The 72,089-nt window shown below is 39.9% G+C and overlaps 4 protein-coding genes and 1 pseudogene across 4 annotated transcripts; 3 read left to right on the plus strand and 2 right to left on the minus strand.

The window, feature by feature from the left end:
* The first annotated feature begins 7,921 nt into the window (after positions 1–7,921).
* On the plus strand, positions 7,922–8,866 carry LOC122914092 (olfactory receptor 52B4-like). The gene has a single exon (XM_044260727.1). The coding sequence runs from the start codon at positions 7,922–7,924 to the stop codon at positions 8,864–8,866; it is 945 nt and encodes a 314-aa protein (XP_044116662.1).
* A 20,201-nt stretch (positions 8,867–29,067) lies between these two features.
* On the plus strand, positions 29,068–30,023 carry LOC122914093 (olfactory receptor 52B4-like). Its single transcript, XM_044260728.1, has one exon. The coding sequence runs from the start codon at positions 29,079–29,081 to the stop codon at positions 30,021–30,023; it is 945 nt and encodes a 314-aa protein (XP_044116663.1). The 5' UTR covers positions 29,068–29,078.
* Positions 30,024–42,037: 12,014 nt separating this feature from the next.
* On the plus strand, positions 42,038–42,997 carry LOC122913502 (olfactory receptor 52B4-like). Its single transcript, XM_044260209.1, has one exon. The coding sequence runs from the start codon at positions 42,038–42,040 to the stop codon at positions 42,995–42,997; it is 960 nt and encodes a 319-aa protein (XP_044116144.1).
* An 11,768-nt stretch (positions 42,998–54,765) lies between these two features.
* Positions 54,766–55,882, minus strand: LOC122912646 (annotated as a pseudogene).
* Positions 55,883–56,677: 795 nt separating this feature from the next.
* On the minus strand, positions 56,678–67,590 carry TRIM21 (tripartite motif containing 21). The gene is made up of 7 exons (XM_044258672.1): positions 67,536–67,590; positions 65,343–65,798; positions 61,648–61,743; positions 60,361–60,591; positions 58,505–58,527; positions 57,742–57,842; positions 56,678–57,482 (listed from the first exon to the last, which is right to left on the minus strand). The coding sequence occupies exons 2-7, from the start codon at positions 65,748–65,750 to the stop codon at positions 56,935–56,937; spliced, it is 1,407 nt and encodes a 468-aa protein (XP_044114607.1). The 5' UTR covers positions 65,751–65,798; positions 67,536–67,590; the 3' UTR covers positions 56,678–56,934.
* Between the last annotated feature and the right edge of the window lie 4,499 nt (positions 67,591–72,089).

Genomic DNA, 72,089 nt, shown 5'->3' on the forward strand with positions numbered 1-72,089 from the left:
CATATGGAGAACAAACTGGTGGTTTACAGATTCCAGAGGGAAAGGAACTAGGGGGATGAGTGAATAGGTGATGGGGATTAAGAAGTACAAACTTCCAGTTATAAAACAAATAAATCACGGAAGATGAAAAGTATAGCATATACAGAGAATAATATTAGTCAATAATATTAGAATAATGTTATGTAATAATGTATGGTTATAGATGGTGACTACATTTATCATGGTAAGCATTGATAATGTATAAAATATATGTTGCACACCTGAAAAGAATATAACATTATATATAAACTATTCAATTAAAAAAGACCACAAAAACCAAAAAGCTGTTTTTCTTTGAAAGACACTGTTGAGAAACATGAAAATACATTCCACAAATTAGGAGAAAATATTTTTTTTCTCTCTCTTTTTTAAAATCTATTTTTTAAAGTAATCTCTACAGCCAACGTGGGGCTTGAACTCACAACCCCAATATCAAGTGTTGCATGTTGCAATGACTGAGCTAGCCAGGTGCCCCAGGAGAAAATACTTTCAAAAGGAATCTCTGAAAAAAAAGAAAGAAAAGAAAAAGACTGCATCTCTGCAGGTACTGGGGAGCTTGTCAGTTAAGCGTCTGCCTTTCGCTCAGATTGTGATCTCAGGGTCCTGGGATCAAGCCCCCACATCAGGCTCCCTGCTCAGTGGAGAGTCTGCTTTTCTCTCTCCCTCTGTCTCTGCCCCCTACTCGTGTTCACTCTCTCTTTTTCTGTCTCTCAAATAAATAAATAAAATCTTTAAAAAAATGTATCTCTGCTAAAGGACTAATATCCAACGTATACAAAGAACTCTTAAAACTCAACAATGAGAAACAGCCCAGTTATATAATGAACAAAATATCTGAATGGATACCTTAGCAAGAGTGATATATAGATGGTTAAAAAAGCATATGAAAAGATACTCAGCATCATTTGTCATTGGCAAATTGAAAATTAAATGAAAACAAAGAGATACCATCACACACCTTTTACAATGGCTTATATGTGCAAATCTGATGATCCAGGTTGTTGGTGAAGATGTGGCAAAGAACTTTCATTCACTGCTAGTGGGAGTGTGACAAACAGATAGTTACTTTGGAAGACAGTGGGGAGTTTCTTACAAGGCTAAGCATAGCCTTACTGTATGATTCAACAGCTGTTTTCCTGGGTGTTTACTCCACTGATTCTAAATTGATGCCCACTTAAAAACCTACATAATAATGTTTATAGCAGCATTATTCATAGTCACCAAAACTTGAAGCAAGCAATAATGGAGAAATAAATGATAAATTTATTTTATAAGATAAATGGAGAAACAAACTGTGGCATATTCGTACAATGGAATATTCAGTGACAAAACAAAATGAGCTATGAAGTTAGGAAAAAAAAGTATGAATTTTATATATGTATTGGTAAGTGAAAGAAGAGAGTTTGAAAAGATTATATGGGTATGATTCGATATGACAATATGGAAAAAGCCAAACTAGAGCAGTGGTTAAAGGACCAGTGGTTTCCAGGAGTCTGAAGAGAAGGGAGATGGTTGATGAGGTGAAACACAGGAGATTTTTCAGTGTCCAGATTTTGGTGTCTAAAACGATTCTCCTCTAAGAGGAACAGGGTCCTGTGGAGAAATTGCTGATCTTAGGCCTGGGGCAGGACATGCATAAGGTGTTTCTGGAGCATCTTGTGCCAGAGAGTAGAGGCATGCCAAACAAAACCAAGCAAAACAGTGATGGTAGATATTAAAGGGGCACAAGAATCAACTAAAAGCTCTTCCAGTAGCCAAATATGAAGAATTTGGGCAGCAAAATAAAGCAATAGTGGATTATAACCCAAAGAAATATCCAAGCTCCCATACTAAAATCAACAAATAATTGAATAAGTACATCAGTGTGGGGGAGGACAGAACTCCTGTGCAGAAGAATTCTTACAACTTATATACATACTCTGGCCACAAGGAAGTGGAGCAAAACTCCCCACCTACGTGTGGGCTGTTAGGAAAGTCAGTTAGTGACTTTCCTCTGGAGAGTTCATTCTGGAAAGGGAGACGAAGAGTAACGGCAGTGGAGGAGCGGGAAAGACTCAGCCATGTGAATGAAATCAACATCACCAGCATGAGGCATGTTATACTAAGTACCCTTGTTACAATGTGATAAAAACTGTAACTTTCCTCTGCCTTCTTCCTCCTCAAACCCTATAACCTCAGCATAATCACAAAAGGAACATCAGGCAAATCCCATTTGAGGGTCATCTTATAAAATACTCCACCTCTACTGGTTTAGCTTGTAAAAGTCATCAATGACAAGGAAAGTTAGCGCAGCCTAAAGAGAAGTTACTTCTAAATACCATGTGGTATTCTGAATGGGCTCTTGGAATAGAAAAAGGACAGCAGGTAAAAACTAAAGGAGTCTGCCTGGGTGGCTCAGTGGGTTAAGCCGCTGCCTTCGGCTCAGGTCATGATCTCAGGGTCCTGGGATCGAGTCCCGCATCGGGCTCTCTGCTCAGCAGGGAGCCTGCTTCCTCCTCCTCTCTCTCTCTCTGCCTGCCTCTCTGCCTACTTGTGATCTTTCTCTGTCAAATAAATAAATAAAATCTTAAAAAAAAAAAAAAAAACTAAAGGAGTCTGAATAAAGTACGGATATTACTTAATGAAAATTCATCCATATTGTTTCATTAATTGTAACAAACATGCCACACCAATGTAAAATGCTAGCAGGGGAAACTGGGTCTATGGCAACCGTGTACTGTACAGTTTTTCTTTAAATAGAAAGCTGTCCTAAGAAAGCAAATTTATAAAAAATAATTTGTATATTGATTTTCAGGTTATATATTTTGATTGGTAATGGGATTAATGTGTTTACTACTTTCCACTGAAACAGAAACAGGGCTATTTTACATAACAAGGCTAACATTGCATTTCTTGAAAGTAGTCCATGTGTACATGGAATCTGGTGTGGGCGTGACCAGGGAACCCTCAGGACCTGAGGCATGTGCATTCAGCTGCGGTCCCTTGGGTGTCAGCTTCCTCTGCGGTCTTTAGGCAAATGCATAAAGACTCTGCTGCCTGCTGCCTATTGCTCAGAATCCTTCGATTCATCCCAATCTAGCCATTGAGAACTCCCTCTGAAGCAGGTGACTGCTGTGAAGTGATATTTCAGGAGGAAAACCGGCCATTGTGGGGGTGTGGGGCCTAAGGAGAATGGTTGAAAGTATTAGGAGCTTTGTGGGGAGCTAAGTGGTAGAATAGGAGTGCTGACAGCTGTGGGGGGCTGAAGCTCATTCCTTGCCCTCTGATTTCACAAGGACCACCTACTGGGGTTAGTGGCATATTGTCAGTGTTTCCCAATTGGTTTTCTGAGATCTGCTTAAGATATGTATGCTACATTTCTTTCAAACTCTGTGTATAGGGACATCATGCTCATAAATTGAAACTGACTACACAGCAGTATTTTCACCTAAGGAATTGGCAGACACCATAATGTAAAACAGGGCTTTTTGAAGAATTTATTATTATTATTATTTTTAAAGATTTTTATTTATTTATTTGATAGAGAGAGATCACAAGTAGGCAGAGAGAGAGGGGGAAGCAGGCTCCCTGCTGAGCAGAGAGCCCGATGTGGGGCTCGATCCCAGGACCCTGAGATCATGACCGGAGCCGAAGGCAGAGGCTCAACCCACTGAGCCACCCAGGCGCCCCTGAAGAATTTATTATTAAAGGACTATTTTACCAGCACACCACTGGACCAGAGTCACAAATACGGACTTTCCCAGTAGAGTGGAAAGGGCTGTCTGGGAGGGGGAGAGGGGACACTTTGGGCTTGCATCCATGCCTTAGCTCTCAATGTGCCTGGCGCTTTGAGCCTCTCCGGAGAGGGTTCCACACTGACATCAGAGCCTGATTACTGTAAACATTTTAGGTTCTGGAAGGGCCTCATTCATGGCTCCTATCATCACCGTTTATGCCTCCCATTCAGTATTTATCATTACTGGGGAATCACACGGTGTATCAGTGTGCTGGATTATGCAAACCTTAACAGACCATTCTCAGACCTCAGAAAGTTTACAATTGATTGGGAAACATTGACAATATGTTACCATCCCTGAGGTAGGTGGTCTGATGATCAGACTCCTCATGAAGTCAGAGGGGAAAGAATAAGCTGTGGGCACACTGACACAGTGGGCAGATAGTGAGAGGGCCCTGGGTATGAGCAGCAACTCCACAACACAAATCAGGGATAGAACACTTGTCCAGGGGAGAGAAGATGCTTGGGTTAAGGCTGCAGAAGCCTCCATGAGGCACTTGAGGTTTTTTTGTTTGTTTGCTTGTTTTTTAAGGATTTTATTTATTTCCTTGACAGAGAGAGATCACAAGTAGGCAGAGAGGCAGGCAGAGAGAGAGAGGGAATCAGGCTCCCCGCTGAGCAGAGAGCCCAGCTCAGGGCTTGATCCCAGGACCCTGAGATCATGACCCAAGCCAATGTCAGAGGCTTAACCCACTGAGCCACCCGGGTGTCCTGCACTAGAGTTTTTTTAAGGTGCCCTTGAGTTCCTTGAGGAACCATTCCAGTTCATGCAACTTCACCCAGAGACCAGCCCCCACCTGGCAAGCTCTGTAGCAGGTATAGTTTTCCACTCCAAAGAACATTCCTGCATGCTGCTGCCAAGGTATCCAATGTCCATCAACATCTGTGAACTGGTCCTCTTCACTTCTCTTTTTTCAGTTACTTAAGACTTGCTCTCTCTCCATCACTTTAGCTTGCTATTCCTTTGTGCATCAGACCCAGTGGTGTTTTCATATTGATTTTGATTTCTTCCAGCTTCTCTGGCAGAATGGCTTTCCTCTGGTCCCTACATATTCTTGCAGTGGTTGTGTGGCCACAGATGGACCTGGTGGTGGCTGTTCTCCACAGCAGGCCCATCCTCACAAGCCTCTCCTGGGCTCTGTTCATGTGATTTTATTTTCAGGACAGTGTTGGCCATTTCTCAGGGGTACTATAGCAATGAACATAGGAGTGGATTTTCCTAGACTGGTAATTAAATTTAGAGGGTGAGGGGAATAAACCTGGAAGGCCAGGGATTGAACGATTTTGTGTGCTTTCTATGTGCTAGGTACTGAGCAGGCATGGAGTAAATACAACAATGCATTTGGAGACTTTTTGTGGTCTTCCTCACCAGTTCTCATAGTTGGGTGTGCTTGCCCTCTATGCAGGTTCTGGTTCTTTCTTCTGTAGTGCACTGGACAACAGAACTGTCTCTCAACTTCTCAGTCTTCCCCTGGCTTGGATACAGGATGCACAGAATTTTCCCTTTTTCTTTTTAGAGATATTACCAAGGAAACAAATAGCAAAACTGGTGGAGTTTCAATAAGTAATCATGAAGACTTTGCAGTATTTTACCTGGTCTCTACCCTGTGGTGAAGGGTTAGGACATGGCTGCCTGCTGGGGCTGCCTTTGTTCCACTGCTCTCACCCCTTCCTGCATCCTGCCCTCTACCATCCCCGCGCCCCCCAACCCCCACCCCCCAGGCCCAGGTCAGGAGGGCATCTCATTTCCAGTAGTCTAGAAAGGTCTCTTTTTCTTAACCCATTTCAAAGATGAGAAAATTATGTCTAGGAAATTTAGAAAAGTTTCCAGCTCTGTTCTTTAAGTTGTGACAATATTCTCTTCTTTCTTTCTTTCTTTTCAGCATAACAGAATTCATTGTTTATGCACCACACCCAGTGCTACATGCAATACGTGCCCTCCATAATACCCACCACCTGGCTCCCCCAGCCTCCCACCCCTCACCTCTTCAAAACCCTCAGATTGTTTTTCAGAGTCCATAGTCTCTCATGGTTCACCTCCCCTTCCAATTTCCCTCAACTCCATTCTCCTCTTCATCTCCCCATGTCCTCCATGCTATTTGTTATGCTCCACAAATAAGTGAAACCATATGATAATTGACTCTCTCTGCTTGACTTATTTCACTCAGCATAATCTCTTCCAGTCTCGTCCAGGTTGCTAGAAAAGTTGGGTATTCATCCTTTCTGATGGAGGCATAATCCTCCATAGTGTATATGGACCACATCTTCCTTATCCATTTGTCTGTTGAAGGACATCTTGGTTCTTTCCACAGTTTGGCGACCGTGGCCATTGCTGCTCTAAACATAGGGGTACAGATTGCCGTTCTTTTCACGACATCTGTATCTTTGGGGTAAATACCCAGTAGTGCAATTGCAGGGTCTTAGGGAAGCTCTATTTTTAATTTCTTGAGGAATCTCCACACTGTTCTCCAAAGAGGCTGCACCAACTTGCATTCCCACCAACAGTGTAAGAGGGTTCCCCTCTCTCCACATCCTCTCCAACACACTTTGTTTCCTGTCCTGCTAATTTTGGCCATTCTAACTGGTGTAAGGTGGTATCTCAATGTGGTTTTAATTTGAATCTCCTTGATGGCTAGTGATGATGGACATTTTTTCATGTGTCTGATAGCCATTTGTATGTCTTCATTGGAGAAGTGTCTGTTCATGTGACAATATTCTTGGAGCTGAAATTTCTGTTTTAAAAAGTGGGTCGTGACAGTCCCTACTGGCTGTGTTGGCAGAAGAAATGAATGGTGTGTGGGGTAAGTAACATTTTTAGATTAGTGCCTAAAACTGAGAGGCTACTTTAAAAAGGTTAATTTCTTGATCTTATTTCACTGCGATAGCAATGCATGAGTACATAAATTTCTCTCACTAGGGCAAACCTCATCAAATTTTAGTCTTTGCTCCCTTTTCCATCCTTTCCATTTTCTATATAGCTGTCAGATAAATATATCCAAAATGCTTTCCAACTTCAAAACAATTTATGGCTGACCATTTTTCATAACAGACGAAGTCTGTTCTCTTTAAATAATATTCAGAGCCAATCTACTTTTGTTGCCATTTTTTCCCCCCAATTGCTCCAAATTTGCAACATCTCAACCTCACAGAACTGAAAGGTGCTTTAGACATATTTTGTATTTGTAGGTCAAACATTTTTTTTTTTTAAAAGACTCCCAGACAACTTCTCTCCATTCATCACTTGACAATCTCTTAACTTGAAGACATCCTACTTTATTTTCAAGGTTAAGATCAGATAAGAAGTCATTCTTTTTTTTTTAAAGTTTTTATTTATTTATTTGAGAGACAGTGATAGACAGCATGAGTGAGTGAGTGGGAGGAGAGGGAGAAGCAGGCTCCTTTCTGAGCAGGGAGCCCAACATGGGGCTCTATCTGAGGAGCCCAAGATCGGGACCTGAGCCAAAGGTAGATGCCTAACTTACAGAGCCACGCAGGTGCCCCTGAAGTCATTCCTAAGGCCATTATAAATATGAATAACAAGAATTACTTCTATTGTGTTTCCATATTAAAAATTTCCTGTATAACTAATATTGACTTAATCATTTAATTTTCATTAGTTATATAAATATCTGTCTTATTTCTGAGCTTATGACCTTGTTCAGAAAACAAATCACACCTTTAAATTTTTTTTTTAATTTTAAAAATGTTTTCATTTAAATTCTAGTTAGTTAACATAGTGTACTATTAGTTGCGGGTGTGTAATATGGTGAGTCAACACTTCCATACATCAGTGGGTACTGATCACAACAAATGCCCTCCTTCAATCAGCATCACCTATTTCACACATCCCCCTACTCACCTCCCCTCTGGTGACCATCAGTTTGTTCTCTGTAGTTAAGTGTCTGTTTCTTGGGTTGTCTCTGTATCTCCCTCTTTTTTCCCTTATTCTTGAACAAACTGTCTTATTTTCTGTTGGTATCATAGTTCCTGGCACTCTCAAAATGGAATAGCATTAAGTAGATGTGAAAAGCCTTTGGTAACAGCAAAGAAAATCTTTGTGTATAAACGGAATTTTCCTCTTTGTGAATAGGAAGGTCTGTTCGAGGCATGACTGCCTTAAACCACACTGGTGTTAGCCACATGGTCTTCCGCTTACTGGGCGTCCCTGGGCTAGAGGACCAGCACGTGTGGATTTCCATCCCCTTCCTCATTTCCTATGTCGTCGCCCTGCTTGGGAACAGCCTGCTCATCTGCATTATCCTCACAAGTCACAACCTCCGGGAACCCATGTACCTCTTCCTCTGCATGCTGGCCGGAGCAGATCTCATCCTTTCCACATGCACCGTACCTCAGGCCTTGGCCATCTTCTGGTTCCGTGCTGGGGAGATCTCCCTGGATCGCTGCATCACTCAGCTCTTCTTCATATACTGCACCTTCATCTCTGAGTCAGGGATCTTGCTGGTGATGGCGTTTGACCGCTACATTGCCATATGCTACCCCCTGAGATACACCACTATTCTTACACCTGCTCTGATTGGGAAAATTGGAGTGACTGTCTGTCTAAGAAGCTACGGTACAATTTTCCCCGTAATATTTCTTCTGAAAAGATTGACCTTCTGCAAAAGTAACATCCTCCCAAACACAGCTTGTAAGCACATTGTCTTGGCCCATGTTTCCTGTAATGACATTCGAGTGAACATCTGGTATGGGATTTTTGTCCTAGTGTCAACAGTGGTCTTAGATATTGTGTTGATTTTTATTTCATATGCACTGATTCTCCGTGCTGTTTTCCGCATCCCATCCCGAGATGCTCGCCACAAAGCTCTCAATACCTGTGGCTCCCATGTCTGTGTCATCGTCCTTTTTTATGGGCCTGGGATCTTTACAACCCTTACTCAGAGGTTTGGACACCACATTGAACCCCACATTCACGTCCTACTGTCCAATGTCTGCATTCTGGCCCCTCCTATGCTAAATCCCATCATTTATGGGATTAAGACCAAACAGATCCGGGACCATGTGGTTCACGTGCTATTTACAAAGCAGAAATAACTTTGATGTTGGAAGCTGGTGTTCTTTTTTGTTAGCAATTCTCTCCATGCATAAAATGAGCTTCAACACCAGCATATGCCAGCGGGTCAGGTACTTGTCAAATGCCATCAGGTCATGTTGCTGTTTCTAGTGATTTCAGTGTGATTTTGTGCATGTTTCTTCCATAGTCTCTAAGGTGTCACTAAATAATTAAATAATTATTTAAATAATACCGATATTTAAACATCAGTATCTTTGTGGCCTTAATTAGCTTTCTCCCCCGTAGAGTTGACCACTAGCCCAGGCCACCTCCCATCCAAGTACTAACCAGGCCCGACCCTGCTTAGCTTCCGAGATCAGACGAGATCGGGCGCGTTCAGGGTGGTATGGCCGTAGACTAGCCCAGGCCACCTCTCTGAGTCTCACTCACTTTCCTCTCTAACTGTGGATGGGAGAATGACAGTGCATAAATCTTTGACAGTGATTTATTCCTGGCAGTTGCTGAACTTTCCTTTCACCTGTGATGTATTTATTTTATAACTGGAAGTTTGTACATCTTGATCCCCTCCACCTATTTCTCCCAGTCCCAGACCCCTCCTCCCTCTGTCAGTTTATTCTCTGTATTTATGAGGCAGTTAAGTTTGTGTGTGTGTGTGTGTGTGTGTGTGTGTGTGTGTGTTTGGTCCCTAAGCAGCTTACGTTTTGAGAAGCTATTATAAATGGTATTTAAAAATTTTTTTCTTTTCCAAATGAGTATTGTTTTCCAAAATTTCCCTACAATATCAAAATCTACATCACTGGTAATAGAGTTGATTCTTGTATGTTGACTTTCATCTTGCCGGGTTCCTAACTCCACTCAACGAACTCTTGCAGCTTTGTTGTTGTAGATTCTATCTGTAGTTTTTCCTACAAATGTATAGCCATGTTGTTTTTGGAAAAATAATATTTTCTTTCTTTTCATTAAATAAAAAAAGAAGTGTTCATGTTACAGTTTTGATTCAGAAGGCTGAAAGCTCTGGCAGAATGATGACGAGGTTGCAATCTGAAGGCAGAACTCCATCCTCCTCTGCCTCCGTCTTTGCCCTTTAGGCCTTCCATTCACTGAATGAAGCCCACACACATTATGGGGGATTGTCTGCTTCACTCAGAGTTTAACGATTTAAATATTAATGCATTTAAAAAATATCTTCATAGCAACATCGAGACTCATGCTTAACCAAACAATTGGGTACCAGGGTCTAGGCAAGTGGACACATAAAAATAAGCATCGTAACATCGCATATTAAGTTTGCAGTCGCTGTGATATCTCACCACTCTGTGGCTCTAAGCCCTTTTCAGATGTTATTTTTCTCTACAACATATGCTGCTGCTGCTGCCGGTGCTGGTGGTGATAGTCAACCATCGTATAGAGCTGGCCGCCTCCCAGCTTTGCTTACTTATTTTGTTTATCTCCACATTCTTCCAGGTATAAGTTTGAAGAGAAAAGCACTTTTGTGCTTTACCTACTTTATTTGTAGCACCACCTGTGGCAGTTGGTAGCACATTTTGGGACCTGTTAAGTATTTGTTGAATGAAGAAGTAATGAGAGGATGAATGAATGAACCATATTTATAGTAGTTGCTGGTAGAAACTTTTTAAAAAATATCTTACTTATTTATTTGAGAGTGAGAGTGAGAGAGAGCACAAATCAGAAGGACAGAGGGAGAGGGAGAAGCAGACTCCCCGCTGAGCAGGGAGCCTGATGTAGGACTCGATCCAAGGACCCCGGGATCATGACCTGAGCCAAAGACAGACACTTAACCCTCTGAGCCATCCAGGCATCCCCCTGGTAGAAACTCTTTAAGAACTGTGTACCCTGATGCCTACTGATTTCCACATAGTCAAATCATTCATTTTTTCCTTTGATTGTTCTTGTTTTTCATATCAGTTTTCATCACTTTAAGATAAGTCCTTTACTTACTATTTTTTATTACATTCGTTTTAGAGTTTCAGTTTTCTATTTAATATATCAATGACATCTGTTCATTTAAAAAATAGGCTATAGGAAACCTTGTAATGATCATAATAACCATACCCAGATAGTAATCATTAATTTCTGGAAAATATTTTGTTCTTTAAGCATATTTTCACACATTGTTCTAGAAATCATTATATGATTCTTATGTCTTACATTTTTATTTACTATTACATAACCAGAATTTTCTTTGGCATTCAAAGTATTTATTATATATTAAACTTAACTTAGTATTATAATGATATATTTTTTAGTGAACATTATTTCAAAATATCAATGTCTTTTTTAGTTGATGCATCATTAACATATAGTGTTATGTTAGTTTCAGGTGTATGATGTAATGATTCAACAGTCATGTACATTACTTAGTGCTCATCCAGAAAAGTGCGTTCCTGATTCCTTTTATCTATTTTACCCATCCTTCAACCCATTTCCCCTTTGATAACCATCAATTTGTTCTCTGTATTTAAAAATCTGAATTGTTTGTCTCTTTTTTCTTTCTTTGTTTCTTAAATTTCACATCTGAGTGAAATCATGTGGTATTTGTCTTTATCTGTCTGACTTGTTTCACTTAACATTATACCCTCTAGATACATCCATGTTGTTGTAAATGACAAGAGTTCATTCTTTTTTATGACTGAGTGATACTCCATTATAAACATCACCTTCTTGATCCATTCATCTATCAGTGGACACTTGGGTTGCTTCCATAACTTGGCTATTGTAAATCATGTTGTAATCATCACAGGGGTGCATGTATCTTCTTCAATTAGTGTTTTCAGTGTCTTCTTTTTTAAAACTACCAGTTATCTACCAGTTGGTTCTTTTTTTTTTTAATTTATTTGAGAGAAAGAGAGTGCACAAGTTGCGGGAGGAGCAGAGGCAGAGGGAGAAGCAGACTCCCCACTAAGCAGGGAGCCCAAGGCAGCAGGATCCCAGAACTCCTAGGACCCTGGGATCATAACCTGAGCTGAAGGCAGATGCTTAACTGACCGAGCCACCCAGGCATCCTGAGAGTAAAAAAAAATCTTAAAGTGTAGGAGTAAATAAGAGAGCTGCTGAACCAGAAATCTGTAGCAAAATACACTTCAAGAAGAAGCTAAGATAAAGCTGTATTTACACACAAAAAACAAAACACTGAGGAGGAGTCAATATGGCAGAGAAATAGCAGGCTGAGAAAACATCAGATAGCTCGAGATCAGCTAGATAGCTTATCAAACCATTCGGAACACCTACAAATCCAACAGGAGATCGAAGAGAAGAAGAGCAACAATTCTAGGAACAGAAATTGACCATTTTCTAAAAGGTAGGACTGATGGAGAAGTGAATCCAAAGCGACAGGAAGATAGACCTTGGTGGGAGGGGCCAGCTCCCAGTAAGCAGTGGAACAACAGAGCACACTATTAGGACTTTAAAAGTCTGCTCTACTGAGGGACATCGCTCCAGAGGCAACCCTGGGTGAAGCCCAGGTGGGGTTAGCATGGCCCCAGGTCCTGCAGGGTCACAGAAGGATCGGGGGTGTCTGAGTGTCACAGAGCTCGTGGGTATTAAAGCGGGCAAGCCAGCTACAGAGACAGAGCTGAGGAGTGGACTCTCAACTTGGGGTTACCTTGAACTATAATCTGTGGCACAGGCCACTGCTCTGTGAGTGGGGTCACCACAAGATCCAGGGAGACACCCCCTGGAAGAGCTCAGGGATCTGCAGGGTTCAGAGACTCCAGGTGGAGCTGTGTGCCAGAGACAGAGATGCTTGGTCACAGGCTGGGTGAGCTCCGAGTGCAGCAGGAGGCCAGGGAGATGGGAGTGATTGAGTGTTTTTCTCTGAAGGTGCACTGAGGAGTGGGGTCCGAACTCTTGGCTCCTCTGGGCCAGAGATTGTGAGGCCGCCATTTTTATTCCTGTCCTCTGGAACTTTAGAGAAAGTGTTCAGGGAACAAAAACTCCTGAAAGCTAATCTGAGTGAATTATTTAGCCTGGCCCTGGGTAAGGGTGGTGCAGTTCTGCCTCGGGCAAAGACACTTGAGAATCACTACAACAGGCCCTTCCCCCAGAAGATCAACAAGAAATCCAGCCAAGCCAAAGTTCACTTACCAAGGAGATTGCGGAATTCCAGAGGAGGAGAAAACAAAGCATGGAATTCATGGCTTTCACCCCATGATTGTTTAGTCTTGCAGTTAATTAATTTTTTTAATTTAATTTTTTTCTTCTGCTAAATTTTTTTTAACTTTTACCCTTTCCTCTTTTAATGTTTTTAACTAGTTTATCTTAACAATACCTTTCATAAAAAAATAATCTTTTTTGAACTTTCATTATTATAGTCATCCTTTATCCTTCATTGTATCTAAATTTATTTTTTGTATATGCATAGGGTTTTTTTTTCTTCTAAAAAATTTGGGGTAAAACTTATTCTAATAGATCAAAATGTACCCTAAATCTAGCTCCGGGCTTGTTCTAGTCTCCAGCCCAAGCAAATTCTCTCCACGTTCTTTTTCCTTATTCTCCCAACCAACTTATGTTATCAACTCCTTTTTTAGAAATTAAAAATTTTTTTCATCTTTATAGGCATATTCCATCCCTTCACTGTGTTTACCCTTATATATGTTTTTCATTCTTTAAAATTTTGGGAGGTAGTGTCTTCTAAGAGACCAAAATACTCCCAAAATTAATTGGGTGACCTGTTCTAGTCACCAGTCTAATATATATATATATATATTTTTTTTTTCTTTGTTTTCTTTTTAAAATTTTTTTCCTGAACTTCTTTTTATCCCTTTTCTTCCCGCCCCCCTCCCCGCCATGATTTGGGGTCTCTTCTGATTTGGTTAAAGAACATTTTCCTGGGGTCGTTTCCATGGTTTTAGTATTTTATTTGCTCCTTCATATTTCTTATCTGGACAAAATGACAAGGCAGAAAAACTCACCACAAAAAAAAGAACAAGAGGCAATACTGAAGGCTAAGGACCTAATCAATACAGACATTGGTAATATGTCAGATCTAGAGTTCAGAATGACGATTCTCAAGCTTCTAGCAGGGCTCGAAAAAGACATGGAAGATATTAGAGAAACCCTCTCCAGAGAGATAAAAGCCCTTTCTGGAGAAATAAAAGAACTAAAATCAAACGAAGTTGAAATAAAGAAAGCTATTAATGAGGTGCAATAAAAAATGGAGGCGTTCCCATCCAAGTACTTAATCTCACGAAACAAACTGTGGGTTGCTGGGGGGAGGGGGGTTGGGAGAAGGGGGTTAGGGTTATGGACATTGGGGAGGGTATGTGCTTTTGAGTAAATTGGAAGGGGAGGTGAACCATGAGAGACTATGGACTCTGAAAAACAATCTGAGGGGTTTGAAGTGGCGGGGGGGGGGGGTGGGAGGTTGGGGTACCAGGTGGTGGGTATTATAGAGGGCACGGCTTTCATGGAGCACTGGGTGTGGTGAAAAAATAATGAATACTGTTTTTCTGAAAATAAATAAATTGGAAAAAAAATGGAGGCTTTTACTACTAGGATAAATGAGGCAGAAGAAAGAATTAGTGACATAGAAGACCAAATGACAGAGAATAAAGAAGCTGAGCAAAAGAGAGACCAACAAATACTGGACCACGAGAAGAGAATTCGAGAGATAAGTGACACCATAAGACAAAACAACATTAGAATAATTGGGATTCTAGAAGAAGAAGAGAGAGAGAGGGGAGCAGAAGGTATATTGGAGAGAATTATTGGAGAGAATTTCCCTAATATGGCAAAGGGACCAAGCATCAAAATCCAGGAGGTGCAGAGAATCCCCCTCAAAATCAGTAAGAATAGGTCCACACCCCATCACCTAATAGTAAAATTTACAAGTCGTAGTGACAAAGAGAAAATCCTGAAAGCAGCCCGGGAAAAGAAGTCTGTAACATACAAGGGTAAAAATATTAGATTGGCAGCATAGAGACCTGGCATGCCAGAAAGAACTGGCATGATATATTCAGAGCGCTAAATGAGAAAAACATGCAGCCAAGAATACTATACCCAGCTAGGCTATCACTGAAAATAGAAGGAGAGATAAAAAGCTTCCAGGACAAACAAAAACTGAAAGAATTTGCAAACACCAAACCAGCTCTACAGGAAATATTGAAAGGGGTCCTCTAAGCAAAGAGAGAGCCTAAAAGTAGTAGATCAGAAAGGAACAGAGACAATATACAGGAAGAGTCACCTTACAGGCAATACAATGGCACTAAATTCATATCTCTCAATAGTTACCCTGAATGTTAATGGGCTAATTGCCCCAATCAAAAGACACTGGGTATCAGAATGGGTAAAAAAACAAAACCCATCAATATGTTGCCTACAAGAAACTCATTTTAGACCTGAAGACACCTCCAGATTTAAAGTGAGGGGCTGGAAAACAATTTACCATGCTAATGGACATCAGAAGAAAGCAGGAGTGGCAATCCTTATACCAGATCAATTAGACTTTAAGCCAAAGACTATAATAAGAGATGAGGAAGGACACTATATCATATTCAAAGGGTCTGTCCAACAAGAAGTTCTAACAATTTTAAATATCTATGCCCCTAACATGGGAGCAGCCAACTATATAAACCAATTGATAACAAAATCAAAGAAACACATTGACAATAATATAATAATAGTATGGGACTTTAACACTCCCCTCATGAAATGGACAGATCATCTAAGCAAAAGATCAACAAGGAAATAAAGGCCTTAAATGACACACTGGACCAGATGGACATCACAGATATATTCAGAACATTCCATCCCAAAGCAACAGAATACACATTCTTCTCTAGTGCACATGGAACATTCTCCAAAATAGATCACATCCTGGGTCCTAAATCAGGTCTCAACTGGAATCAAAAGATTGGGATCATTCCCTGCATATTTTCAGACCACAATGCTCTGAAGCTAGAACTCAATCACAAGAGGAAATTTGGAAAGAACCAAATACATGGAGACTAAACAGCATCCTTCTAAAGAATGAATGGGTCAACCAGGAATAAACCTAACCAAAGAGGCAAAGAATCTATACTCAGAAAATTATAAAGTACTCATGAAAGAAATTGAGGAATACACAAAGAAGTGGAGAAATGTTCCATGCTCCTGGATTTGGAAGAACAAATATTGTGAACATGTCTATGCTACCTAAAGCAATCTACACATTTAATGCAATTCCTATCAAAGTACCATCCATCTTTTTCAAAGAAATGGAACAAATAATTTTAAAATTTATATGGAACCAGAAAAGACCTCGAATAGCCAAAGGGATATTGAAAAAGAAAGCCAAAGTTGGTGGCATCACAATTCCGGACTTCAAGCTCTATTACAAAGCTGTCATCATCAAGACAGCATGGTACTGGCACAAAAACAGACACATAGATCAATGGAACAGAATAGAGAGCCCAGAAATAGACCCTCAACTCTATGGTCAACTAATCTTCGACAAAGCAGGAAAGAATGTCCAATGGAAAAAAGACAGCCTCTTTAATAAATGGTGTTGGGAAAATTGGACAGCCACGTGCAGAAAAATGAAATTGGACCATTTCCTTACACCACACACAAAAATAGACTCAAAATGGATGAAGGACCTCAATGTGAGAAAGGAATCCATCAAAATCCTTGAGGAGAACACAGGCAGCAACCTCTTTGACCTCAGCCGCAGCAACATCTTCCTAGGCACATCGCCAAAGAGAAGGGAAGCAAAGGCAAAAATGAACTTTTGGGATTTCATCAAGATCAAAAGCTTTTGCTCAGCAAAGGAAACAGTTAACAAAATCAAAAGACAACTGACAGAATGGGAGAAGATATTTGCAAACGACATATCAGATAAAGGACTAGTGTCCATAATCTATAAAGAACTTAACAAACTCAACACCCAAAGAACAAATAATCCAATCAAGAAATGGGCAGAGGGGGCACCTGGGTGGCTCAGCGGGTTAAAGCCTCTGCCTTTAGCTCAGGTCATGATCCCAGGGTCCTGGGATCTAGCCCCGCATCGGGCTCTCTGCTCCGTGGAAAGCCTGCTTCCTCCTCGCTCTCTCTCTGCCTGCCTCTCTGCCTACTTGTGATATCTCTCTCTGTCAAATAAATAAATAAAATCTTTAAAAAAAAAAAAAGAAATGGGCAGAGAACATGAACAGACATTTCTGCAAAGAAGACATCCAGATGGCCAACAGACACATGAAAAGTGCTCCATATCACTCGGCATCAGGGAAATAACAAATCAAAACCACAATGAGATATCACCTCACACCAGTCAGAATGGCTAAAATCAACAAGTCAGGAAATGACAGATGCTGGCGAGGATGCGGAGAAAGGGGAACCCTCCTACACTGTTGGTGGAATGCAAGCTGGTGCAACCACTCTGGAAAACAGCATGGAGGTTCCTCAAAATGTTGAAAATAGAACTGCCCTATGACCCAGCAATTGCACTACTGGGTATTTACCCTAAAGATACAAACGTAGTGATCCAAAGGGGCACGTGCACCCGAATGTTTATAGCAGCAATGTCCACAATAGCCAAACTATGGAAAGAACCTAGATGTCCATCAACAGATGAATGGATCAAGAAGAGGTGGTATATATACACAATGGAATACTATGCAGCCATCAAAAGAAACGAAATCTTGCCATTTGCGACAACATGGATGGAACTAGAGTGTATCATGCTTAGCGAAATAAGTCAAGCAGAGAAAGACAACCATCATATGATCTCCCTGATATGAGGAAGTGGTGATGCAACATGGGGGCTTAAGTGGGTAGGAGAAGAATCCATGAAACAAGATGGGATAGGGAGGGAGACAAACCATAAGTGACTCTTAATCTCACGAAACACACTGTGGGGGACGCCTGGGTGGCGCAGTTGGTTGGACGACTGCCTCCGGCTCAGGGCGTGATCCTGGAGTCCTGGGATCGAGTCCCACATCAGGCTCCCAGCTCCATGGGGAGTCTGCTTCGCTCTCTGACCTTCTCCTCGCTCATTCTCTCTCTCACTGTCTCTCTCTCTCAAATAAATAAAATAAAATCTTTAAAAAAAAAAAAAACGAAACACACTGTGGGTTGCTGGGGGGAGGGGGGTTGGGAGAAGGGGGCTAGGGTTATGGACATTGGGGAGGGTATGTGCTTTTGGGTAAATTGGAAGGGGAGGTGAACCATGAGAGACTATGGACTCTGAAAAACAATCTGAGGGGTTTGAAGTGGCAGGGGGTGGGAGGTTGGGGTACCAGGTGGTGGGTATTATAGAGGGCATGGCTTGCATGGAGCACTGGGTGTGGTGAAAAAATAATGAATACTGTTTTTCTGAAAATAAATAAATTGAAAAAAAAAGACTGTATATTTACAAATCAAGGCTCAATTCTCCTTGCTGTTTAAGTATGCGGCTCAGATGTGTTTACATAAATTGTTCATAATTACTGTCTTCAAAATTTCTGGCTTCACCACATTCAGTTTGCTCACTTGTCAAGACAATCAGAGAACTTTAAGAGGTAGCAGTTTCTCAGTCTTCTCACGTTGGGGAGCTAAGCTTCGAAATGACTAAGGGGCAAAGTTGGCTAAGAGTCTGACTCTTGGTTTCTGCTCATGTCATGGTCTTAGGGCTGTGAGATCAGCCTGAGTTGGGCTCCATGCTCTACAGGGGGTCTGCTTGATTCTCTCCCTCTGTTCCTCCCCCTCCATGTGGGTCTCTCTTTCTCTCATGCACACCCCCCCCCTCTAAGACAAATGAATAAATCTTAAAAAAAAAAAAAATGGAAGTGGAAAAAGAAAGGCATTATTCCTGAGGGAGGTTGTGGAATATTGATACTTGGAAGATTCTTCTGCTAGAAACTAACAAGTAATTTTACCATTTGCTTCCTAGAAGACTTTCCTTCATTCATTAGCTTAATCATTCAGGAAGCTTGTTTGGAGTGTGGACTGTATTTCAGGCAACCATCCTAACTGGGCTCATGGATTGAAAGAGTGTTGGGTATGTACACAGACAGGATCAGTAAAATGTTCCAGGTGTGGCTCAGAGGGCACCTCCTGAGAAGAGCACCATATCTCATCCTGTTTTCTCCAGAATGAAGAAGAAATGAAGCCAATAATAAAGTATCTTCTTCACGGGGTTTCTGAAGATATTAGATGAAGTGGTATCTTAAAATATTTAGCTCAGGGACCAAGATAAATCTTACGCTTGCTAATAATGTTAGCATTGGTTACATTCCAGCTCCCTCTCTTACTGCCTTGATTTTTTTTCTTTCTGGGAAGGAAAATTGGCTCCTAGTTCTCATACCTGCAGAGATGCTCTGGCTCTATTCCCAAAGTCACCTCCAACATTGGCTTGGGGCAGATGGCCAGCTTGCTGCCATTTTCAGGGCACCTTGCATGGTTTTCTAGGAGGAGTCTGTAGTCTAAGTAAATGCGTTTACTGTTTTATCATCTCTAATCTACAATTATTAGGGCACCTGCCACTGATAGGATAGCTTCTCCTGATTTGCTACTTGTCAGGAACTTCCATCCTGCCCAGATAATCCTCAGTTCCCTTCCCAGACCTTACTTTCCACATCTGCTAGAACCAATCATATTTGCCCCTCTGGTCTTTAGCACTTTGTCTACATGTACCAGTAGCCTCCAAGAGTCCCGTCACCTCTGGTATTTTGGGGACAGAACACCACCCTAGTCCTTACCTTGATCTGGAAACCTCCCCATCCCCAGATGTCTAATTCACTCACCAGCCTTGGGCTGGCTGTCCAGGAGCAGACCACATGAGCTGCATAATAAAATTCAGCTTGTGGGTCTGGAGTTGAGCTGTTTATCCTCTTTTGTGGAACCATGGAGGGAACACTTCCACTTGGGCTCCAGGGACAGAACCAGTCTCCACCAGCCTCACCTTCTTTCCAAATAGGCTGGCTCTGTCAAACCATTTCCTGTCTCCCTCTTTTCCTACTGAACATCTTCTCTCTTGCTTCTCTCAAGATGCTGTGGTAGGAAAGCCTTTTCCATCTAACCTAGCCTTGCTAGAGACCTATTTTAATGAATGTTAACTCATTCTAAATACAGAATTCATTCTACATTTCCAATATAACAGTGTAAATGCTTGTGATTAATATGTACCAATAACTTGTAAGTTTGTGCTCTTCTCAAAAACGATCATGTTGAAGTTTTCAAAAGTTTCTCTCTGTCTCGCACATACACAGACACACACACAAAATGGAATATTAGCAATAAAGAACGACATCTTGCTATTTGTGACAAATGCATGAACTTAGACAGTATTATACTAAGTGAGATAAGTCAGAGAAAGACAAATACCATACGCTTTTAGTTATATGTGAATTCTAAAAACAAAAACAGTCCCATAAATACAGAGAACTGGTGATTGCAAGTGTGGAAAGTGGAGCAGGATGGGCAAAATGAGTAAAAGGAAGTGGGAGGTATAGGCTCCCAGTTATGGAACAAATAAGTCACAGGTAATAAATGGTCTACATGGTCTCATATTCATTTATTGTTATATTTATTCCAGTTATAGAATGAATGTCGCATGTAATAAATACCTATAAAAGGTATTTATAATTATTATAACATAATTATAATATTACCTATAAAAGGTAATAAAATAGGTAATAAATAAAAATGAAATAAATAAAATAAAAGTAAAAAAAATAAAAGTAATAAAAAATAATAAATAAAAATAAAAAATAAATAAAAGGTTCAGCATGGGGAATAAAATCAATGGTATTATAATAGCACTGGATAGTGACAGACGATAGCTATACTTTCAGTGCATAGTATAACATATAAACTTGCTGAATCACTGTTGTACACCTGAGACTAACGTAATGTCATGTATTAATGATACTTCAATAAATTTTTAAAAATAACAAAGAGCTTAGGATAAATGAATATGAGACCATATAGAGCGAAAACATAGTAAGGTCATAAAAGCATAACAGCTGACAAGCATAAAGGCAAGGGTTTTGCTTTTTTTTTATTATTATGTTAGTCACTGTACAGTACCTCATTAGTTTTTTTTTTTTAAAGGCTTTATTTATTTGACAGACAGAAATCACAAGTAGGCAGAGAGGCAGGCAGAGAGAGGGGGGAAGCAGGCTCCCTGTGGAGCAGAGAGCCCAACATGGGGCTCGATCCCAGGTCCCTGGGATCATGACCTGAGCTGAAGGCAGAGGCTTTAACCCACTGAGCCACCCAGGCACCCCTTCCTCATTAGTTTTTGATGTAGTGTTCCAAGATTCATTGTTTACACCCAGTGCTCCAAGCAATATGTGCCCTCCTTAATAACCATCACCAGCCTGGGGAAGGGTTTTACTTTAATTGCTTTATAGCTTAAACCTGAGCTGTTCTCGGTATAGTGTAGGGACATAAGAAATATACGTAAATTACTGGTGGCAATGAAAATTGGTACAGCCACTCTGGGGGAAATGCAAATCTAACAAGTCTACAAATGCACTTAAGCCTTGACCATGATAGTTACACTTTTAGTAATTAACCTTAAGATTTATTGATAGAATTATCTAAATGAAGAGAGAATAAAAGAACAAGGAAAAAAAAAAAAAGAGATCCTTAGGTATTGCTGGAACAATGCCAAAAGTTCTAATGTGTAATTGGTGTCCTAAGATGAAATGAGAGAGAGATTAGACAGAAAAAAATTTTGAAAGAATTACCGAAGTTTCCCAAATTAGATTAAAAATCATAACTTTGCAGAGTCAGAAAGATTAGTGGATCTCAAAGAAGATAAAAACAAAGCTATGCCTTGATGCATCACAATTAAACTGAAAACTAAGAGACAGCCAACATTGTCTTTGAATACCCAGTAGCTCAATTACTAGATCGTATGGTCTTTCTATTTTTAATTTTTGGAGGAATGTCCATACCTTTTTCAACAGTTTCTGCACCAATTTATCCTAAGGTTTTTTTTTTTTTTCTTTTTTCTTGGCCACTCACTTGTTTTATTAGCTCACCAGTCCCGAAAGTTTGAACTGCTTCCATACCCAGTGGATTAGCAATGACAAAAATTCTGCCATAAGCTGACTAATAGTAGAAGCAGCCATATAATCACAGTAGTTAGAGACATAAAGTTTGCTTCAGTTACCTATTGCTGTGGTATAAAAGTTACTGGCTTAAAATAAGAACTACTTTATTATGTCTGACTATTCTGTGGGATGATAGGCTCAGCTGGGTGGTTTTTTATTTTATTTTTATTTTAAGGTAATTTTATTTTTTCAATGTTCCAAGATTCATTGTTTATGCACCACACTCAGTGCTCCAGGCAATATGTGCCCTCCTTAATACCCATCACTAGGTTCACCTGTCCCTCCACCCCTCCTCCTTCCAAAACTCTGTTTCTGAGTCCAGTCTCTCATGCTTCGTTTCCCCATCTGATTTCTCCCAATTAACTTTTCCTTTCCTTCTCCTAATGTCCTCCATGTTATTCCTTATGCTCCACAAGTGAAACCATATGATAATTGATTTTCTCTGCTTGACTTATTTCATTCAGCATAATCTCCTCCAGACCTGTCCATGTTGATACAAAAGTTGGGTATTCCTCCTTTCTGATGGAGGCATAATATTCCATTGTATATATGAGCCATATCTTTATCCATTCATCTGTTGAAGGGCATCTTGACTCTTTCCACAGTTTGGCAATTGTGTCCATTTCTGCTATGAACATTGGGGTACACCCTTCTTTTCACGGCATCTGTATCTTTGGGGTAAATACCCAGTAGTGCAATTGTAGGGTCAAAGGGTAGGTCTATTTTTAATTTCTTAAGGAATCTCCACACTGTTTTCCAAAGTGGCTGGACCAACTTGAATTCCCACCAGCAGTGTAAGAGGGTTCCCCTCTCTCTATTCTAAGCTTTTTAAATGGCTACTAGCCTCCAAGAAAGCCTAATGGAATTTGCAAGGGTCATATTTCCTGAAACTCACATAACATTATTCTATTAGTCAAAGCAAGTCAGAAGTCCCTTCCAGATTCAAAGGAATGGGTAATAGACTGCATCTCATGATGGGGGAATTTGGCTTGTGTGTGCAGTCAAGAAAAAATGACTGGCAGCCATTCTTGCAGAGTGTCAACCACATTTGACAAACTGTCAGACTGACAAATGTTCAAAAGCTTGATACCAGACTCTGCTGGCAAGATTATGAGGAAGAACAGCACTTGCATACACTGCTAGCATAAAGTTGGGAGCTAGAGGTGAATTGTCTAGGATTGTGGAAGCACCTAGATCAAGGCTACTGAAGGATTTATGAGGCATTCTCTTTTATTTATTTATTTTTTAAAAGATTTTATTTATTTATTTGACAGATAGAGATCACAAGTAGGCAGAGAGGCAGGCAGAGACAGAGGAGGAAGGAGGCTCCCTACTGAGCAGAGAGCCCGACGCGGGGCTCAATCCCAGGCCTCTGAGATCACGACCTGAGCCAAAGGCAGAGGCTTAACCCACTGAGCCACCCAGGCACCCCTCATGAGGCATTTTTAGAAATTATTGAGAGTAACCCGGGCTAGACAATCAACAGCTCTAGTATACAGAACTTCACCTCTACACCAGATCCCAATTCCTGAGCCTCTTACCTTCTGTTTTCCCACAGTGGAAAAACTCTTCCTTGCCCTCGAGAAGTATCCAGTGAGTTCCATGGTCTGTAAACTAGTCCTCTTCAGGATTCTATTTTGCTTCAGATTCATCACCTTTTATCTATTGTTGTTTAATGAGTGTTGATGAACAGCTAGCCACCAAACTTCAGTAGTATTATCATTGTCTAGTTTTGGTCCTTCCATCTCTTCCTGGAAGATAGCTTTCCTCAGAGGTGTGTGTTCTCAAAGTGGTTGTGTGGCCACAGAATGATCTGCTGGTAGCTGTCCTCAGCAGGCTGGTCCTCACAAGCCTCTATTGGCACTCCTTTTACAAGAATAATTTTCAGTTGTTTCACCATAACTTAGAGAGTTGTACAGGAACAAAAGGAGGAGGGCATTTTCCTACTACAGAAATAAAATGCAGAGATGAAGAGAGTAGAGGTGACTATATTTACACATACTCACTATGTGCTTAGTTTTGAGTCAGATATTGAGAGGATGCAGACATGCTGATGGTTGTCTTTCTCTGAGTTTCATATCTTGACTCCCTGAACTTCCCACGACATGAGTTCTACACCAAGCTCCTCTCCTGCAAGTAGAGATAGGAATATCAAATTCAACACCCAGAGAGGGCCAGTATATGAGAAGCCCAGTATATGAGAACAACTTAATTGCCTTAAAGTTAATTTTATGAACAAATAAAAATGTGTTGATAGCCTTCTAATGACCTCCACAATGATATGTATTGTCTGTATTAGGATGGATTTCACTAGTGAATTATATACATAATTGTTATTTACTATTGTATGCCGATTTGAATTACTCAATGCTTTTTCTTTTATACTGCTAATGCATTACTCTTATAATCAAACATTTATAATCAGGACAAAAACAAAGGAAGACAGGAATATGCAGAAAAGTGACTATAAATTATTGATCCTGGTGATGGCATATTTTACATTAAAAATCAAATGGCTTGTTCCAGTTCTAGTCAGCCAAAGGAAATCATGCTTTCATAACAATTATAATTCACATGTTGCTCCTGCATGTCATACACATTCCTTTAGTTAAAGACTCCAAAATACAAATTTTATCACAGCGCTAGATAAATTGAACTTTGGATTTTGTCTTGATTATGAAGAAATATTTTCTGGGAAAAGATGCCTATTAAATAGATATTGGTTTTAAATAATGGAGAGTGTTGATTACACAGAATGTAATGCTTCTGGAAAGAAGTACAGGGATTTCTTAGAAGGAAATACTAGGAGCGAGAGTGTCTGAGTATAGAAAGCCACAAAGATGCACACAGAAAATTTGAGGATAGAGATCAAATAACAGGGAAGGTGCCAGAGGACTAGGCATCAAGAGAAAACGGTGGTAGGAAGTAAGCATAATGACTCAGCCCCTCTGGGACTGTGGGTTTGTTGGTGGAGTCAGAACCCAAGGGCACTGGGGCCATGGAATAAAAGTGACCTCCTAAGTCTCACAAAGATAATCACTCTGTAGTCTAATCTGTAAGTCATTAAATTTCCTCCAGTTACTGATTCCATTTCTGCTTTGAAAGACTTAGTCTGAAGCTGATGACTGATTTTGTCATATGTGAGGTGAGATTCTAGGAGTAGGGGAGAGTTGAGCTAGATAATAGGCCTTATAGGCCCAAGGTAATGGAACTGATTTTGAATGTTGGAATGTGAGGATCTTTGTTTGGAGTCTTGTGAACAGACTGTAGAGGAGACCAACGGCCAACACTGCTTTGGTCACTTACCTTAAATCTCTCTTTCTTGGTCTTCTTTCCCTCCTACCTCCCCTCCTACTGCCCCGTTTGCCTTTCCTTCTATGCTATGCTTTAGGAACATTGATGAAAGGACGTGCCCCATCCATCAAGGAAATCAAAGGTTGTTAGAGATGCTGGATAGAGAAGAAAGTCATTCATGATTAATGAGACATGTTTTCTAATATTTAGAAAGCTGGATCATGTAGGCAAAGCCCTGCTATACTTGGCAGATACTAAGAAATTCCAGGTAAGAGGGGCAGGGAAAGGACTCAGCAGTACAAAGCAGGGTGATGTCTGGGGCAGGCTCAGGGAATCCTCTTTTGGAAGGAGACCTGAGGGACAGTCTTTTAAAATAATTTGGAATTGGGGATGCCTGGATGGCTCAGTTTGGTTAAGTGGGTGCCTTCAGCTCAGGTCACGATCCTAGAGTCCTGGAAAGGAGTCCCACATTGGGCTTCCAGCGCCATGGGGAGTCTGCTTCTCCCTCTGATCTTCTCCCTCTCATGCTCTCTTTTGTTCTCTCTCTCAAATAAATAAAGAAAATATCTAAAAAGAGTTTGGAGTTGGACTAGCAGCTGTCCTAGGCAGCTGTTCCAAAGGCCATGTTCTCCAACCCCTTGGCTTTCCTCTATGACTGTAAACAAAGCCAATCCTCTTGGTTGTTCCTTTTCTCAAAGATACCCATCGGTTTCTGAAGGACTTTCTCTTTCCCTGCTTCTGATTGTGTTTGATCTCCAGCTCTGTTCTTTTGTCATTAGGTCTATGGGGTTCTCAATGTTTTGGGTGCCACTTGCCACTTTTCTATTTCTTCTAGGATTGTGGCATTTCTTAGAAAAGTATTATTACAGTATCTGACCATGCAATGTACAGAAGGCAATTGTCCATTGGAGGAAAAATCTCTGTCAGACTGTCTATGCCTCCTCCAATGCCAGTATCCCTAGACTTTTCTCTCAGGAGAGTGGAGTTAGTTCATTTGAGCCAATCTGTGTTTTCTCAGAGGGTAATTTAGTGCCCAAAGAAGGGGAGTATTTTAATTCAGAAATTAAATGAGAGAGACAGAGAAAGAGGGAGGGAGGGAGAGAGAGAGAGAAGAAAAGATAACTTGTATGAGTTACAAATTTGTTAGGTGAAGAGCCTAGGTACTCTATTAAGATTTTAAAAAAATTTTTGTGAGTATTATACATACAGTTTAAAACCTCAAATATCCTCTGTCTTTACCATAAAAAATAGTTTCCCTACCCCATCTCACAACTGATTCTTGCTCCTCAGAAAAACCACTTTAACACTTCTATTTCTTTTATTACTTACTTCCATATATACAATACATTTATATTGTTATTTCTTGATTCTTATTTTAAGATTGCTTTCGTATGTCATACACTGACCTTTTTATAAGGAAGATGGGCATTTAGCTATCCCACATGTAAACCCCTCCCAACTAAATACATACATGCACATTGAGACACACACAAATCTCCCTTTTCCTGATTTTATTAAATGATATATCATGATTTTTAAGATGTGTATTTATGTTTCCACTATTGTGATTATAATAACTGAATTATACAGTGACATATGGTTATATTTCTATTCTTAAAAAAATTTTTTTTCTTTCCAGGAGTAAATAATTGTCTATTTTTTGTTTGCTTAACTTTGATGTGGCTTACTTTGCACTAGAAATATAAATTACATTTCAAAACAATCTTTTCCTTTTTTCTCTTTGAGACTTTCCTTTAGGATCTCTCCTCCCTTGATCCAGTCCAGACTCATGATACTCCAGGCCTCAAGACAGTGACTGACCTTCACCGCTCTTCGTGGAGGTCCCTCACTTTCTCACAGCCTATGCCCTCTCTGGCATTGTAGCACTTTGTTTTAGCAACTTTGTTGGAGCCCATGTTTCTTCATTTTTGGTTCATTTCCTCACTTTGATGGTATTTATCTCCCAGTAACTTCTTTGAAAGGCTTAATGGGAGGTCAGTCTTTTGAGATCTTTGAAGGTCTTAAAGAAATTTTTTACTCTTACAAATTTTTTATTTACTTGGGTGTAAAGTTCTGGATTTTGAGTCATTTGGCAGGAAGTCTCCCTGAATAAATCTCATACTACACATAGCACCTCGATTCACTTTTTGGAGCTTCATTCTTAAAAGGAATTGGAAGATCTGGGTATATGGTATGTAAGCTAACACTACCAGGTGTAAATGAACAGAAGTTAATGAGGTTTCATTTTGTTCAGTATGTAGCCTTTAATTTTACCCTGTCCTCTGGACATGGTTGGGGTGGGGGTAGTATGCTAAGAGTCTCCAGCCTTAACTCGATTAGAGAATAAACCTCCAGCATTCTAAGGAAATGTGGTACCTAGATGGACAGTTTGGGAAAGAGGATCCAGGAGTCTAGCTGATTTTTATACAGATTTTCAACCAATAATCTTCTTTTAAAAGCCCATCCTTATCTCTATTTAGAAAATTTCCTGATAGCTTTAATTTTTGAGATGATCTGGGTTCTGAAGTGAAAATTAACTTGATTTTTGTTTTCTACTCAATCCTATTAGTTTTTCTTAGTTTTTTTAAATTAACATATAGTGTATTATTTGCCCCAGGGGTACAGATCTGTGAATCATTAGGCTTACACATTTCACAGCACTCACCATAGCACATACCCTCCCCAGTGTCCATAACCCAGCCATCCTATCCCTTCTCCTCAACTCCCAGCAACCCTCAGTTTGTTTCATGTGATTAAGAGTCTCTTATGGTTTCTCTCCTTCCCGATCCCATCTTGTTTCATTTTTTCCCTCCCTACACCCAACGACCCCCTGCCCTACCTCTCAACTTCCTCATATCAGGGAGATCATATGATAATTGTCTTTCTCTGATTGACTTATTTCTCTCAGCATAATACCCTCTAGTTCTATCCATGTCATTGCAAATGGCAAGATTTCATTTCTTTTGATGGCTGCATAGTATTCCATTGTGTGTGTGTGTGTGTGTGTGTGTATAAAATTGTGTGTGTGTGTATGTATATATACACACACAAACCACATCTTCTTTATCCATTCATCTTTTGATGGACATCTAGGTTCTTTCCATAGTTTGGCTATTGTGGACATTCCTGCTATAAACATTTGGGTGCGCATGCCCCTTTGGATCACTACATTTGTATCTTTAGGGAAAATACCCAGTAGTGCGATTGCTGGGTTGTAGGGTAGCTCTATTTTCATCTTTCTGAGGAACCTCCATACTGTTTTCCAGAGTTCAAGCCTATTAGTTTTGTTTGTTTTTTTATTTTATTTTTTTCAATTTATTTATTTTCAGAAAAACAGTATTCATTATTTTTTCACCACACCCAGTGCTCCATGCAAGCCATGCCCTCTATAATACCCACCACCTGGTACCCCAACCTCCCACCCCCCCGCCACTTCAAACCCCTCAGATTGTTTTTCAGAGTCCATAGTCTCTTAGTCACCTCCCCTTCCAATTTACCCAAATTCCCTTCTCCTCTCTAACGCCCCTTGTCCTCCATGCTATTTGTTATGCTCCACAAATAAGTGAAACCATATGATAATTGACTCTCTCTGCTTGACTTATTTCACTTAGCATAATCTCGAGATTATGTCAAGCCTATTAGTTTTATCCCATGTGCTTGGTCAGTAGTCCTCTATCTGCTCTCAAACTGTCCCTTCTCTGTTATTATCTCTTCTTCTGTTTTTATATTTGTTTTTGTTATTTTAACTGATGTTTTAACAGGTAGTAGGAGGAAACAGTAGTAAACACAGGCATTTAATTAGATATATTTAATCAGAAACCTCAAGGAAAACATTTATATGTAATCTGTGTCTCTCTTTATCTCTGCTAGGTGAAATTAAAGTCCACATTCGCTTGACTCAGAAATGGCTAGCTTCAATCACACTGGTGTTAACCATGTAGTCTTCTACCTGTTGGGAATTCCAGGCCGAGAAGACCTACACATGTGGATTTCCATCCCCTTCCTCATCTCCTATGTCTTTGCTCTCCTTGGAAATGGTCTGCTCATCTTCATTATCCTCATCAAGAGCAGCCTCCATGAACCTATGTATCTTTTTCTCTGCATGCTGGCTGGAGTTGACATTGTCTTTGCCACAACCACAGAACCCAAGGCATTGGCCATTTTCTGGTGCAATAGTAGGGAGATCTCTCTTAATAGCTGCATTGCCCAGCTCTACTTCCAGCATTCCTCCTTTATTTCTGAGTCAGGCATCTTGCTGATGATGGCATTTGACCGCTACATTGCAATATGTTATCCACTGAGATACACCATGATACTCCCCCACTCTCTGATAGGGAAAATTGGTGTGGCTGTTTTCATGAGAGCACACTGTACAATTTTTCCCATGATATTTCTTCTGAAGAGGCTGACTTTTTGCAGAAATAACATCCTACCACATACATTCTGTGAACACATTGGCTTGGCCAAGTATGCCTGTGATGATATCCATGTAAATATCTGGTATGGATTTTTTGTTTTAATGTCAACAGTGATCCTAGACATTGTCCTCATTTTTGTTTCCTATACTCTGATTCTCCGTGCTGTCTTTCGTATCCCTTCCCGAGACGCTCGCCACAAAGCTCTCAACACATGTGGTTCCCATGTCTGTGTCATTGTCCTTTTTTATGGGCCTGGGATCTTCTCTGTTCTCACTCAGCGCTTTGGCCGTCACATCCCGCTACATGTCCATATCCTGTTGGCCAATGTCAGCATGCTTGCTCCACCTATGCTGAATCCCATCATTTATGGGGTCAGAACAAAACAGATAAGAGACCAAGTGTTTTATGTATTGTTTCCAAAGCAGAAATAACGGGATGGCAGAGACTGGTTTCTCAGAAACTCTGGTCATTTGTGAGATGGGCTTTCACAGCAGTGAACCAGAGAACTAGAAATGAATCCCCAGCAAAATAGGTCCTTGAATTATGGGCCTTTGGAGCAACTTACCTAAGACTGTCAGACTTGCCCCCTTAATCAATCTGTTCTTAGATTGATTCTCAACCCCTGTGGATTGACTGAGATAGTTACAGCTCATTATTTGGGGAAAGGACCGGTTTCTCTGTAGTAATCATGTATAACTCTGTAATATTCAACTCAATTTTGGGAATAGACAATATAATAAGTCTCATTTAGATAAATAGTTTTCTGTCTTGAACTGTGTCAAGCCCTGAGACCCCTCATCACATGCTTGGACACCTATTTAAACCCTTCATCCCTTCATATGCTTTCTCAAATTATCATGGGCATTAAGAGGACTTAAGTCAACTGTACTCCTAACTTTTGACATTTTGGGAGTTATTTCTCAAAAATCATCCCCCTCAGATGGTACAGAACAAATTCAGATTTCCTTTCCAGCAATACTTTCCCAATTACTTTTACACAGTCTGTGCTTCAGTCTCAAGGAACTGTCTGTCTCTAATTTCTCCACGTTCAGTCATGTTGTCTTGGTACATTTCCCTATGGGATTCATGTGCCTGGAATGACCTCTCCTGTCCTTGATCTTTTATTTTTAAAATATTAAAAAAAATTAAAAAATCTGAGAGTGCACATGAGTAGTAGGGAGGGGCAAAGGGAGAGAGAGAAGCAGACTCCCCACTGAACAAGGAACAAGCAGGGCTCAATCTCAGGACCCTGAGATTGTGACCTGAGTCTAAGGCAGATGCTTAACCAATTCAGTCACACAGGTGTCCCTGTCCTTGACTTTTTAATAAATTCCCTTTATTCATCTTTCAAGGTCTAGCTTGGTGTCATCTACTCAGTGAGGTAATTATAACCACCTCATCTCAAATAGAGATATGACTTCCTCTATGAGGTGATACTATATTGTTTGACTTCTTTTGAAAACATTTACTTTGTTTTTTATATAAAGATTCCATAAAGAAATAAGAAAATGAAAATTGTATATAATCCCACCACCCAAAGAAATTTACTGTTATCATTTTAGTATAGAATTTTCCAGATTTTAAACATAACTCTTACTCCAACAACTGTAACCATACACACATATTCAGAACTTAGACATGATTCTGTAATTCAATATTATCATACAGGCCCATAGTGTGGCTATTTTTAAATGACGGTACATTTGGAAATCTGTTAATGACTATTTTGTCTTTTAATCATTTACTTAAAAAGCATGCTTGCATTCTTTTTTTTTTTTAAACAATAGCTGGCGTAGTATTCATCATTTAATTAATTAATTAGTTAATTAATTTTTAAAGCTGTCATTCATTTGAGAGGGAGCAAGAGAGAGAAGGGGAGAGAGGGAATGAGTGATGGCGTGGGCAGAAAGGGGCAGAGGCAGAGGGAGAAGCAGACTCCCCACTGAGCAGGGAGCCTGATATTGGGCTTGATCTCAGGACTCTGAGATCTTGACCTGAGCAAAGGTAGATGCTTAATCAACTGAGCCTCCAAGATGCCCCTCATCCTTGTATTTTTTAAATACTTATGTTTTTGTTTTTGTTTTGTTTTGTCTTGTTTTTTGAATCAAATAACTTTATTTTTTTAAATTTATTTTTTATTTTCAGCATAACAGTATTCATTATTTTTGCACCACACCCAGTGCTCCATGCAATCCATGCCCTTTGTAATATCCACCACCTGGTACCCCGACCTCCCACCCCCAACCCCTTCAAAATCCTCAGGTTGTTTTTCAGAGTCCATAGTCTCTCATGGTTCACCTCCCCTTCCAATTTCCCCCAACTCCCTTCTCTTCTCTATCTCCCCATGTCCTCGATGTTATTTGTTATGCTCCACAAATAAGTGAAACCATATGATAATTGACTCTCTCTGCTTGACTTATTTCACTCAGCATAATCTCTTCCAGTCCCGTCCATGTTGCTACAAAAGTTGGGTATGGAGACATATCTTGAAAGAAGTTGCTGTGGCTGATATCGAAGAGATTACTGCCTATGTTCTCCTCTAGGATTCTGATGGATTCCTGTCTCACATTGAGGTCTTTTATCCATTTTGAGTTTATCTTTGTGTACGGTGTAAGAGAATGGTCGAGTTTCATTCTTCTACATATAGCTGCCCAGTTTTCCCAGCACATTTATTGAAGAGACTTTTTTTCTACTGTATATTTTTTCCTGTTATTGTCGAAGATTCGACAATACTTATGTTTTTGTAATCATTAACAACATAAGTGCTGTGTTAGGGACATTTTTGTATATAAGATTTATCTAATAATAAGCTTTGCATATTTTCAGCCTTCAAAATAATTACTAGGTTAGGGGTATGAAGATTTTAGTCTTCTCTGGCACATTGAAAAAAGGCATCTAGGGAAGTTATTAATTTTCATTCATCAGAAATACATGAAAGTGCCAAAATTTATTGTATCCCCTACTAATATTTAGTAAGTAGTTCTATTTTATAAAAATCTGCCACATGACAGAGTAAAACCATTTTTCAATATTCTTTCATTTGAATTTATTTAGTTAACAGATACTTTGGATAATTGTTATGGATATTCTATTTCTTTGTGGATTAATAGTAACAACCATTTATTGAACCTACACAAAACTTATTTCATACTTTATCTTATTGAATCTTCACATTAAACTTGTTATTGCTTTTATTTTACCCATTTTGCAGATGTAATTTGAAGCTTAGTGAGAATATATAACTTCCCCAATGTATTAATATTTATTGATAGTATTTTCTCAGGTGGTTTAAATTACAAATTCTGTAATTTTCTTTGAATGGTTTGGTTGGCTTTTGTTTTACTTGGAGAAATAGAGCATGAAATATTTTCAAATCTATCTTTCTTTTCCTTTTGTCGGTTTTATTGTTTTAATCTTAGAATATTTTCTTCAACCTATGATTTGATTATTTTTATTATCTTCTAGTTTATTATGGCATATTTTCTATAGTTAATCTTTCAAGAAATATATTAATAAATTAAACAAAAGAAAACAAACTTCAATGACCAATAATAAGAAAACTGGGGCATGACTGTTAAATTTTAGTATGTTTTTCAGTTTTTATATGACTATGTCTTTCTGACTATATGATATAGTTAACTTTTTTCTCTTTTTTTTTGATATAGTTAACTTTTTTCTGTAACATGTTTGTCACTCACTAAAATGTCCGAAAACAAATTTTCTAATGTTTTATGAGCTAAAGAACAGGTAAAACTTATTGTACTGTTCAAGCCTTCTATATACATACCAATAAAAAATGATTCAGTAATTATTGTGAAAAGAGTTAAATTCCTCACAGTGATTATTTGGAAGTTTTGTGTAATTCTTGTAATTTTTTTTCTCTGAAACAGCTGATCTTTGAAACACAACAGTTTTGAGATTGTTAGTATACTGTTCAGTAGGCTATGATTATAGCTACATAGGTTTTCTATTGGTTAGTGTTCTTTTAGTGACCCATTTATATGTTTTACTCCCAAGCATTTTGTGCTCATGATCTAAGTTGATGTTCTTTAAATGTAAAACTGGATTTTTTGTTTCCATATCTGATAATCTTTAAGTTTTATTGCTATGCATAGTCCAATTTTCTTTTTTATTTCTAATTTCTTTTTTATTAGTTCCAGAGGTAGAACTTAGTGATTCATCAGTTGCATATAACACCCAGTGCTCATCACAAGTGTCCTCCCTAATGCCCATCACCCAGTTACCCCATCCTCCTACCCATCTCCCCTCCAGCAGCCCTCAGTTTGTGTCCTAGAATTCAGCATCTCTTCCAGTTATATTTCTTATGAATTTAATATACTGTTTTAAGAAGTTGATTCTTCTGTCTCTATCCTGCAAATTGTTTAGCCTGTCTTTTTGCATCTCTTTGCTTCTCTCTCCAAGTTTCTAAAGATCTTTTAGTTCCTTTTAACAAACTAACAAATCCACTGAATTTTTTTAATTTCAAGAATTGCATTAAAAATTAACAAGTATTTTTAAGAACAGTTTTAGGTTTCTACAAAAATTGAGTTGAAAGTACACATTTCCCATATACATCCTTACCTCCTCAGTTGCCTAGAGTTTCTCCTATTTTTAGCATCTTGCATTTGTGTGATACATTTGTTATAATTAATGAGCCAATACTGATACATTGTTAATAAAATGAATAGCTTACATTAACATATACTCTGTGTTACACACTTCTATGGGTTTAAAAAAATGTATAATGATATATATTCACCATTACAGTATTGTACAGAGTATTTGATGCCCCAAAAATACCCCTGTACCCCCTATTTGTTTTTCTTTTGCTCTCCTTGAACTCCTGGAAACCACTAATTTTTTTTTACTATGTCTATAGTTTTGTCTTTTCCAGAATGTCATAAGGTTGGAATCCTACAGTGTGTAAACTTTACATGCTGCCTTCTTTCACTTTGTGTTATACACTTAAGGTTCTTTCATGTTTTGCGTGCTTGATATGTCATTTCTCTATATTACTGAGTAACATTCCATTGTATGGGTGTACTAGAGTTTGTTTCCTCATTCACCTGTTCAGAGATATTTTGGCTGCTTTCAAGTTTTGGCAGCTATGAATAAATCTTCTATAACATCTGTGTGCAAGTGTTTGTATCGATATAAGTTTTCAATTCTTTTGGTGATTGCTACATCATATGAAAAGAGTATGTTTAGCTTTTTAAAGAACAGACACATTGTTTTCCAAAATGGCTGTACCCTTTTGCATTCCCACCAGCAATGAATGAGTCTTGTTGATCCACATCCTCACCAACATTTGGTGTCACTGTGTTGGATTTTAGCCATTCTAATAGAAGTATAGTGGTATCTCATTGTTTTAATTTGCAATTTTTAAATGAAATATGATGTTGATTATCTTCTCATCTGCTTATTTTCCACATCATGGGTTCTCCATATCAGATTTCTCATATTTTGTTTTCCTAGACAGAACATATGCTGCAAATTTTACCCCAAAATCATGCTTTTGAGGACCATAGTTATGAATGCTCATGGTTATCTTCCTTAGGTGGAGGGATTATTCTTTGACAGGAGAGATGGCTCCTCCAATAAGGAGAAATGGGTGGGAGCAGATGCAGATATGTTTTTGTGTTCAGTTTCTTGAATTTGTGTGTTTCCAACTGATTTATTCTGGTTTAGTAGGCAAGGTTTTTTGCCAAGCATAAAGAGCTAGGTTTTAGAATCAAGGTTGGAGCTTTGAATATACATATGAAATGTTAATTAGGTAGAGAGATTTAGGTTAATTAGGTGGAGAGATTAGGAGGTTTGATTTAGCTGACTTGAGCATATGTGTAAGATTGCTGGGCTCTGCTAATAGTCTAGGTTGGTAATCATTTTAGTGGCACCATTTTGCTTTCCAGGTGACTAGCCAACTATGGTTTTTGTTTTGGTTCATAATAATGTTGAGATGGACTAGATAGAATGGAGAAATAGATTTGAAGGTATTGATTGGGGTGGGGGGATGGATTAGCCCAGTGATGGGTAGTAAGGAGGGCATGTATTGCAATGAGTACTGGGTGTTATACATAAACAACGAATCATGGAGAACTGCATCAAAAACTAATGATGACTAACATAACATAATGAAAGAAAAATAAAAAAGATTTGAAGGATTTGAGCATCTTTAAAGGTATTATAATGAAGGGCAACATAATTTAAAAGTTAATTAAGAAAAGAAATCATACAGAGTGGGTTGGAGGGTTAGAAAGGAAATCATGGTATTGATTAGTAATTAAGAAAGGGAATCATACAGAGTGGGTTGGAGGGTTAGAAAGGAAATCGTGGTATTGATTAGCAGGTTTGGTGAGATTAGTAAGCAGATAGAGTCAGCATATAGTTGGGCAAGTAATTGTGGCTAGGCAGTGGGATGTTTGAATTAGTAAACCTGGAGGTGGAGAAAAGGTGTAATGGGAATGCATAACTAAAGTAAAGTAAAGTAAAGTAAAGTAAAATAAAGTAAAGTAAAGTAAAGTAAAGGAAAATGCAATTGAAATCAGAGGAGGAAATGGGAGCAAGAGCAAAAGGTAAAGAAATGGTTTTCCAAATGAACATTGGAATCTCTATGACATGAGTGTAAAACATGCACACATTTGTTTGTGAGGGTATCGAGAGAATCTTGAGACCACTTTGAGGAATGGGGAAGGTAGATAACATTATCTCAAAGCAGTGTTAGCTCCTACACTAAAGTGAATGAGCACTAGTATGGGAAAAATTATTAAAGAAAAATTCCTATCAATAATAAAAAATACTACATGGAAATAGAAACATTGCCCTAACAGTTCCTTCCTTGAAATATCAAACATTTAAATAATCTAGGACAAAAATGCAAATTTATATGTAAATATGTTCATTATGGAATTTTTTTAACAGAAAAATATCAGTTTTATTTATTTATTTATTTTTATTTATTTTTTTTTCAGCAAAACAGTATTCATTGTTTTTGCACCACACCCAGTGCTCCATGCAAACCATACCCTCTCTAATACCCACCACCTGGTTCCCCTAACCTCCCACCCCCCGCCCCTTCAAAACCCTCAGATTGTTTTTCAGAGTCCATAGTCTCTCATGGTTCACCTCCCCTTCCAATTTGACTCAACTCCCTTCTCCTCTCCATCTCCCCTTGTCCTCCATGCTATTTGTTATGCTCCACAAATAAGTGAAACCATATGATAATTGACTCTCTCTGCTTGACTTAATTCACTCAGCATAATCACTTCCAGTCCTGTCCATGTTGCTACAAAAGTTGGGTATTCATCCTTTCTGATGGAGGCACAATATTCCATAGTGTATATGGACCACATCTTCTTTATCCATTCCTCCGTTGAAGGGCATCTTGGTTCTTTCCATAGTTTGGCGACTGTGGCCATTGCTGCTATAAACATTGGGGTACAGATGGCCCTTCTTTTCACTCCATCTGTATCTTTGGGGTAAATACCCAGGAGTGCAATGGCAGGGTCATAGGGAAGCTCTATTTTTAATTTCTTGAGGAATCTCCACACTGTTTTCCAAAGTGACTGAACCAACTTGCATTCCCACCAACAGTGTAAAAGGGTTCCCCTTTCTCCACATCCTCTCTAACACATGTTGTTTCCTGTCTTGCTAATTTTTTGCCATTCTAACTGGTATAAGGTGGTATCTCAATGTGTTTTAATTTGAATCTCCCTGATGGCTAGTGATGATGAACATTTTTTCATGTGTCTGATAGCCATTTGCATGTCTTCATTGGAGAAGTGTCTGTTCATATCTTCTGCCCATTTTTTGATATAGTTGTCTGTTTCGTGTGTGTTGAGTTTGAGGAGTTCATTATAGTTCCTGGATATCAACCTTTTGTCTGTACTGTCATTTGCAAATATCTTCTCCCATTCCGTGGGTTGCATCTTTGTTTATCTGACTGTTTCCTTTGCTGTGCAGAAGCTTTTGATTTTGATGAAGTCCCAAAAGTTCATCTTTGCTTTTGTTTCCTTTGCCTTTGGAGACATATCTTGAAAGAAATTGCTGTGGCTGATATTGAAGAGATTACTGCCTATATTCTCCTCTAGGGTTCTGATGGATTCCTGTCTCATGTTGAGGTCTTTTATCCATTTCGAGTTTATATTTGTGTACAAGAATGGTGTAAGAGAATGATCGAGTTTAATTCTTCTACATATAGCTGTCCAGTTTTCCCAGCACCAGAAAAATAGCAGTTTTATAAATGTATTATAGTATGTCACTGATGTGGACTATTTAGTCACTCAGATTTTTCAGGGAATATTTATAGACTACAATGTGGCATTGCATTAGACTGGAGACATATGCAGCTGAATTAAAGGAGCTATGTGGCTTATAGAAGATTTATTACAAACTGGGGACATTTATTACCAATTGTAAATTCAAAATTCCTATATTTTGAAATCATGCAACATGTACATTTTTATCTTACAATATATAAATCCATGAATAAGGGAGAAAACAATCTTGGAAGGTCATCAATGAAAATGTTCTATAGATAATCCTTGGATGTTGGAATCAAAGGGTTAGTCCTATATACAAAGTGATATAAATAAACTTTCTGTGGGTTTGATTTTATTAACATTTTATCATGGCATGGTCAACATAGCACTTAGTACATATTGATTGAATGGGTGGTGAAAGAATAAATGAATGTTTGAGAGAATCTATAGGATTTTAGCTCCTAATATGCCTCTGTGCCTTCTGGAAGTCAAGGATGAAAAGGATGACCTAGAGTGAGGTGTGGAGCCTTGATAAAAATCCCAAACCACAATCCTATCTCTGCCCTGCCCTCTCCCCTCTAAAACCTCTCTCTCCTTCTCTGTTCTCCCAAGTCCATACAGCCTCTTGGTACTTTTCATAGGGGGCTTCTGGTATTCAGGCAACGAAGGGTTAAGTGCTTACTGTTATGTCACTGCAGTAGTGGAAATCCCAAGGGAGAAGAGAGTCACATGAATAAGTTCATGGTCGCCATGATATTTCAAAGATGCTCAGATGCAGTTCCTCTTTCAACCTGGTCCCCTGGCCCCTGCACAGAGTCTCCTGGTTGTGGGAACACCCTGTCATCTGGGCAGGGGCATGGCTTCTGTCTGTGGTTCCTCAGGGCTGTGACAGACAGTTTGGGTGAGGAGACATGTGGGTTGGTATTGACTCAGGATAGCCTGATTCCTCTCTGGGCTCTCCTGTTCATAAGCATCAATGGTGGGGTTTGAGCGTGGAGATAAATTTATTGTTGAAATATATAGGAAAAATGATGGATTGCCATCATCATTTGGTAACCCTTTAGAGGCTGTATTTGGAATTCTCCATCCCCTGGTGGCACAGACAGAGAGGAAAGACCAAAATGTTTCCCTAGATGCTTTGTGGCATAGTGGAAATATGAGTGGAAGGAGAAGCAGGAGACCTTCTTGACTCACTTTCTCTAAAAACTTGGGAAAATTGCCTTTCTGTCTGTGGCCTTGGCAAAAAGTTTTATGATCATTCTAAAGCAGGGGTTGGTAAAATTTTTTTTTTGTAAAGGGCAAGAGTAAAAGTCTTAACGTTTAAACATGGTCTCCGTTGCAACTACTCTGTCCCACAAAAGTAGTCCTGAAGAATAAGTAAATATGGTGAATGTTGTGTTCCAATAAAATTTTCCTTACAAAAGCAGGTGATGGGCAAGATTTGGCCCACAGGCTGTAGTTTGATGACCCCTGGTGTAAAGTGCCAACCAGAATTGATCTACCCAAACATGAGTCAGAGATCTAAAATATTGAGTGGAACTGGTGACACGGGAGTGTTGTCCTATGGTTGCATTTCTGTGAGAGTCCTTTCTTCTGGCAGTGGTAAGGGCTATAAGCCTGGAGACAGGGAAAGAGTGGAATAGTCTCTGGAATCTCTACCTCTCAGAAGAAAGAGATTTCATGTGAGGAGAATCAGTGTGCTGAATGAAGATGGCAAATTTATGACCTAGATAAGTCGTAACTTACCTCTGTGGGAGTGAGTTTGAGTTTGACTGGTTAATGACTGTGTGTGAATTTGGGTGGGTATGTCTGTGAGGAAAAGTTTAAAAGTGTGTATGTGCACGTTAATGTGTTCACAGTGAGGGGCTATTTGTATCAATAGTGAAAATGTGTGTTAGTGTATAAATCTTCATCAAAATTGGTAAGAGTGATTATACACATGGTGATTATATAAATGAATGTTTGTGATAATATGCGCCTGAATGGAAGATTGTGTTTCTGTATGTGGATCTGTAGCAGGCACAACTGGAATCAAATCCTAGTGGGTCTGGTTCTAAACCCCTGTGATTTTTTTTCTATATTACATTGCCTTGCATGCCTTACATATTGTGGAATAGATAGGATTAGAAGAGAGTGGGGAGGAAGCCAAAGAAAGGTAGCTTAGGTAGTAAAAAATAACAAAATGGAAGTTTTTAAAGATAATGGAAGCTTTGATTCTAATGATCTTGGATTTAAATATCAGCTTAGCTATTAGGTGTTTGACTTTGAGCAATTTCTTGTCTGAGAGTCAATTTCTTCATGCACGAACTTGTGTTACACTCAATTTCATAGATTTAGTGCGATGATTATGAAATATCTAACACTTTTTAAAATTTTTTAAAATAATTTTTTATTTTTTAAATTTCTTTTCAGTGTACCAGAATTCATTGTTTATGCACACGACATTAATAGGTATTTAGTGATCACACAAAAGTATTGACAGAAATTGGAGATTCCTAATAGCAAATTAAAAGTAACATTAGATTTGGCAACTGTGATATGATAGATTATTTTAGAGAAGGAAGCCTTAGCAGCATATTGGGGTTATAAGTAAAGTGGCTTTGGGTAAAGATTAGGGGATGATAAGAGGGTAGAAGGAGAGAGAGCACATTCTTCTGTGAGACTAAGATGAAGGGGAATGAGATAGTTGAACATATTTTCACATGATATAAGAGGCTAACAGAGAGGGAAAGTTTGAAGTTACTAGAGTGACAGATTAGTGCGGAGAGGCTTAAAGAGAAAGTTGGGATCCAGTGTGGATGGGGTCCAGTCAGATGGATGGCTGAGCCTTGAATAGGGGGAAAAGGTGATTCAAATATAAATTTGTAGATGGCAGAGTGATGGTGGGAAGTTTAAACGAATGAAAAATAATTGTTTTTATTGTTTTTGTTCACCTTAAGCCAGGAGGAAGGAAAACACAATCCTGACGAAGGGGACCAACGTGGAGTAGGGCAGGTATGAATGACTCTAAGGATGGTGTGGTAGCCAAACTCTAGCTCCACAATTTACTGGCCAGGTGACCTTGGGTAGGGTACTACTTAAACCCTGTACACTCTGTTTGCTCCCCTATCAGTAAGATGAGGGAAATGACTGCATTTATCTCAGTCACCACAGTGTGAAATAATGTACATGCAGCCCTTAGTACAGAGCTCCTCCTAACTGATCTGTCTCCATTTTCCAACTTGTCTCCTCCCTCCACCATCCATCTTACACAAAACTGAGAGAGAGAACTACTTAAATTGCTAACTTCATCATGCCATTCTTTCACCACAAATCCTTCAGTGGCTCTTACTGCTTCAACATAAATTCTGACCTTTTTACACTGGTACTCAAAGTCCTCAGTGATGACTCCTACCTCACTGCATGACATTATTTTCTACCACTTTGTACCACATCCTCTTTGCTCTGGTAACAGTGAATCATAATTTTCCTCTAAACTCCATGTCCTTCTAGATCTCTTAGACTTTGTTCATGTTATTCCCTCCTCACATGACTTTATTTGATAAAACATTACTTCGTCAAGGTTCCACTTAAAGTAGTGCCTTTTAGAAAACCTTTTCTGAACTCCTGGGAAGCTCTTCATGCTTCTACAACTTCTAGTGTTTAACTTTTCCTTTACACTATCTGTATCATTTAGATATTTTACTTAATTGTCTCCCCCAAGTAGGTTCCCTAAAGAGCTATGGTAGGTGCTCAGCAAGGCTTGTTAAATTATTGTCAACTGTGACCAGTTTCCTATTGAGAGGCATATTATATTCTGATAGTCAAAGTGGAAATTCCAGTATTTGTTATTCACAGCTCTTAACTGTTTATAACAACCTGAGACTGAGATCTATAGCATTCTAGAGCTGGAACAACTCTATTTCAAATTAAATAATCCAACTTCTTCCCAACATTAAATTTAAGGCAATTAAAGAAAGACCCAGAGCAGGGAAGTAATTTTACTGAGATCACATAGTGCATAAAATGTCAAAGAGTTTTTTAACCCACATTTCTGGACCTTCTGACTAGGATTCTTTCCACAGCTCATCCAGTGAAAAATGATCTTTTCCTACCTCCCCTACTTCAACTGTATTCACCCTTTTTTGGCAAAAGAGAAGAGGTGACTGCAGATCTTAGACATCAACACTGGGTGACTTGTCCTGGGAATGGCAACCCTCAACTATACTGGTACCAGCCACTCATTCTTCATTCTGGTGGGCATCCCTGGCCTGGAAGACCAACACACATGGATTTCTCTTCCTTTCTTTATTTCCTACCTGGTTGCTGTCCTTGGGAATAGTCTCCTTGTCTTCATCATCATCACTGAACGTAGCCTCCATGAACCCATGTATCTCTTCCTCTGCATGCTAGCTGTGGCTGACCTTATCCTGTCTACTACCACTGTGCCCAAAGCCCTGGCCATATTCTGGTTTCATGCTGGGGAGATTTCCCTTGATGGCTGTGTCACTCAAATCTTCTTCATCCATGCCACCTTCATTGCTGAATCAGGGATTCTGCTGGCCATGGCATTTGACCGCTATGTGGCCATCTGTGACCCATTGCGCTATACTGCAGTGCTCAGTCATGCCATAATCATAAGGGTTGCCCTGGCTGTGGTCATGAGAAGCTTCTCTGTGATACTCCCAGATGTGTTCCTGGTCAAGAGACTGCCTTTCTGCCATAGCAATGTGCTACCACATACCTACTGTGAGCACATGGCGGTTGCCAAGTTTGCTTGTGCTGATATTCGTGTCAATGTCTGGTATGGCTTGTCTGTTCTCCTCTCTACTGTAGTGCTAGACGCCTTGCTCATCTTGGTTTCTTACACCCTCATCCTCAATGCAGTCTTCCATCTCCCTTCCCGAGGAGCTCGGCAAAAGGCCCTAGGCACATGTGGCTCCCATCTTGGAGTCATTTCCATGTTCTACTTGCCTGGCATTTTTACAATAATTACCCAGCGGTTTGGGCATCATGTTCCCCTCCACACTCACATTCTGTTGGCCAATATCTGCATGTTAGCTCCTCCCATGCTGAATCCTATAATTTATGGGGTCAAGACCAAGCAGATTCGAGAGCGTGTGGTCAGTACTTTTCACAGTGGAACCATGCTGAGTCTGTGTGACTAATCAGGTGGTATGTTTACCACTTTAGGGCCTCACATTTTCTTCCCCTGCTTTGTAGTGCCTTATGAACTAAGGGTTCTATTGGTTGTGAACAAAGTGATACATTATGACTTTGAAAGATAGATTGCCATATTGCTTTGAGAAGGGTAGTGTTTAGAAGGGTAGTGTTTAGGTAGTGTTTAGAAAGTTCATGCCCTTTTCTAAGGCCCTTTTTGTATATCAAAGTATAAGCAATAAAAACAAAATAAACAAGCAGAACTACATAAAACTAAAAAGCTTCTGTATACTAAAGGAGGCAATCAACAACAACAAAAAAAAACAGGCAACATATGGAATGGGAGAAAATATTTGCAAATCATGCATCTGACAAAGGGTTAATATCCAAAAAATACAAAGAACCCATACAACTCAATAATGAAACTCAGTGGCAAAAGAATAACATGATTAAAACATGGGCAAAGGGACTGTATAGACTTCTTCTTCTTCTTTTTTTTTTTCAGAGAAAACCTACAAATGACCAACAGGTACATGAAAAAATTCTCAACATCACTAATTATCAGGGAAATTCAAGTCAAAACCACAATGAGATCTCACCTCACACCTTTTAGCATGGTTTTTGTAAAAAAGACAAGAGATAACATGTGTTGGTGAGGGCCTGGAGAAAAGGGAGCCCTTGTGCACTCTTAGAATATAAATTGGTAGAGCCACTAAGGAAAAAAGCATGGAGGTTCCTCAAAAAAATGAAAACTTGAACTGTTGTATAATCAGAAATTCTACCTCTGGGTATATATATATATGAAAGAAATGAAATCACTATCTCAAAGAGATAACCGTGCCCTCATGTTCACTGCAGCATTATTTACAATATTCAAGACATGGAAATGACCTATGTGTCTAGAGAGATGAGTGGATAAAGACAATGTGATATACACATATACACACTATTACACAAAATGGAATACTATTCAGATATAAAAAGGAAATCCAACCATTTGTGACAACATGGATGAGTCTTGAGGCATTACAGTAAGTAAAATAAGTTGGAGAAAGACCCATACTGTATGATCTTACTTATCTGTGGAATCTAAAAATAAACCAGCTCATACTAACAGAACAGACTGGTGGTTTCCAGAGGTGAGTAGTGGGGGATGGTAGAAAGGGGTGAATGTTGACAAAGTGTACAGCTTCCAGCTATAAGATGAATAAGTTCTAGGAATGTAATGTATAGCATGGTGACTACTATAGTTAGTTAATACTGCACTGTGTAATTTCAAAGTCTCTAAGAGAGTAAACTCTAAAAGTTCTTAACATATGGAGAAAAATTTAATTATGTAAAGTTGTGTATGAGTTAACTAACCTTATTGTGGTAGTCATTTTGCAATATAGATGTATTAAATCATTATGTTTTATACCTTAAGCTTATAAAATGTTATGCCAATTATATTTTAATAAAGCTGGAAGATAAATGTACATATATACAATAGAATACTATTCAGCTATAAAAAGGAGAAAATGCCACTATTTTTGACAACATGGCAGGAGGTGTTATACTACGTGAAATAAGCTGGACACAGAAAAACAAATATATGATCTTTTATATGTGGAATCTAAAAAAGGCAAACTTACAGAAGTGGAGGGTAGAATGGTGGTTTCCAGGAGCACCAGGGTGGGGGAAATAGGTGTTGGTTGAAGGTTACAAGCTTTCAGTTATGAAACCCAAGGATCTAATGTACAGTCTGATGATTATAGTTAATATATTATTGTATACTTGAAACTTGCTGAGAGTTGACATTAAATGTTCTCACTACACACACAAAATGTAACTATGTGAGGCAAGGAATCTGTCAATCAGTTTGATTGTGGTAATCGTTTCATAAAGTATACATGTATGTACATAGTGTACATATATGTACACCTTAAGTGTATACAGTTTTTATGCCCATTAACCACACCAACACTGGAAAAAACTTAGAATGTAGTGGATAGTTTCATAAAAGTATCATAATCTCTAAATTCCTTGATTATACCTTTATCATATGGCTGTGATAGAACTAAAAAAATATAAACAGGATCTTGAATATGTATGACAGAGTAAGCACTGGATACATTTTTAACTTCTTAGCTTGTTTATCTTTAAATATTTGGTGTGATAATTTCTGCCTCTTCTAATACAAAAGGAAGTTGTAGAATCAAAGACCACAAAAGTCAACAGGACTTACTTGCATTTTAGTGGAAAATATTAGAATTAGAATTATTGCTGGTACAATCTTTCTTCATTTCTCAAGATAATTTTTGTTTGATATGCAGGGTGTACCTGGATCACTTTTTTTTTTCCAATTTATTTATTTTCAGAAAAACATTATTCATTATTTTTTCACCACACCCATGCTCCATGCAAGCCGTGCCCTCTATAATACCCACCACCTGGTACCCCAACCTCCCACCCCCCCGCCACTTCAAACCCCTCAGACTGTTTTTCAGAGTCCATAGTCTCTCATGGTTCACCTCCCCTTCCAATTTACCCAAATTCCCTACTCCTCTCTAATGCCCCTTGTCCTCCATGCTATTTGTTATGCTCCACAAATAAGTGAAACCATATGATAATTGACTCTCTCTGCTTGACTTATTTCACTCAGCATAATCTCTTCCAGTCCCGTCCATGTTGCTACAAAAGTTGGGTATTCATCCTTTCTGATGGAGGCATAATACTCCATAGTGTATATGGACCACATCTTCCTTATCCATTCATCCTGGATCACTTTTTAGTAATTATTGATGGGTTAGAAGTTGAGATACTCTAAAATCTTTACAATTTAATTCCTTTCAATGGGGCCCAGGGGGATGGTAGTATGTCATTTGTGTAGTGGATATCTCCAAGTATTGGGGTAACCAGATATGCCAAGGTATTTGGATTTTGAGAAATGAGAATATTATGTTTATATCATCATGTTAGTTTTCTCCTACTAGAATATCAATTAAAGGGAACAACTAATGATGTACTATACAGCGGCTAACTGAACATTAAAAGAAAAAAAATGAACAAACTATCATTTACATTAATCACTCCAAGGCAAAGACATGCAGCAGAAAAGTGGATTTTATAATTTACCCTTAAAAAATTTCTCTGTGACCCAAATAAACTTTTGGGATTTCATCAAAATCAAAAGCTTCTGCACAGCAAAGGAAACAGTCAACAAAACAAAGAGGCAACCCACAGAATGGGAGAAGATATTTGCAAATGACAGTACAGACAAAAGGTTGATATCCAGGAAGTATAATGAACTCCTCAAACTCAACACACATGAAACAGGCAAACACATCAAAAAATGGGCAGAAGATATGAACAGACACTTCTCCAATCAAGACATACAAATGGCTACCAGACACATGAAAAAATGTTCATCATCACTAGCCATCAGGGAGATTCAAATTAAAACCACATTGAGATATCACCTTACACCAGTTAGAATGGACAAAATCAACAGAACAGGAAACAACATGTGTTGGAGAGGATGTGGAGAAACGGGAACCCTCTTACACTGTTGGTGGGAATGCAAGTTGGTGCAGCCACTTTGGAGAACAGTGTGGAGATTCCTCAAGAAATTAAAAATAGAGCTTCCCTACGACCCTGCAATTGCACTCCTGGGTATTTACCCCAAAGATACAGATGGAGTGAAAAGAAGGGCCATCTGTACCCCAATGTTTATAGCAGCAATGGCCACGGTCGCCAAACTATGGAAAGAACCAAGATGCCCTTCAACGGATGAATGGATAAGGAAGATGTGGTCCATATACACTATGGAGGATTCTGCCTCCATCAGAAAGGATGAATACCCAACTTTTGTAGCAACATGGACGGGACTGGAAGAGATTATGCTGAGTGAAATAAGTCAAGCAGAGAGAGTCAAATTATCATATGGTTTCACTTATTTGTGGAGCATAACAAATAGCATGGAGGACAAGGGGCATTAGAGAGGAGTAGGGAATTTGGGTAAATTGGAAGGGGAGGTGAACTATGAGAGACTATGGACTCTGAAAAACAGTCTGAGGGGTTTGAAGTGGCGGGGGGGTGGGAGGTTGGGGTACCAGGTGGTGGGTATTATAGAGGGCACGGCTTGCATGGAGCATGGGTGTGGTGAAAAAATAATGAATAATGTTTTTCTGAAAATAAATAAATTGGAATAAAAAAAGTCCTAGCAACAGCAATCAGACAACAGAGAGAAATAAAAGGTATCCAAATTGGTAATGAAGAAGTCAAACTCTCTCTCTTCGCAGATGACATGATTCTTTATATGGAAAACCCAAAAGACTCCACCCCCAAAGTACTAGAACTCATACAACGTGGCAGGATACAAAGTCAATGTGCAGAAATCAGTGGCTTTCTTATACACTAACAATGAAAATACAGAATGGGAAATTAGAGAATCGATTCCATTTGCTATAGCACCAAGAACCATAAGATACCTGGGAATAAACCTAACCAAAGAGGTAAAGGATCTGTACTCGAGGAACTACAGAACACTCATGAAAGAAATTGAAGAAGACACAAATAGATGGAAGACCATTCCATGCTCTTGGATCGGAAGAATAAACATTGTTAAAATGTCTATACTGCCTAGAGCAATCTATACTTTTAATGCCATTCTGATCAAAATTCCACCAGCATTCTTCAAAGAGCTAGAGCAAATAATCCTAAAATTTGTATGGAATCAGAAGAGACCCCGAATCGCTAAGGAAATGTTGAAAAACAATAATAAAGCTGGCGGCATCACGTTACCTGATTTCAAGCTTTATTACAAAGCTGTAATCACCAAGACAGCATGGTACTGGCATAAAAACAGACACATAGACCAGTGGAACAGAGTAGAGAGCCCAGATATGGACCCTCTACTCTATGGTCAATTAATCTTCGACAAAACAGGAAAAAATATAGAGTGGAAAAAAGACAGTCTCTTCAATAATTGGTGCTGGGAAAACTGGACACCTATATGCAGAAGAATGAAACTCGACCATTCTCTTACACCATACTTTCTGGTTTTTTTGTTTGTTTGTTTGTTGTTGTTTTTTTTTTCCAATTTATTTATTTTCAGAAAAACAGTATTCATTATTTTTTCACCACACCCAGTGCTCCATGCAAGCTGTGCCCTCTATAATACCCACCACCTGGTACCCCAACCTCCCACCCCCCCGCCACTTCAAATCCCTCAGACTGTTTTTCAGAGTCCATAGTCTCTCATGGTTCATCTCCCCTTCCAATTTACCCAAAAGCACATACCCTCCCCAATGTCCATAACCTTCCCCCCTTCTCCCAACCCCCCTCCCCCCAGCAACCCACAGTTTGTTTCGTGAGATTAAGAGTCACTTATGGTTTGTCTCCCTCCCTATCCCATCTTGTTTCATGGATTCTTCTCCTACCCACTTAAGCCCCCATGTTGCATCACCACTCCCTCATATCAGGGAGATCATATGATAGTTGTCTTTCTCCGCTTGACTTATTTCGCTAAGCATGATACGCTCTAGTTCCATCCATGTTGTCGCAAATGGCAAGATTTCGTTTCTTTTGATGGCTGCATAGTATTCCATTTGTTTGTTTTTTTAAAGAGTGTGCTCCATACACAGTGTGGAGCCCAACATGGGGCATGAACTCACAACCCTGACATCAAGATCTGAGCTGAGGTCAAGAGTTGGAGACTCCACTGATTGAGAAACCCAGGTTCCCCCAAGTAAATGTACTCTTAATCCCCCTCATCTATTTTGCCCATTCCCCCACTCACCTTCCTTCAGGTAACTATCTGTTTTTTCTCTATAGTTAGGAGTATGGTTTTTGGTTTCTCTATTTTGTTCTTTGTTTTGTTAAATTTCACACATGAGTGAAATAATACAGTATTTGTCTTTACCTGATTGGCTTATTTCACTTAGGATTGTGCTCTCTACATCCATCCATGTTGTTGCAAATGCCAAGATTTCATTCTTTTTTATGCCTGAATAATATTTCAGTGTGTGTGTGTGTGTGTGTGTGTGTGTGTTTCACATCTTTATCCATTCATATATTGATGACCTTTGGGTTGCTTCCATAATTTAGCTATTGTAAATAGCTATAAACATAGGGGTGCATATATCCCATCAAATTAGTGTTTTCATGTTCTTTGGGTAAATACTTAGTAGTGCATTACTGGATTGAAGGATAGCTCTGTTTTTAATTTAGCTATTCTGACAAGTATGAGGTGATATCTCACTGTAGTTTTGATTTGCATTTCCCTGATGATGAATGATTTTGGGAATTTTTTCATGTGTCTGTTGGCCATTTGGGATTTGGAGAAATATCTGTTTATATCTTCTGCCCATTTTAATTAGATTTTTTTGGGGGTGTGTGTTGAGTTGTATAAGTGATACATAGAATTTTTTTGAGAGTTAGTGCATGAGTAGGGTTGGGAGGGGCAGGGGTAGAGGGAGAGAGAAAATCTCAGCATGCAGCCCAATGTGGGGCTCAGTCTCACAACCCCGAGATCATGACCTGAGCTAAGATCAAGAGTTGTATGCTTACTCGACTGAGGCACCCCAGTTTTTTAAAAATTAATTTGAATATAAGTCCTTTATTGAATATGTGATTTGAAAATATCTTCTCAATCAGTAGATTGTCTTTTAGTCTTATTTGTTGTTTCCTTTGCTGTACAGAAGTTTTTTATTTTGCTGTAGTCTCAATAGATCATTTCTGCTTTTTGTTTCCCTTGCCTCAGGAGACATCTAGAAAAAAGTTGCTATGGCTGATGACATAGCAAGAGATTACTGCCTGTGTTCTCTTCTAGGACTTTTGTGATTTTTAGGTCTCATATTTAAATAGTTTATTTTTGTGTATGGTGAAAGAAAGTGGTCCAGTTTCATTCTTTTGCATGTAGCTCTCCAGTTTTCCCAACACCATTTGAAGAGATGGTCCTTTTCCCATTGCATATTCTTGCCTACTTTGTCAAAGAATAATTGACCGTATAGTTGTGGGTTTATTTCATGTGCTTTCTATTCTGTTCCAATGATCTGTGTGTCTGTTTTTGTGTCAGTACTTTACTGTTTTGATCACCACAGCTTTGTAGTATAATTTGAAGTCTCGAATTGTGATGCCTCCAGTTTTGTTTTTCTTTTTTTAGATCACTGTGGCTATTTGGGGTCTTTTATTTTTCCATACAAATTTCAAGATTCTTTGTTATAGTTCTATGAAAAAATGCTCTTTGTATTTTGACAGGTATTACATTTAAATGTGTAGATTGCTTTGGGTAGGATAGACATTTCAAAGAAGAAATAATGCCTATTCTTCTGAAGCTGTTTCCAAAAAATAAAAATATTTGTTTTTCCAATCCATGAACATGGAATCTCTTTGTGTTACCTTCAATTTCTTTCATCAATGTTTTATAGTTTTCAGAGTATAGTTTTTCATCTTTTAAATTTTATTAATAGATATTTTATAATTTTTGTTGTAAATGGGATTGTTTTCTCTATTGCTTCATTATTGGTGTACATAAATGCAACAGATTCCTGTACATCAAATTTGTATCCTGTAATCTTGCAGAATTCATTTATCAGTTCCAGTAGTCTTTTGGTGGAGTCTTTAGGGTTTATTTGTATAGAGTAGCATGTCATCTGCAATAGTGAAAGCTTTATTTCTTCGTTACCCATTTGGGTGTCTTTTATTTCTTTTTGTTATCTGATTGCTGTGACTAGGACTTATCCAGTACTGTATTGAATGAAAGTAGTGAGTGGACATCCTTGTCTTTTTCCTGACTTTAGGGGGGAAGCTCTCTCTTTCCCCCCATTAAGGATGATGTTAGCTGTTGGTTTTTCACATAAGGCCTTTATTACTTTGAGATATGTTCCCTCTAAACCTACTTTATTGAGGGTTTTTATCATGAATGGATATTGTACTTTATCAGATGCTTTTTTCACATCTACTGAAATGATCATTTGGTTTTTACCCCTTCTTTTGTTGATGTGATATATCATGTTGATTGATGTGTGAATACTGAACTACCCTTGCATCTAGGGAGTAAATCCTACTTGATAGTGAATGATTTTTTAAAATGTATTGTTGGATTTGGTTTGCTAATATTTTGTTGAGGATTTTTGCATCTATGTACATCAGGGATAGTGGCCTGTACTTGTCTTTTTTGGTGGTATCTTTACCTGGTTTTGGTATCAGGATGTTTTCTTTCCTCTTCTATTTCTTGGAAAAGTTTGAGAGGAACAGGTATTAACTCTTAAATATCTGGTAGAATTCATCTATGAAATCATCTGGACCTGGACTTTTGTTTGATGGAGTTTTTTCCTTTTAAATTAGGTTAGTCACCATACAGTTTAAATCATTAGTTTTTGGGAGGTTTTTTTTATTACTTTGGGAGTTTTTTGATTAAGTTTCACTGCTGGTAATCAGTCTGTTCAAATTTTGTTTCTTCCTGCTTCAATTTTGGTAAGTTATACATTTCTAGGAATTTATTCATTCTAGGTTGTCCAATTTGTTGGCATATAATTTTCCATAATATTCTCTTTCAGTGCTTTGTATTTCCGTGGTGTCAGTTGTTATTTCTCCTCTTTCATTTGTGATTTTGTCTGAGTTCTCTTTTTTTAATTATTTTTATTTTTTTTACATTTTTTTCCAATTTATTTATTTTCAGAAAAACAGTATTCATTATTTTTTCTGAGTTCTCTTTTTTTAATGAGTCTGGCTAGAGGTTTATCAATTTTGTTATCTTTTCAAAGAACAAGCTCCTGATTTAATTGATCTGTTCTATTTAGTTTCTAGGTCATTTATTATTTCCTTCATTCTGTGATTTGGGGATTTTTGTTTGTTCTTCTTTTTCTAGATCCTTTAGGTGTAAGGTTAGGTGGCTTGAGATTTGTCTTGCTTTCTGAGATAGACCTCTATTGCTATAAGCTTTCCTCTTAGCATACTTGTGCTGCATCCCAGAGGTATTGGACTTTTTTTTTTTTCATTTCTATCCATGTAATTTTTGACTTTTTAAAAAAAATTTCTTGGTTGGCCATTAATTGATTAGTAGCATGTTATTTAACCTCCATGGGTTGTGCAGTTTCCAGATTTTTTTCTTGTGGTTCCTTTCTAGTTTCATAATGTCATGGTCAGAGAAGATACACGGTATGACTTCGATCATACAATGATCAAACTGATTGAGACTTGTTTTGTGGCCTCCTATGTGATCTAGCTTGGAGAATGTCCCACGTGTACTTGAAAATAATATGTATTTTGCTATTTTAGGATGGAATGTTCTGCATATATCTGTTAAATCTATCTGATCCAGTGTCATTCAAAGTGACTGTTTCCTTGTTGATTTTTCTGTTCGGTGATCTGTCCCTTGATGTAAGTAGAGTGTTATGGTTTCCAACTATTATTGTATTATGATTTATTAGCTCCTTTACTTGTTATTAACTATTTTATGTATTTGGGTACTCTCATATTGGGTATAAATATTTACAGTTGTTCAAATTTTTGTTTAATTGTCCCATTTGTTATTATAGTGTCCTTGTCCTTTGTTACAGTCTTTGTTTTAAAGTCTATTTTATCTGATCCAAGTATTGTTACCTGGCTTTCTTTTCATATCCATGTGCATGGTATGTTTCTCCATCCCCTCATTTTCAGTTTGCATGTGTCTTTAGGTCTGAAATGAGTCACTTGTGGGCAACACATAGATGGGTCTTGTCTTTTCATCCATTTTGTCACCCTATGTCTTTTGATTGGAGTATTTAGGTTCATTTACATTTAAAGTAATTTTTGATACATATGTATTTATTGTCATTTTGTTACTTGTGGGTTTTTAAAAATCCTTTTTTTATTAACATATAATGAATTGGTTCAGAGGTACATCTGTGATTCATCACTCTTACATTAATTCACAGCACTCATCATAGCACATACCTTCACCAATGTCACCTCATCCCTCCCACTCCCTCCCTTCCAGTAACCCCCAGTTTGTTTCCTGAGATTAAGAGTCTCTTATGGTTTGTCTCCCTCTCTGGTTTCGTCTTGTTTCATTTTTCCCTCCTTTCCCCTAAGATCCTCTCTTGTTTCTCAAATTTCTCATATCAGTGAGATCATACAATAATTGTCTTTCTCTGACTTATTTCACTTAGCATAATACCCTCTAGTTTCATCCATGTTGTTGCAGATAGCAAGATTTCTCTTTTTTGATGGCTGCATAGTATTCCCGTGTGTGTGTGTGTGTGTGTGTGTGTGTGTGTGTGTGTGTGTCTCGCATCTTCTGTATCCATTCATCTGCTGATGGACATCTAAGCTCTTTTCATAGTTTGGCTATTGTGGACATTGCTACTATAAACATTTGGGTGCATGTGCCCCTTTGGATCACTACATTTGTATCCTTAGTGTAAATACCTACTAGTGCAATTGCTGGGTCTTAGGGTAGTTCTATTTTCAACTTTTTGAGGGACCTCCATACTGTTTTTCAGAGTGGCTGCACCAGCTTGCATTCCCACCAACAGTGTAGGAGGGTTCTTCTTTCTTCTCATCCTCACCAACATTCGTTGTTTCCTGACTTATTAATTTTAGCCATTCTGATTGGTGTGAAGTAGTATCTCACTGTGGTTTTGACTTGTATTTCCCTGATACGGGGTGATGTTGAGTACTTTTTCATGTGTCTGTCAGCCATTTGGATGTCTACTTTGTAGAAATATCTGTTCATGTCCTCTGTCCATTTCGTGATTATTTGTTCTTTGGGTATTGAGTTTGATAAGCTCTTTATAGATTTTGGATACTAGCCCTTTATCTGATATGTTGTTTGTGAATATCTTCTCCTATTCTGTCAGTTGTCTTTTGGTTTTGTTAACTGTTTCCTTTGCTGTGCAAAAGCTTTTGATCTTGATGAAGTCCCAATAGTTCATTTTCGCCCTTGCTTCCCTTGCCTTTGGCAATGTTCCTAGGAAGAAGTTGCTGCAGCTGAGGTCAAAGAAAGAGGTTGCTGTCTGTGTTCTCCTCAAGGATTTGGGTGGATTCCTTTCTCACATTGAGGTAGTTTATCCATTTTGGGTATACTTTTTTGTGTGGTGTAAGTAAATCATCCAGTTTCATTCTTCTGGATGTGGCTGTCCAACTTTGCCCACACCATTTGTTGAAGAGAATGTCTTTTTTCCACTGGACATTCTTCCCTGCTTTGCCAAAGTTTAGTTGACCATAGAATTGAGGATCCATTTCTGGGCTCTCTATTCTGTTCCATTGACCTACGTTTCTGTTTTGTGCCAGTACCATACTGTCTTGATGATGACAGCTTTGTAATAGAGATTTGTGGCTGTTTTTGTTGTTCTTTTCTCATCCTTCTCTCCCTATTATGGTTTGCTGAACTTCTTTAGTGATATACTTGGATTCTTTTTTTTTTTTTGCATGCTTATTACTGGTTTTTGATTTGTGGTTATATATACTAAATTTGTATATAACACCCACATATAGCAGTCTATATTAAGTTGATCACTTAAGATTGAACCCATATTTAACTCTTCTCTCCCCATGTTTTAGGTATATATTGTCATAGTTTACATCTTTTTGTGACTCTTTTGACTGATTTTTACAGATATACTCATTCGTACTTCTTTTATGCTTCTGACTTTTTTTAAAAAAATATTATATGGCCATTTAAAATCTTTAATCAAATTTCATCAAAGATTACCAGCCATATTACATGCCATGCTTAGCTTTCTATAAACAACTTTGCTTTCTGTGTATAAATCAGTGTTAATGAAATAAAAAATAAAACTGTATCCTAGGCAAAGAACTTTATTAACCTTGTTTCAAACTTTATTCACAGGCTTCTTCAGCTTAATTAGTTGCAAAGAATGCATTGTGTATAAGCAAAAACTGAAAAGAGCTGCAGTGTCCAAGGGGTTTGGGCTTAAAAATATCTGAGATCTAGATTTTATCAGATCCATCAGCAAAATCTTAAAAAGCAGTCAGAATATAAAATAGCAGCTCCCAGTAACTTCTTCAAGTTTTATCTTTTTCAGAAGTTGACTCAATTCAGTTTGCTTCATTCTTGGAAGCTTTGTCAAAATTCCCCACAAGATCTGGAACTTCATCATCATCATCTGCTCCAGTAGCAAGTGGTGCTTTTCCATGCAGAGACTATTTGAGCAGAGCTTCAGCCAGTCTTAAACTAGTCAACCTGTCTGCACCAAGTTGGTTTAAGATACTGGGTAGCATTTCTGTCAGCTGCTTTGTCTCAGCATGGCCTGTGTTCATGCCAGCGATGCCTGAACTTTGGGATTGTTAAAGTGGATCACTGTTCCTTGGTTTGTGAACATATTCACTTTTTCAATACGAGAGATATTGTTTACCCCTAACTTCTTTAAGGAGAACTGAAGTATTTTTTTTATCATCTGCTGTAGCCGTTCTATGAACCACCTTCTTCTTTCGGCGAGCAGTTCCTTTCCCACCAATGCGCACTTGTGCTTGCAGTTTGGTGAGTTTCTCCTGGTTCATAAGTTTCTTTCATCTTGTTCGAGCAGAAGTGGGACCACACAGGGGACTAGGGTGCTGAGAGGGGTCTCGGGCGGACCAGCTGAGATTAGGTGCACACACGTGGGGATGCAAGATGGCAGCTAGAGCATGCTTCCTACTTTTACTTGTCTTTTCTTTCCACTCAGAGTCCCCTTTAACATTTCTTGTAGGACTGGTTTAGTGCTCATGAACTCCTTTAGCTTTTGTTTGTCTGCTAATCTCTTTACCTCATCCAGTCTGAATGATAGCCTTGCTGGATAGAATAGTCTTGGCTGCATTTTTTTTTTTTTTTCACCTTTCAGCACTTTGACTCTATCATATCACTCCCTTCTGGCCTACAAAGTTTCTGCTGAAAAGTTTGCTGAGAGGCTTATGGGGTTCCCTTGTATATAACTATCTTTTATCATGGTGCTTTTAAAACTCTCTCATCACCAAAGAAGCAGAAACTAGTAGGAGATAAATATGATGAGATTTATTGCAAGGAATTCACTTATGCAATTGTGGGGGTAGACAAGGCAGGTCCTAAATCCACAAGACAGGGCATCAGAAACAGCAGGCTATAACTTTGGCAGGAGCTAAAGCTGCTAGGTGTAAATGGATCATCTTCAGTAAAGCTTTGCTTTTCAGGTATTTTACTTAATGGTCCGTACAAGTTGGGCAGGCCTAATAAAATCTCCTTAAAGTCACATGATTATGGACTTTAATAACATTTACAAAATGCCTTCACAGCAACATTTAGATTAATGATTAAAGAACTGGGGGCTTATGGCCTAGCCAATTTGACATACCAAAAATCTATCCCACCTTCCATTTAGATTGATACACTTTTTGACCAACTCCATTAAGAAGACGTGGTTGGAAGTGCATGGTAGGGATAGGGGAGCACAGGAGCTGGATATGTGATGTGGTAATGTAATGCATGCATCATTCAGCCTTTATTTTCAAAGGATGATTGTTTTTCTATAGGTGGTGTGGAGCCATTTATGATCTTATGTGTGTATGTTACAACAGTAATCCTATATGTATACAAGAACAAGTATCAAATGGGATATGTCAAGGCCCAATGCATTTAGGAAGCCCTTTTGCAAACCATGCAAGGTGTATAAGAGATCTGACCAAAGGGCTAGAGCTAGAGAGGAGAAAACAAGACTTGGGTAACATAAGATAGCAGAAACAAATTTTGGTTGATTGAGGTGGTTTGAGCCAAATAGAAGTAGTTTATTTCATGGAAGGAATCATAAAGCAATCTAGTGTTAGGAATGCTGATGTAGATTTTCAGTGAACTCCCCTGCCAAAGTCGGCTTGCTGGTATCCTGACCCTCTGCAGAGACAAAGTGGTTCAGAGTTCCTGGGGAAAAGAGGAAGGTCAGTGGCTGAGAAGGGCACCAACAGGAGAGGTATTGGTGTCCAGAGAATGCCACAACAGGTCAGTGGATCCCTATCACCCCATCTCCAGAGGACAGAGGACAAGAGGAGCTGCATTTCTTCCTCCATCATTAAAACCAGTACTGAAGAAGGGCCGTAGAGGTCCAGTGAAGGCACATTCAGAGAAGGTATAGATGAGGGAGCCGTGGTCAGTGATGTTATAGAAGGAGACAATGCGGGCCTCATAGTCCAGGAAAATCCCAACTTGGCGTGGAGGGACCTGAAGGTGGAGGGGAGTCTGGATGCAGGTGCCAGCCTCATATTTTTGTTTGTTCCACAGCCAAATTGTCCAGAAGCCTGTCTCAGGGCTGAGCAAAAATTGCCCCTTCCTTTGCACAGAGTCTCTACAAACACCCAGGTCCCAGGCCTCCTTCCCTGTCACATCTACCTCCCAGTAAACCTGTCCAGAGTCAAAGCACTGGGCACCCAGGACCATGGGATAATGGTCAAATCTGTCCTCATTTTCAGGCACTTCCTGCCGTCTGTCTCCGAGCCTTACTTGTCTCCGATCCTCTGAAAGGATGAGCCACGAATTGGCTGTGTGCGGATCCAGAGTGATGTGTACTGCAGAGAGAGGACCACAGTCAGGCGGGGAGAGGGAGGGGAATCAGGAACCCTGGGCCTGTGGTGTGAGGTAAGGATGAGAGGTGAGCACGGCCTCACTGCGGTAGGAAATACCCCCCAGCCTGACTTTAGAAGGAACCACCTATCTGTCCCTGCCTCACCTACCCTGACTGGCTATCTCTCCCTGACCCTGGGACCCATTCTGCACCCTTAACACACCCTGTGTTCCCCAGTCCCACTTTCCTGGTGCTTGCCTCACCTCCACATGTCCTCAGCATCCTCTTCAACCCTGGCACAAGGCACACATTCCTCAGGTCTGGGGAGGTGATGTCCAGCTCCTTCAGGTTCCAAGACTCACTCCTGGGCAAACAGTTATAGACTCTGTTTCCAACTCTTGCCTCACCCTCCTGAACCCTGATACTATAACCTCACTTGTGGATAACACTTTGGTGCAAATTTACAAACACCTGTATTAGGACCCCTGAGGGTGGAAGGCAAAAAGTGGTAGAACTTAGTTCCTAACTAGGTGTTCCTGATTACATGGGCTCCTGAAGCTACTGCATAGTCTCTATCTCCTTTTCAAGCCTGAGGTCAGCAGGCAAGCACATTCTGTTTCATTTTACAGGCGAGGTATCTGCTACAGATGGAATTACTTCCATAAGGAAGATTCCATGTTGCTGGTCTCCCTACCTGGCTCTTTCTGGGAGATGTGTAACCAACTAGATTCTTTTTAAAGAAAGAGTTCTAGGAGGCTGTGGACTTAGAACTTCACAGAATTTCCCAGTTTGTTGGGGCTTCACTTTGTAAAGCTCTTATAGTCCAATTACTTTGGGCAGCTCACTGAGATGTCCATTAATTAGCATCAGACCAGAAAATATTTTATGGAAGACTGGATCTTTAAGAATAGGGAGGAGAATGGGGAAAACATCAGTGCATGTTTTTCTAACTTGAAAACCTTTCCCACAGGTATATATGTATGCTTCCTTCCACCCCCTCCTCTTATAAAGAAAACCTCCTCTTACCTTCCCAGGACATTTTTCACCTCCTGAGGAGAAAAGAGATAAGAGTATGAATTCTGGATCACTGGTTTATCATGGAGACCTCAAGACCTCAGTTCTGTGGGTGAGGTGATGCCCTTCCCCGCAGAGGCCCATGGGACATTGCTCTACCCTGTTCCTCTGGGCCAATACCTGAAATATTTCCCACCAGCCTGGAGGAGAAAGGGTGTGGATATTTGTGGGGTAACCAGCATGGGTGTGACCTCTAGCGAGGGGAAGAATGACCAGTTTAAGGACTGTGATTCGGAAGATAAATGAGAATGCCCAGACTTGTGGGTAGAGGAGTGGGAGGAAAGTGGAAAGGAACAAGTAGCCCAGCTTGGCCAAAGCCCAGAGGCAGTCACAGGGTGAGAATGGCCAAGTCAGGGTGCACAGAAACTGCTCCATCTCATTTGCAGGCTTGTGTTGTTTGGGAAGGAAGGGCTTTTATGCTGGAGTTAATGCTACTTTCTCACGTATGTGAAATTGCATCACTTGAGAACATGCTGTTTCAGGCCTTGGGAGCCCTTCACTAGGAACTGACACCCTCCTAGGCCCAGTCAAAAGTGTGTTTAGAAAGCATGGTTCAGTGGTGGGAAGAAGCAAGCTTTAGAGTGGAAGAGGGTCTGCCAAATCAGGCCAATCCAGTCAGCCTTTTTGCACAAACAAAAACAAAGAATGGCTTCATGACCACATCTGACAGACACCTTGAAAAAGTTTGGGAAGAGGGAAACTGTAGGACATCAGAGCAGAGGGGACTTTTTAGACTCTGGTCTCCCATAACAAGGTAAACATATAGGGGATGAGAGAACATACAGGGATGAGGTTTGTTTTTTTTTTTTTTTTTTTAAACAGTTATATGCTTATTTTAATTTTAGCTATGGCTCTTACTATTTGGGCTAAAGTGGTTAAGTTATTTAGCTGTTTAGTTATTTAGTTATTTAGTCTCTGAGTTTCTCAACCTCTCCGCTCTTCTGTTTTCTCATCTATGAAATGGGGATAACAGAACCCACCTCACTGCATTGTTGTGACAGAATGAATACACTGAGGTGTGTCCTATGTGCTATTTAAGAAATGGCCGTTGTAGACATGAAAACAACAACAAAAAAATCAGTAACATATCAACACATAATTTTGTGACTACTATTGCTTAGGACAAATTTCCTTTTATGCTGAATTTCTTCCAATGAAAGAGTGAGACCATGTTAAGAAAACCCAATGCTAACAGGATTTGGGTAGTTCATAGAAATGGCAGGAAGTATGAAGATGATACATCGTGACTAAAATCTGGGGAATCTTCGTTATTCAGTCCACTCCCTCCCTCTTGTTTCACAAGTGGAGAAAGTAGGTCTTGGAAAAGAAGAGCACTTGCCCTAGAATTATGGAGAGAACCGATGGCAGGGCTGGGGCTGGGCTACTGTCTCTTAATTTCTAGTGCCATGTTCTCCGTTACGTCTAAGAACTTTCCCATGGCCAAACCATCATGAAGAAGCTTTTGTGGTTTCTCTCATTTAATCCTCACAAAAATCCTTTGAGATATGTAATATTATAATGTCCACTTAACATAGGAGAAACCTGACACTCTGAAAGGTTAAGGAACTTTCTCAGGATCGCGAACCTGGTATGTGTCAAAGCAGCTCTAATGGGGATGCCTGCTTTTTTAAATTGCTGCAAGGAAAATTCCCTCCTAAGTTGGACCTTTCCATGGCTTGAAAGCAGACCACTCATGGGTCTGAATTCTGGTTAGTCCAGACACCGAGTTTCATTTACTGATGCCAGAGCTCTCTGAGGCTACCCATTTTTCAGTTCATCCTTGAGCCTCAGGGAGAAGGCCGGCTCACCTGCAGCAGCTCGACAGCTGAACCCCTGCTCCTCCTCTCCAGCTCCATCACCAGCTCCTGCAGGGCTTGGCTCTTCTGGGCCAGCATGGCCTCCACCTCCCCCAGGATTCTCAGTTGGTTCCTCTCCTCCATGTCTAGCCTCTGCAGTTGCCGCTGCTCCTCTGTAGCCAGGAAGTTTTTCTGCTGCACAAACTCTGCATGAATTCTCAGTTTGTGTGTTTCAACCTGATTCTTTAGTGTTAGTGGGAAGAAAGAGAAGATTCAGGAATGAAGATGCTTATATCTATTTCTATTCCCTGTAGACTCATCACTCTGGGTCTGAGAACATACATATGTACACACTATTTTGCTGGGGAAGTACAAGGGTGAGGCTTCTGGGCTAAGAAAGAGATGGGATTATGGGACGGGGGCACACTGTAGCAGCCCTACAACCACAGCTGCATGGGCCCATGGTATCAGACTTTCTACAGCCTCTTTCAAAACCCAGTCAGTACCCAACTGTGCTGCTCTGTCTTCATATCTCCATGAGTTCCTGAGACTGTAACACCTGTCCCCACCACCAACAACCTCCCTTGCAACACTGTCCTCAGTCCTGAGGAAAGAGAGTCCTTGGGATAATCTTTGTCATCTCCTATTAGTGACTGAAGGTCACCTGATGACACAGGATGACTCCTTTTGTCATCACAGCTTGACTTACCCTTCTCCAATCCCAAATGTTCCCTTTCTGGGCTCTATTGGCCATGAGTTCCCTCCATTCCTCTAATCCCTGCCCCCTGTCGGCCCCCCCACCCCACTTACAGAGGCATAACAAGCTTTAGTTCTCCATTCTACTTTGGACCAGTGATCTGGACAAGGTCAAGCACCTACCCAGTCACACTGGTTTTTCTATGTTTTGCCTTGGTCATTCCTGTAAGTCTGTTACTCACAGCCTTTGTCATTTCCTGACAGGTGTAGTCATTGGTGATCTCTATATTTCTATTGGGGAACCTCTGTCCCAGACACCAAGGGCAGGCATGCTATCATGTTTTAAGACTAGGCTCAAGGATTGGGAATTTAAGGTATGGCTTGTTCCTCTTGGCACCTTCTCCTAAGACTCTTGATTTTTCTGATCGGGAACGCTCTCCTTTTTATTCTCTATCGGAAGATCTAGAGGGCAGCTGATTCTTCGAGAGTGAGATATACTATCACTCCACACATATGGGCATAGCCATGGTTAGAGCTTGAGACCAGGACCCTGGACTCTGCCCTGGCTTCTGATCAGAGATTCCCTTTGGATGTGACACTTGCCTTCCAGGCTGTTCTCTTTGTTGCAATATTCACTTCCATCTCTTCGGCCAACTCCTGTCCTTTTCTCAGTTTCCCTAATGCCACTTGAAGCTTCTTCTGCAGAGAAAGATAGGTTAGCACCCAATTAGACCAAGAAGTGGGGTGGAGTGGCATGAAGATGACCATGCTGGTACTTTGAAAAACCTGAGTGCAGAGAAAGAGGGAAAACTACAGTCTGAGAGGGATAGGAATTCTGTGGATAAGAAGACTTTGGGAAAAGTCTGTTTCTTAAAAAAATGCATCCAAGAAGATAGCAGAGGAATAGGAGAACCTATTTCAGCTGGTCCCCTGAACTGAGCTAGTTATCTATCAGAGCACCCTGAACACCTGTGAAATAAGCCTGAGTTGTAAGATTATACACTTCTGGATCTCTACAGGGGCAGAGGATCAGCAGCGGAGTAGTACAAAGTTGTTGAGGGTGCACAGACTGGTATCAGAGGATAAACAGAAGGGGAAGGGAGCCACCAGAAGATAGAGCTACCCCACGACCCAGCAGTTGCACTACTGGTTATTTACCCTAAAGATACAAATGTAGTGATCCAAAGGGGCACATGCACCCAAATGTTTATAGCAGTAATGTCCACAATAGCCAAACTATGGAAAGAGCCTAGATGTCTATCAACAGATGAATGGATAAAGAAGATGTGATACACACACACACACACACACACACACACACAATGGAATACTTCAAAAACCTTAAAAATTTGCCATTCGCAATGATGTGGAAGGAGGGTATTATGCTAAGTGAAATAAGTCAATCAGAGAAAGATAATTATCATATCTCTCTTATATGAAGAATTTGAGGGGCAGGGCAGGGGGTCGTGGGGTATAGGGAGGGAAAAAAATGAAACAGGATGGGATTGGGAGGGAGACAAACCATAAAAGACTCTTAGTCTCAGAAAACAAACTGAGGGTTGCTGGTGGGGGGTGGGATAAGGTGGCTGGGTTATGGGCATTGGGGAGGGTATGTGCTATGATGAGTGCTGTGGAATATATAAGCCTGATAATTCAGAGACCCATACCCCTGGAGCAATAATACATTATATGTTAATAAAAAGATTAAAAAATCAAAAAATCTCAAAACAAAACAAAATAAAACAAAACCTCCCAAAAAACTAGAGTCCGGGACCTGATGGATTCTCTGGGGAATTCCACCAAACATTCAAAGAAGAAATAATGCCTATTCTCCTGAAGCTGTTTCAAGAAATAGAAAGAGAAGGAAAACTCCCAGATTCTTTCTATGAAGCCACTATTACCTTGATCCCCAAACCAGGCAAAGACACTATCAAAAAGAGTTTCAGACCAATACCCCTGATGAATGTGGATGCCAAGATTCTCAACAAGATCTACCTAATTGGCAAAGAAGTCAAACTCTCTGTCTTTGCAGATGACAGGATACTTTATGTGGAGAACCCAAAAGACTCCACCCCCAAACTACTAGAACTCATACGGCAATTCAGTAATGTGGCAGGATAGAAGATCAATGCTCAGAAATCAGTTTCTTATACACTAACAGTGAAGCTGGAGAAAGGGAAATAGAGAAGGGATTACATTTACAATAGCACAGAAAAACACAAGATACCTTGGAATAAACCTAACCAAAGAGGTAAAGGATCTCTACTTGAAAAATATAGAATACTCATGGAAGACTGAAGAAGATACAAAAAGATGGAAAAACATTCCATGCTCATGGATAGAAAGAATAAACAATGTTAAAATTTCTATACTTCCCAGAGAAATCTATACTTTCAACGCCATCCTGGTCAAAATACCATCAGTATTTTCCAAAGTGCTAGAACAACCCACCCTAAAATTTGTATGGAACCAGAAAAGACCCCGAAATGCCAAGGAAATGTTGAAAGAGAAAAACAAAGCTGGGGCATCACAATGCCTGATTTCAAGCTTTATTACAAAGCTGATCACTAAGTCAGCATGGTGTTGGCACAAAAACAGACACATAGACCAATGGAACAGAGTAGAGAGCCCAGATATGGACTCTGAACTCTCCGGTCAACTAATCTGCGACAAATCAGGAAAAAATAGCCGGTGGAAAAAAGTCTATTCAATAAATGGTGCCGGGAAAATTGACAGCTATATATAGAAGAATAAACTGGACCATTCTCTAAAACCATACAGAAAGATAAACTCAAAATGGATGAAAGATCTCAATGTGAGACAGGAATCCATCAAAATCCTAGAGGAGAACATAGGCAGTAACTTCTTTGACATTGGCCACAGCAGCATCTTTCAGGACACGTCTCCAAAAGCAAAGGGAAAAAAGTGAAAATGAACTTTTGGGACTTCATCAAGATAAAAAGCTTCTGTACAGCAAATGAAAGAGTCAACAAAACAGAGGCAACCCATGAAAGGGGAGAAGATATTTGCAAATGACACTATAGACCAAGGGCTCATATCCAAGTTTTATAAAGAACTTCTCCAACTCAACACCCTAAAAAACAGATAATCAACTCAAAAAGTGGGCAGAAGACATGAACAGACACTTCTCTAATGAGGATATACAAATGGCTAACAAACACATGAAAAAGTGTTCATTATCATTAGCCATCAGGGAAAGTCAAATCAAAACCACATTGAGATACCACCTTATGCCAGTTAGAATGGCAAAAATTAACAAGGCAAGAAACAACAAATGTTGGAGAGGATGTGGAGAAAGGGGAACCCTCTTACACTGTTGGTGGGAATGCAAGTTGGTACAGCTGCTTTGGAAAACAGTGTGGATGTTTCTCAAAAAATTAAAAATATGAGCTACCCTATGACCCGGCAATTGCACTACTGGGTATTTACCCCAATGATACAGATGTAGTGAAAGGAAGGGCCATATGCATCCCAATGTTCATAGCAACAATATTCACAATAGCCAAACAGTGGAAAGAACCGAGATGACCTTCTACAGTCGAAGATGTGGTCCATATACATAATGAAATATTACCCATCAGAAAGGGTAGTTGAATACCCAACTTTTGCATCAATATGAATGGGACTGGAGAGGATTACGCTAAGTGAAATAAGTCAAGCAGAGAAACTCAATTATATGGTTTCATTTACTTGTGGAGCATAAGGAATAGTATGGAGGTCATTAGGAAAAGGAAGGGAAAAGTGAAGGGGGGAATTGGAGGAGGAGAAGATGAACCATGAGACTGTGGACTCCAAGAAACCAACTGAGGGTTTTAGAGGGGAGGGAGGTGAGGGGATGGGTTGGCCTGGTGATGGGTATGTATTGCATGGAGGATTGCATGTTATATGCAAACAATGAATCTTGGAACACTACATCAAAAACTAATGATGTACTGTATGGGGACTAACATAACATAATAAAAAAAAATGAAACCAAACTGTTGTTGGGCTGCAGGGGTGGGGCACTACTCATTCCTAATTAACAGGAGGCCACAGGAAATGTGATTCTTGCAGCATTTTCCCCATGTATATTCACTGCTCCTAGGGAATGAGAAAGTTGTGCTGAGCTTGCAGTTCTCTGCTTACATTAGATACGGAAGGTGGGAGACCCCCTATCTTTCCCCAACCCCTCCACTTCCACTTCCACAGGCGATGCTGCCTGCCCACCACTGGGGAACAAAGAACTCCAGGGACCCATATTCCTTTTACCTGCTCATGCCTCTATGCTAGGGCCTCACCTGGTATTCCTGAGCAGCATCTTCAATAGGAACCATGTGGTGGTTACGGTGTCTCTGGGACTGGGAACACACCCAGCAAAGGGTCTTCCCATCTTCCTCACAAAACAGGTGCAGTTTCTCTCCATGCACCTTACATCGGTCCCCCTGTGTGTCCTCCTTGGCACTCTGGGCCATTTGTTTGAGGTTGTCCACCATGTTAGCCAGTGGCCAGTTGGGTCGGAGGTTTTGGAGCAAGAAGTTGTGCTTACACACAGGACAGACACCGCCCCCATCTTTCCCGACTTCAGAGATGCATTCATGGCAGAAGTTGTGGCCACAGTCAATGCTCATAGGCTCCACCATGGGATCCAGGCAGATAGGGCATGTAACCTCCTCCCACATCATTGCCAAGGGCGCTACTGAGGCCATAGGGCTAATGTTCTTAGAAAGCAGCAATGCAGAGATCCTGGGGGTAGCCTGGTGGGGAGAGAAGAAAAGGAAATGAGAAGATCATAAGCATTGTGTGAGAAAAAACAGTCCAAAGGAAAACATGAGAACGAGTTTAGTGGAAGGGGTAAGAATAAGACCAGAACAGTAATTTAAATAATAAGAACCTCTCTAGTCTCATCCACTTAATCTAGTCAGATAGAAGGGAAAACTGAGTCCCCTCAGAGACTGTGAATGTTATTGAGAACTTCAGAGATAAAGCTGTTTACAACTTTTTTCTCCTCATGGCCATCCTTGCTTCATTGTGCCTGCCCAGGTTTTTCCTATCCATTCCCTCCCCTCCCTGGTCACCAGTCCTCTGCTCAGTAGCTCATCATCATGATAGGGGCCGTTCACTACGCACACTCCCTATGCCAGAGAAGGTGCTGTGTGCTCTGCAAACATCACTAATATGCATGATAATGGCAATCACATATCTGTGATTATGTACATAATATATTTATTATATATGTCTATCTGTATGTATCTATACCTGTAGGTATGCATGTGTGGATATGTTTGTGTTTCTACACACACACAAACTTGTAGACCAGTGCGCTTCCTTGGGGGAACCTGGTAGCTGTCTCCATTGCCTCTGGGGCATGAACTCTTTTTTTTTTTTATTTATTTTTTATTTTCAGCATAACAGTATTCATTATTTTTGCACCACACCCAGTGCTCCATGCAATCCATGCCCTCTATAATACCCACCACCTGATACCCCGACCTCCCACCCCTTGCCCCTTCAAAACCCTCAGATTGTTTTTCAGAGTCCATAGTCTCTCATGGTTCCCCTCCCCTTCCAATTTCCCTCAACTCCATTCTCTCTATCTCCCCATGTCCTCCATGCTATTTGTTATGCTCCACAAATAAGTGAAACCATATGATAATTAACTCTCTCTGCTTGACTTATTTCACTTAGCATAATCTCTTCCAGTCCCGTCCATGTTGCTACAAAAGTTGGGTATTCATCCTTTCTGATGGAGGCATAATACTCCATAGTGTATATGCACCACATCTTCCTTATTCATTCGTCCGTTGAAGGGCATCTTGGTTCTTTCCATAGTTTGGCTACCGTGGCCATTGCTGCTATAAACATTGGGGTACAGATGGCCCTTCTTTTCACTCCATCTGTATCTTTGGGGTAAATACCCAGGAGCGCAATGGCAGGGTCATAGGGAAGTTCTATTTTTAATTTCTTGAGGAATCTCCACACTGTTCTCCAAAGAGGCTGCACCAACTTGCATTCCCACCAACAGTGTAAGAGGGTTCCCCTTTCTCCACATCCCCTCAAACACATGTTGTTTCCTGTCTTGCTAATTTTGGCCATTCTAGCTGGTGTAAGGTGGTATCTCAATGTAGTTTTAAGTTTCTAACACCGGAAACCATCCTGCCCCTCTCACCCTCAAAGGGTTAACTGTCGACAGGGGTCCCTGGGCCACGCTCCAGGCTAGGTTGCTGCCCCATTCTCCTGCTCAAGGTGGTCAGGCCCCAGTAGGAAGGCAGCCCTCACCCCCTCCTCCTTCCCGGTGGCCTGGAAGTCACTTTCCGAGCCAGGCGCCCTCAGGCAGGGGCTGGGGTGTGGCCCCGACTGGGGCTCAGGGTGCTGCACCATTGGGACTGCAGGCTCTAAGGGGTGAGCAGGGATGGAAGGGGCCCGTCGGATCTGGGGCAGGGGAAAGAGGTCCCCCTGTCTCTGGGCCACTAGGGTCGGGGCAAGTCACTTACCTTTTCAGGGTACTCACCAGCTGGCGGCAAGTTGCCTATTTCACTTTCGATTTCCCGTCAGAGGCGCGTCTGTAAGGGAGGCGGGCGGAGGGGCGGAGAATGGGAGGAGAGCGTGACAAGCCAGCTGGGGCGGAGCTAGGGCGCAGCAGGTGGCGGAAGCCGAGGCTGGCTCTAGTGAGAGCTCCTTAACTCTTGGTCCTTGCTTCCCGCTCCCTCCCATGTCCTCAGTATCTAATAAGAAAAAATACCGCATCTAATATGGAGGAGTCATGCTGCCTCCTTTGACACTGTTCACCATCACTCCACACCAACGTGCTGTGCCGTGCCCACTTACGGGAGCTGCTCTTAGGGAGGTTTGGATGGCGACAACAGCGCTTGGGGGTCTCTCTTACAGGCCACCCTCAGCTTCCTACTTCCAGAAACAAGTCCATTTGAGGAAGGACTCGATATTCACTCATTCATTCATTCATTCATTTAAAGATTTTATTTATTTGACACAGAGAGAGAGTGTGTGTAAAGGCAGGAACACAAGCAGGGGGAGTGGGAGAAGGAGAAGCAGGCTTCCTCCCAAGCAGGAAGCCCAATGTGGGGCTTGATCTCAGGACCCCGGGATCATGACCTGAGCTGTGGGCAGATGCTTAACAACTGAGCCACCCAGGTGCCCAAAGATTTGATATTCTTTTAACATCAGGGGGTAAGGGATTTATACCACATGACCCCAAGGCAGGTGTCACACCAGTGACTGGTAAGAAGAAGGGAATTGACATTTACTGGGCACCAACTGTGTACTTGTCACTGAACTAGGGATTTTCTGAAGTTATTTTTTATTTTAAAAATTGTAGTAAACAAAACTTACCATTGTAACCGTTTTCAAGTATATAGTTCAGTGGCATTAAATACATTCACTTCATTATGTGACCAAAAGTACCATCCACAGAACTTTTTTCATCTTGCCAACTGAAACTGTTACCTGTTCAACAATAATTCCCCCATTATACCCTCCCCTCAGCCCCTGGCTGCTACCATTCAATTTTCAGTCTCTACAAATTTGACTCCTTTAGGTGCCCCAATGTAAGTGGAATCATATAGTATTTGTTCTTTTGTGACTGACTTATTTCACTTAACAAAAGGTCCTCAAGTTTCCTCCATGTTGTAGCATGTGGCAGGATTTCCTTTCTTTTAAAGGCTGAATAATATCCCAATGTTTATAAATGCATTCTGTTTATCCATTCATCTGTGAATGGACACTTGGGTAGCTTCCATCTTTTGACTACTGTGAATACTGTTGCTATGGCAGGTTGTATGATTTAAGCCACATAACAATTTAGTGATTTAGGAATTCTTAAACTCACATCCCAGGAGAGGACATGGAGTCTGAATGGAGTAAAGTGACTTGCTTGAAGTGGCATAGTAAGTAGATGCATGAGATTAAAGGTCCAGGGAAGACCCTTATTTTAGTGACAGCCCAGAGATAACAGGCTGCCCCGTCAGCTCAAGCAGAGGCTGTAGGAGCAGCTGGGAGGGATGTGGTCATAAGCTGTAGAGGAGGAAGGGGAAAAAAGGAAGGGCGAGGAGACTAGAATGACTCTCAATTCCTTCCAACTCTCATATATATATATATATATATATGCACATACACACACATATATATATATACATATGTATATATATACATATATACAGAATAATTGAGAATTATTTTTATATATATATGTGTATATATACATATATATATATATATATATTGTCCCTGTATAACTGCTTAATGTTTTCTATAGATTTAGGGAACCTAAAAATGCTTCATGCCTTTTTGAAATTTCCAGTTCTGTTTTTAAGAGAATTTGTGTAGTGGAAGGTTATAAGGTGACATCTAACATCCAAGTTGCATCACTGTACTGATTCGATTCCTGGACCATAGTTCCAGAAAGCAAAGTGGAAAAAAAAAAATCAAAGGAAGAGACCCATGTATGAATTTGCAGACACTCAGAAAATGCTCTGCTTCACATCACTGCACTCACTCACTCCTATAGGCAGTGAGTAAGTCACTGTTGGGTGTGGTAGAAGAGAACACAGATCCCATGATAGGGCAGACATGGATTCAGGGCTAACCCTGCTATTTACCAGCCCTGTGCCACCTCTCTGAGTTTCCTTTTTTTAACCTATTAAGTAAGATATTAATAAATAACACAGGGTTGCTTTGGTAATATTCAATAATATGCTTCTAGACTGATGGATAGAACACAGGCATGCTCAGTATTGGTACTGGCTGTAAGACCAAAGCTGCTAGTCATTCCAACTTCCCCTCACTCACTGCCAGTACCTTTGTCCTCCAGTGTTATTTTCCTGGTGAGTCAACCAAATCATTCCTGAAGGATCAGTATCCTTAATGTTCTTGTCTTTAATGCACTGGCCGTTGCCATCAGGCAATCATAACTAGGAATCTCTCCAATGTATATTTTGGGTTTTAGGCATAGTCTTTCTTGGCCCATTACGTACCAGCCACTTGAATTCTTCTTGGTAATAAGGATAATTCACTACAGCCAGTATAGAAACCCCATCCTCTATTTATCAGTGGCTGAAGAAGCCCCAGAGCCAAGGGATAGTTGCAAATTCCAATTTATTAGAGCCAGCTTTGCTTACTCTGGTAGAAAGTCCTAGTCATTGTCATTGTGCCCCCCCCTTTTTTTTTTTACTAAACAGGCTGAGCACTATATTGGGGGATGGAAAGAAAGTATTCTATAAAGGAGCTATTAGTTTGGTGATAATAGGGGCCCCTTGATTCTCTGAAGTGTGTGTATATAGTAGATATTAAAAAAATGCCACCATGTATTTGTTGATTTTAATCACTTATCAGAGTTTATGGGACAACCTTCCTATGTCATACGTTGGGGTTTCCATACTGGTGTCATAGCTGTGCCTTTAGCAGGGCATCTCATAGTGTTATTGGGCCAACTTTTTCTGGCTGATGGTGTATGTTGTAAGACTAATGCATTCCATAGGGCAATCCTATTCTCAGAATTCTTTAATTGCAAAATCAGTTTCTCAGTTACAAGTGATGTTGGGATATCCTGATGGTTTAAGTCTAAAAATGGTAGTGCTGGAAGAAGCAGTGTAGGAGAGAAGATGAATCTGTCTTTGAAATATTACTACCTATTTTGTGAGGACAAATTGCTGTTGGTTCAATGCAACTAATGTGCCACTAGAAGACTGTCTAGGTTCTTCTAGAAATAGTGAAAATTCAGGCTTAGAGTTGGCCTTTTATTTATCTGTCCAGAGCAGCAGGGATGGAGGCTCTAACTGAGCACGGGCTTCCCCTCACTGAGGCTTCTTTGTTTACCTCTACTGATATGGACTCTTGCACAGAAGTCCATTGAATGGCAACACTGGATAGGTTTAATTATTACTAATTAAAACTGATGCATTTAGAGTCTAGGTACCTGGCACAGGGTATCTAGTTTAGTAATAAGGGTTTAAGCCCTGTTTGATTCCATATGCAATGATCTTAACAACAGTCCTGGCAAGGCTTTTTAATATTTATTTATTTGAGAGTGAGAGAGAGAGCACGCATGGGCAGGATAAGGGGCAGAGGGAGAAGCAGACTCTCCGCTGAGCAGAGAACCTGATGTGGGGCTCAATCCTAAGATCCTGGGACTATGACCTGAGCTGAAGGGAGATGCTTAACTGACGGAGACACCCAGGTACCACCCCCCGACCCCAGCAAGCCTTTTATTTCAACATATTTAAGACCAACTTTTCCCAGTCTCAACTCAAATAACATCTTCTTTATATAAAGACTTCTCTATTTCTCTCTTGTCTACTAAAGAGTCCATTTTAGTTTTTACACATACTTTACTTTCTTCTGGAGGCATAAATTAGGATAGGATTGGTGCCTGATTAATCTGTAGGTAAAGTGGAACCCCAATATTGTGAACCATTTCAAAGACTACTGGATAATGTAGACTTCAGAGCGAATAGAACAGTCTCTCAGGAGCAGATGGAATTGCTCTTAGGTTTCATCCATCTACCTCCATTTGCCATCTTCCCTCCCATTCCAGATTTGAGAGACAACCTAATATTAGCCATATTTATTAGCTTTAAGGCAAAGAATGCATCTCAGAATGCAGAGCTAGAAAAGCTAAAGAAACAATTTCATCAGAAAGATGCCCAAATGTCAACATAGTTAATTAAAAAAATAGTTAAGACTCTATTAAAAATCATGTCAACTTTTTAGATCCTGAAACATAAGAAACTGAAAAATTTCTAAGATTTCAATGAATGAGAAAAAGGGGTGTGTGGTAGGTATGGGAAAAGCTTATATTGGGGTACATCCCATGGAGGACCGATCTTGGTCTCCTAATTGGGAAAACCACTAAGAAAACCTCAGGAGATGCTGTTGGCCTCAAGCAGACAGAACCTTGAAATGTCCTGTTCTTGAATCTGCAGGACACACTAGGACTTGGAGTGGAATAAAGAGGAGTCAGGACATCCTGCAGGGTAGCCTGTTTCCTCTATATCGTCCCCCTTTCCATGCTAGAGAGAAAGGAAGAGGGGATG

The sequence above is a fragment of the Neovison vison genome, chromosome 7 (genome assembly GCF_020171115.1).
Source record: "Neovison vison isolate M4711 chromosome 7, ASM_NN_V1, whole genome shotgun sequence".
In the NCBI taxonomy this organism is placed as follows: Eukaryota; Metazoa; Chordata; class Mammalia; order Carnivora; family Mustelidae; genus Neogale; species Neogale vison.

Excerpts from the sequence above, each read along its gene's own strand:
- LOC122914092 (XM_044260727.1), top strand. The coding sequence starts at position 7,922 with ATGACTGCCTTAAACCACACTGGTGTTAGCCACATGGTCTTCCGCTTA.
- LOC122914093 (XM_044260728.1), top strand. The coding sequence starts at position 29,079 with ATGGCTAGCTTCAATCACACTGGTGTTAACCATGTAGTCTTCTACCTG.
- LOC122913502 (XM_044260209.1), top strand. The coding sequence starts at position 42,038 with ATGGCAACCCTCAACTATACTGGTACCAGCCACTCATTCTTCATTCTG.
- TRIM21 (XM_044258672.1), bottom strand. The coding sequence starts at position 65,750 with ATGGCCTCAGTAGCGCCCTTGGCAATGATGTGGGAGGAGGTTACATGC. Across the intron at positions 58,528-60,360 it reads CAGCTGTCGAGCTGCTGCAG|GAGGTGAAAAATGTCCTGGG; the intron begins GTGAGCCGGCCT and ends TTTTCTCCTCAG. Across the intron at positions 57,483-57,741 it reads GATGCTGAGGACATGTGGAG|TACACATCACTCTGGATCCG; the intron begins GTGAGGCAAGCA and ends CTCTCTCTGCAG.